This window comes from Saccoglossus kowalevskii, chromosome 21, assembly GCF_978046115.1.
Source record: "Saccoglossus kowalevskii chromosome 21, keSacKowa6.1, whole genome shotgun sequence".
Classification (NCBI taxonomy): domain Eukaryota; kingdom Metazoa; phylum Hemichordata; class Enteropneusta; family Harrimaniidae; genus Saccoglossus; species Saccoglossus kowalevskii.
The window spans coordinates 4336814-4408902 of NC_140661.1; the positions used below are offsets into that span (position 1 = coordinate 4336814).

The 72089-nt window shown below is 36.1% G+C and overlaps 2 long non-coding RNA genes across 2 annotated transcripts; both read right to left on the minus strand.

Annotated features, from left to right (window-relative positions):
• Positions 1-6630: 6630 nt before the first annotated feature.
• On the minus strand, positions 6631-30113 carry LOC144362320 (uncharacterized). The gene is made up of 3 exons (XR_013422563.1): positions 30024-30113; positions 25885-26005; positions 6631-6710 (listed from the first exon to the last, which is right to left on the minus strand). It is a non-coding gene; the product is annotated as an uncharacterized LOC144362320 (long non-coding RNA).
• A 5-nt stretch (positions 30114-30118) lies between these two features.
• On the minus strand, positions 30119-41782 carry LOC144362321 (uncharacterized). The gene is made up of 3 exons (XR_013422564.1): positions 41747-41782; positions 39414-39467; positions 30119-30199 (listed from the first exon to the last, which is right to left on the minus strand). It is a non-coding gene; the product is annotated as an uncharacterized LOC144362321 (long non-coding RNA).
• Positions 41783-72089: the final 30307 nt, after the last annotated feature.

Sequence of the window (72089 nt, forward strand, 5' to 3'; positions counted from 1 at the left end):
CCATAGGACGTACATCTTCAGTTTCTACTTCAGTGGTGTCAGTCGGTATATCCACAGGACATACATCTTCAGTTTCTACTTCAGTGATGTCAGTCAGTATATCCACAGGACGTACATCTTCAGTTTCTACTTCAGTGATGTCAGTCGGTATATCCACAGGACATACATCTTCAGTTTCTGCTTCAGTGGTGTCAGTCAGTATATCCATATGACATACATCTTCAATTTCTACTTCAGTGATGTCAGTCGGTATATCTACAGGATGTACATCTTCAGTTTCTACTTCATTGGTGTCAGTCGGTATATCTACAGGATGTACATCTTCAGTTTCTACTTCAGTTGTGTCAGTTGGTATATCCATAGGACATACTTCTTCTGTTTCTACTTCAGTGGTGTCAGTCGGTATATCTGCAGGATGTACATCTTCAGTTTCAACTTCAGTGGTGTTAGTCGGTATATCTACAGGACGTACATCTTCAGTTTCTACTTCAGTGGTGTCAGTCGGTACATCTACAGAATGTACATCTTCAGTTTCTATTTCAGTGGTGTCAGTCGGTATATCTACAGGAAGTACATCTTCAGTTTCTACTTCAGTGGTGCATGGTGTCAGTCGGTATATCTACAGGATGTACATCTTCAGTTTCTACTTCAGTGATGTCAGTTGGTATATCCACAGGACATACATCTTCAGTTTCTACTTCAGTGGTGTCAGTCGGTATATCTACAGGATGTACATCTTCAGTTTCTACTTCAGTGATGTCAGTCGGTATATCCACATGACATACATCTTCAGTTTCTACTTCAGTGGTGTCAGTCGGTATATCTACAGAATGTACATCTTCAGTTTCTACTTCAGTTGTGTCAGTTAGTATATCCACAGGACATACATCTTCTGTTTCTACTTCAGTGGTGTCAGTCGGTATATCTTTCATAATTTGTTTCACAGAAGCTTCATAATACTTGAAAACTTCATCCAGTTGATGTTCAAAGTCAGGATCATTCATTTTTAGGATTGTCTTCTTTACAAAAAAAATGGCTTTTTTTTGCTTCCCTAATGAGATCTGCCTTTACCTGTTTCATAGTAGGTGGTGATACTGAAGATGTATGTTCTGTAGATATATTGAATGAAGTTTCCATGTGCATATCTACATCATACAGAATTTGTATCACTTTGGAATGATAATAGTCGAAACCTTGAAGCAGTTGATGTACTACATCAGGATCATCCATTTCTAGAATTTTCATCATTGCAATATGGTACAGTTCTTTGGCTTCCACTAACAAATCATATCTTATAAGCTGTTTCTTAGTAAGAGGCTCCTCACAAAGATAAGTTTTCATTTCTATACCTGCAAAATAACCAGATAAACATTTGTATCTTGTCTATACTGAAAACTGTACTTACCTGGCACTGATCACACCATATCAACTATATGATACCAGTTGTCGGTACAATCCATTCACATTCCTGGTATATCCCGGGTGATATATCTAATCTATACGGAAAACTGTACTTACCTTGCACTGATAACACCATATTCACAATACCAACAGTCAGTGTACTAAATCTACTATTATGATATAGATATACTAATGAGAAATATGATATACCAACTCACACTCTGGGCAATGATAAAACAGAGGGAATGATGTATACAGCTATGCTGTGTTCAGTAATATATACTTCAATGATCTTCAATATATACCTTTTAATGTTACACCTGAAACAGCATAACTTGTTTTCCCGTCAGCTTGTATTCTATAGTAATATCTTGTATCTGGTTTGAGATGTGTATCCTCTGCAGTATTTAGTCCAGTATACGGTACCGCATTCCATTCAGGCTCCCCTGCCTCCCAGCGCTGAAGTTTGACTTCTGAATTATGTTGCTTCCACCGGATAGTCAATTGAGTTGCAGATACTGTCTTGATGGCACAGACAGCAGGTGTATTATGTGTGTGTTCTGCAATATAATAGTTTATTAAATGGTTAGTTATAACATTTTACAAAACACTCTGTTTTATATTCATAATGAATCATTGATAGGTAATGATGCCATGAAAAACACAGTAAGTGCTGTGCATCAATGCCGAGGTTAACTTCCCCTTTTTTTCACACCTTGTACAAAATACGTATAAATGACAAAAAAGTTTTATCACGAAATGTTTAGATTGTAATTATAAAAAACAAACAATGTACCCGTATTATATGCAAAAGATGCAATTATGTATTTTTTTGTTTAAATAATTTTATGTACACAAGATTTATATTATATTTATTTATTTAAATATTGAATAATATTTGGTGTTTTTGTTTAATATTTGATCTGACTCTGTGACATGTTTTATGGGAAATATGCCGTACAAGATGATTCCATTCAATGTGTTAACCACGGTATTCATTGTTCACATCTTACTGAATTGACAATATGACATTAAATAGGATGACATTAGCTATCCACTAATTATATCCGTGCTTGCCTATATCCAAAATATAACCACGAAAACAATGATTAGGACATTTAATGCCCAACAGTTGTTGATTGGCAAGACAAAATCAGTTTTAAATGTTACAAAAAGTTTCAAATAAAACTATAGAAATTATCATTAAGTCTACTCAACTACAGATTACAGTAACTGTTAATGTTAGATGTTACAAGTTGCATTCCCACTCTGCAAATACACATCATTCTCAGAACATGTTAAAACAAATAATGTGTTAAATTGATGCTGTTTTAGTTAGACAATATGATAACAAACAAAGCCTTTTAACCCAGAAAGCGTCTATTGTTTACATATCAAGCTTAATTAAGGAGACTTGCTTGAATTCATATTTGTATAAATTGGTCATGGGCTGGTACTTCAAAGTTTTAAAAAGTTGGAATGCAACTGTAATTTTATAAAGAGTTATGAAAACCGTATTTTTTTTCATTTTTCCAAACATACTTACCAGTTGAGTTAAACCAAAATGACAAGTCATGAAATTCTAATCTAGTCTGACTTCTGCATCTCTTTGCTTTATCACAACGACACTCAACACCTTCTTTAGGTGAACCAGTACCAACACATCTATCATCTGTAATATCTAACAGAACATGTTTATAACAGTGACACTTTAAACTGTGCTCATATGATAGACCAGGCCTGTATTTCTTGATGATTTCGTCTATGTTATCATCCACGATTCTTCTGATTTCTATACCACAGTCTGACTGATTAGGACTCCCATCACAATGTTCAAATGACACTGTCAGAACTATGTCAGAACCTTCCTTCTTTAGAATAATGATAGTCGAGTCGTCCAAACAATACTGTGCTGCATCTTTGTATAGCACTGGCTGATCGGGCCAAACAGAAGCACACCTCACCACTAAGTGATGGAACACTGCACGAGGAAGAAAATTGTCTGGAAAGTGATAATGCAGAGGAGGACCTGTTGCTGTGTTGCATTCATCTTGCGAAAGAATAGATGTGTTGCTGGTCAGCATACATGGCATTATAAATTCTCGAATGCCTGGTTGTACTGGACTGTGTGACTGTTGTTTCAATTCACAAATAATATCAAATTTCTTGAATAATTCAATCAAGATGTCCTTATCTTTTAGACGTCTCTTTTTTCCCAACACAATATCTAAAAACTCTTCTTTTAATTTGCCATCTTTTTGTAATTCGTTAAGGAAGCGCTTTTGATTTGCGGCAACTTCTTCATCCAATGTGTGAGTGATAACAATGCTGAACAACTCGGCAAACCACTCCGGTTTAACACAAACTCCCTCTTCCACACGAACCATCTCCCCAATATCGCAGTAAAACTCCAGTGCCTTTTCAAAGTCCTCATCATTCATGCTTATACTTTGTGCTTCCTCACGAGCCTCTTTGATTTTCTTAATAGGCCTCTCTGTATCAACTTTGGTTTTCAGTTGAAGTTCCAACTGCAACCACTGCCAGTTAACATCATATCTGAACCACTCCGATTTTAAAATCTCCTTGAGTTTATCTTTAAGCAATGTAAGATTGCCACTGTTCTCCTTGCTACCGGCACCTATGGAATAAACCACTTCTGGCACCTTATTGTTGATAGCATAAAGAGCTGTGATTTTCTTGGCTACTTTCTTGGTTACCTCTGACAGAAAGTCATTAATGTCATTCAGACGTATTTTAGCCTCTTCCTGTATAAATATAAATAGTGATGACTGAATTAACAGAGATTATATGTGAGTATGTCCCATCTCAGGACATTTTTTGATCAGTTCTGGTTCATGTTCTGGGAATATTGGGGTATAGCAGTAAGAAAGTGCATAATTTCAATTTATTGTCAATTTGTGATCCAATTAACAATTAACGCTGATGTTCACGAAGATATGCAAGGCAGTGCAACTTTGCCAATGACCACACTTCAGAAACTAATGAAGGTGATCAGCACTCTGGTTACTCAGGCCACACTGCACACCAAACAATACAGCATATTCTGCTGGACAGTCTGCCACTCCAAGAGAGCCCTGTACCTAGACTTCCCAGTATACCTGCCAGTTTGGTGCAAGGAGAAGCTAGTTTGCTGAACGGGTGTTTTTGACTGTGCACTCACCAATTGCCAGACAACACGGGCATGAAAAACACTTTCCTTCAACTTAGAAAATACTGAATGATGTGTAAAGTCTATCAAAAAAACATATAAATGTCAAGGATGGACATGCATGATGTAAAAAGCTCTTATAGCTAACTCTCAAGCGTTTTGTAACAGTGCAGACCATGTGCTGGTATCAGGGTAATGGAAGCATGGGAGGTAGTAACAAAAGGAGCAACGACGCTATTGTTTTAGCTTTACGCTATGATCGTTTGTCAATGTTTGTTCACAAACATTGGTTCTCGTTAGCTCTTAACACCTTCGGAGAATGGGTTACGCTAATCTCGAGCATTCGGTAATATTCGGGGCATGTTCGGAAGCGATAGACGAACCTCGCATGTACAATACTGAAAATGGCGTCTAGTTTGAATGCTGTTGTTTTCGAGATTTTGGCGAACTTTAATGAATAAATGGCAAATATAACATCGATTGAAGAAGAACTGATGAACTATCGTGAATTGTTTTGTATTTGTAATGGTGATGAGACTTAATCAATAATTGCCTGTGACAATAACCATTGCATTATTCAATGGTACCATTGTCATTGCGTGGGTTTGACACCCGAAACTATTGAAATTTTCGACCACCGGGCATCGGCGAACACCACCAGAAAAGATAGTATCGAAAGAAGGGAAATCTTGTTCTTGTTACAGTTGCTATTAATTAAAACATGTGAAATATGTGAAGTCAAACGTTCATCTGTTGAATTTCAGGCTGTGAAATACGTATTTTGACCTTTCACGCCTAAACAAACAGAGTACGCATGTGTGATGACTGTAGTTTCATAATGTGCATACAATTTATGGTCACATTTAAAAATCGACAAGGTTATGTCATATTCTGCTAACTCGTTACTTGTGTAAACAATCGCAAACTATCATCGACATCAAAGATGAGCTAGACAATGTACTCATCAGGATTAACTTGGGTTGAAACAAAAGAAAATAAGCTTGTAAAGAAGCTTAAGTGGCCACCTTAGAGGCGTTGTGGCTCCTTCCGCTAGTACCTTCCATGCTGGAAGTCACACAACACGTACATTTCTCATTACTGCTGAGATTTCTCTTCTGACAGCATCAATTATCACAGATAGAATCCGATAGCTGTGGGTCAAAGGGTGACAAAGTCACACACACACAGTGACTTTGTACTAGAATTTTTGTTGCATATGGTGACCAAGATGCCTATGGCTTTGCTTCCTAGATTCAGACTCTAATTCAGACAAATATCTGATAGTATGATTATGAATATAATTTATAATCTGTGTTAATGCTCAATTATGACATGCATTGACCAAACTGGCATCCCCCTTTCATATTTTCACACCTCCCATGCCACATTGTGCTTCATGCAATATTTTCTCGCATTTCGTCTTTCAGTCAGATTTACATTAAAACCAGACTGTTCATTTGTTTATCTGTGCTCGTGTCCCCTTCAAGCATCAGTTTGTTTTGCCGCACCATACGATACACATCGTCTCAGCAGACCTCACACCTACCCATTCATGCACAGGTCTCCATATACTCACTTTCTATACCATTACCGATCTCACTCAATTGTAACCCATGTTTATTTGCTCGTGAACATCCTTAGCAATTAACAGGGGGTTTAGGGGGTTTCCACCACAGACCAAGCAGATTTTACACGGGTACCCATGCTGTCCTTCCCCCTGGGGTTGTGAGTCTATCTGCAGGCTCCCGCCAGGGGGATGCCAGGCATTTCGCCCACCTGTACAGTCTCTGCTGGTGGAAGGTTGCGACCAGGTACCACGCGCTCAGCGTCATGATGCAATTCACAGGCGAGTCACATCATGGAGCTGTTCGCTGTGATGCCTATGCCCGCAACTCGCTCCCCCTTCCACTTTTGCCAAAACTTTGTGTCTTGTGTCATTTATTGAAGCATTAACTTTAATAAACAGTAGTATAAGTAGTTGAGTGACAATGACTACTTTGGATTATATCCAAAGGGGACTAATAATATACCTTTGATATTTTATCTGCTTTAGTTGCAACAATTACTATCTTCGGTTCCTTATTATTTTCACTCTGTGTAGCATATGTCAGTATAGTATTTACCCAGTAGAGAATAAATTCTAAACAAAGAAATGTGAACATAAGTTAGCTCATCTTAAATCATAAATAACATATAACAGAAGACAACCACAAGCTGAATAAACCAATATCATTAACAGAAGTTGTGTACGTGGCTTTCGCGGTAAGTGAGTAGGGCTTTATCGCAGTAACTGGTCTTTTCATCGTTGTTGAGAATTAAAGTTTTATGTTTCTTTAACAACTTGCGCTATTCTGGGAATACCATCCACAGAAGCTATTAATTTGCCCTTATGGTTTGTGATGTTGCTCTGGCAGGAGTTCCAAAATAAGACCCATGCTCTGATAATGCCCATAGTTTCAAAAACCAAGAAACATTATCATTATGATCTTATTGCAAAGGATAGTTGAATATTAATAATCCCCATAACCGTTTTCCAATATAGATAAATTATAGTACGTAACAAATATATAACTCGGTCTCATCAATGAAATGAGGAAATGTATATATATATATTTATATTATTACTAATGCATTGCAATACAACTAATTCAATTGAAAGAAATTGCAATATTCTGCAGTAACACTTCTCAAAGGCATATTTCAAGGTCAGTATTACCGGTATTTACGAAAATATTTGTTTATAATTTTATAAATTGGCTTGGCAATTTCCACCCCAATTAGATATAATGTGTACATATTTTAATAAATAAAATTAAAGATACACGAACAAAAATGAAATATTAATTATTGGCGATCCGCTCCGCTAGGATTGCCCTTATAATCACTTTTGTCGTTTTGTGTGTGTGATTTCCAATGTTTTCACGCATTTTTTTTCTGTGATTTTTTTGGCTTGGCCGATTTTGCTCAAACTTGGCAGGTAGTTCACACCTAGTTATTAGGAAAAAAATGTTTTGGATAGCTTCGTGCCAAATGTATCTCCTCCTACAAATTTGGGATTAAACACCTCAGACATAGCTCATTCTACTCAGCTTAAGTGTGGGCACAAAGTTACTATTTGAATTTTTGATATCTTTTTTCATTACCGAGAAATTTGACCCCAAATTTGGTGTAACTTTTCACCAGCAACGACTTTTAACTCCTCTGTGCTTTTTTTGGCTCGGCTGATTTTGTTCATACTTCACAGGTAGGTCGTACCGTCACTAATTGACAAAAAATCCTGGCCCACCACTGCCATTGCAACAGCCAAAAACTGATTTTTCAATACATTCGCTCCAAATGTATTACCTGCTACCAGTTTTGTAATAGCAGTGTTCAGATGATCATGCTTTTTATTTTGGCTACGTTGCGCACTGGTAAGAGATCACCGAAGTTGTTACACTGTATGACTGTTATATACAGCCCAGAACACGTCAGAATAGTAAAAAAAAAGTCAGGAAATGTCAGTTGCCCATGCCTTGAGAGCCGTTGAACCAAAACAATATGTCACCCTTCGCCGCCCACAGCATCGCATAGAAAAGAACACTAAATGCAGCTATCCCGGTTACCAATCGAATCATCAATCTTCATGATTTATGCAACTGGTATTTCCATCTATTTGCTTAATGGTCTGAACTTTAAAATTGTCAAGTTCGAGAGTGTGTTTTTTACGTACATTGACGCGAACATTCAACAATGTGTTGAACAGGAAGTCCATCTTGGGCTAGTGGCATTGTTAAATTTTATAGAGTAAAGGAAATGTTTCATTAAGGAATTGTTACGCATATCAAAATTCTTTATTGGAACAGAACATGTTATATATTCACCAAAAATAACATTGCCATGTTTCTAGGCGTACAATGAATTGGAAACAAAAGAAATCGTCCGATCCAAACCACAGGCGCTCGACTGACTTGCAGCCATGCCTGTGCTAGCTGTAACTTCAACTCTTTAGGTCTTTCTCAAATTCCTGATTAGTTCAATCAGAGTTTTAGTCTTGCCAGTTCCAGCTTGTCCAGTTAATAAAAAACTGTGTCCATGTATGGCCATGTGTAAACTGAACTGATGTAGTTTATCCATTGTTATTTTTGACATTGTGAACGGCACTCATAGCTCTAGCTACTCCACAACACTGATGAAAAGATATTTTGAAAATTGTTGAATGCTAATAGCAAACCGTTTAGTTCACAAATGACTAACATTAAAATGGATTCAAAATATGAAATTTGGAAAAAAAATAGAATGAATATGTGTTGCAGGTGTCAATCAGGTGTCAAAACACGAAAGCAGCTCAGTCAAAAACGGGTTCCTGCAATAATCTAGGTCTTTCCCAAAAAACGTTCACTGGAGTGATTACTGATCACTTGCTCAATTAAAACAGATGGTATCAATTACAACTTCCTGTCATTGCATATAATGATTTTGAATGTGTACGCTTAAGCTTAATAAGTACTACCAAGGTCATATACTTAAATAACTAATTGTATGCGTGTCCAATATGGTGATCAAGGGCAAAAACATTGTTATGCAAATTAGCTTTAGTTGAAAATTTGAGTTTTCTCCTCGATATCTACGTGGATTTGAACCAAAATGTTATCAGCAAGACTCAGAATGCGACAGTGGCAGCCACTGAAACGCAATTGAAAGCAAATGAACACGTCAAGCAAAAAAAACTTTTTCCAGTGGTAGCGTAAAATGGCGGCACATACCATTTTGACTCTTGAGGGGAATGGAAATCAGTTGATTTGAGGGTGTCACAATAAGAAAGAGAACATACTTTTTGGACTTTAGTACAACTTCATTTTTGTTTGATTACCTACCATTTTTAGGTTCATTTGCTGCACGTTACAGAGCACATACCTAAGCGGCCGTCCCTCAGCAAATAATGAAGCAAAGACATTTTCGATGTCTGTCACAGGGTCATTTCTCAGTAACTTAACTTTAATTGTTGGAGTGTATATTTTTAGTTTTAATTAGGTTTAATTAGTTTGGCCAGAGATGACGCTGTATTTGACACTTTAATGGGTGTGACTAACCCATCCGAAAATGAAACCTTCCTGAATAAATTAACTTGTCACATGGCGTGAAACGAAGGGATCACTTCTCCCTGCTGCCTGTCACAGTTAACATCTTGAGAAGTTTGTTGCCAGTTCCTGATACTTTGGGTTGGAAACCCCGTGGTCAACTACATGTGCTTCCAACAACTATAGTATTCTGCATGGTGAGGTCGCCGAGTCTCCATAGCTGTGCTGCAACTTGTTTGTCAAACCGTCATCAAGACAAAATTCCTAGGAGATTGTCAAACCAACATCAAGACATTAAATCGTGTGCATGGAACTGAATCAACTACAAAAGCTAAGTAGCCTCTGACGTTGCATTGTTATTTCTACGCTACTCCGTTCGTCGTTATGGTACAGTGACTGATGTTAACAGTCTACAAGTGACAGCGTAAAACTTTATTTACTTGTATTTTCAGATTATGTACTGAGTATGTTGTTTAGGGCATTAACCATGGTTATTTGCGTTTAATTGATAATGTAATTGTTGCTTTAATTATTTGTGGTCAAACTTGATTTGCATTACAAATATTATTTTAGATTATTCTATATTAAATATTTCGTTGACCCACATATACTTGTGTTTCTTGAAGTGCGTTCATGTTTGTTGCGGGTGTGCGTGTTCTATCCCAAAGTTCTACCTTGGCATTACTGTGTATGATCATATACCAATATCAATATATCTTTACATTATTTACATTGTGTATTTTGGGGTAAAGAACCCAACTACAAGGTCGGTGACTGTACTTTATTTAGGCCATTGCATTTCTGTATGATGTTTGATTCTACCACACCATAATACTTCACCGTATAATTTACCTTGTGACAATGTCGAAATCGCGGAACTCGCCCTTTTTACGCAAACTGGGAAGTTCGAATTAATAAAGTACAGGACGACGAAGATATAATATCCAAGAATCAACACAAAAAATTATATCTCAAACGTGAATATTCGTGGTGTATTTTAAGTCTAATCGGACCATAAGTGAAAATTTGTTAGTACTCTAACTATCCAAATATATTTTAGTATAAGGTAGTAATAAACAACAGAATCACAAATCATATAGAAAATAATAGGATTATTCATCAAAACCAAGCAGGATATCGACGAAAAAAAACGAACAGTTGATCACATTCTGACTCATCACACAATTATAAAGAAACAACAAGAAAAAAAAATGTACTGTTTTGTGGATCTCAAAAAGTGTTTTGACACAATTTGGAGGAAAGCATTGTACTATAAACTACTACGTAACAACATCAACGGAAAAGTATACTACATAATTAAGAACATGTACACTATTCCGGTAATATGGATTTTGTAGTCAAATTAGATGATGTAATAGCAGAACAATTTAAAACTAACAAGCAGCCTGTTGGCTGAGATAGTTCCGCTGTTAGCAATGCACATTGCACTTAAAGAACAGAACTATGTATAGTAATTAAGCAATCGGACTTGCTGTTTTCAACAAGAATTCAAAAATATCACTTTTCACCAAAAATCATCAAAATTAGATAATTGAAGATATCACCACGAAATGAACAAATCTGAGAGGTCCACATGTAGTACATATATGTATAATATCAAAGCAATTGGACTTGCAGTTTTTAACAAGAAATTGAAAATATTATTTTTTACCAAAAATTACAAAAATCATCACCAAAATTAAAGAATTGAAGATATCATCATGAAATAAACAAATCTGAGAGAGGTCCACATGTAGTACCTATATATGTAATATCAAAGTAATCGGACTATTGGTTTTTTACAAAAAGTCGAAAATATCACTTTTTACCAAAAATGACAAATATTCACCAAAAATAGAGAAAGAACCATCCAAGGTACTTGCACATCAAATTTGAAAACATTCTGACTTGTGGTTTCGAAGAAGTTGAAAATGTAAAGTTGACGCCGACGACGCTGACAACGACGGACAATCAGTAATATGAACAGCTCCGCTTTGTCGACAGCGGAGCTAAGAATGGAGTTAGGCAAAGTTGCCCTCTGAGTCCAACCCTGTTCAACATCTTCATAAATGACTTTATCACAAGACTCACAGAAATTGAAACAAATGCACCAGAACTGGATAATAAAACTATCAATAGCCTAATGTACGCAGATGACATTGCACTACTATCAAAATCATATGAAAGATTACAAACTGCAATAGACTTTCTCCATAAATACACTTCAGACTGGGGGCTAAAAGTGAACACAGACAGATTGGCAGACGAGACCTACAAAGCTGCAAGGATCCAGTCACACATATATCCAACAAACATGAACAGTATAAGGATAAAGGAAAAACTCCTGAATGTGACACAACTACCCATATTAACATATGCAGATGAGATATGGGGCATTTTCCAAAATCAGACTAATTGGGACAAAACGGCAACAGAAAAATATCATCTACGCTTTTGTTGTCAAATTCTTAATATTGGCAACAGAGCGAGCAAAACTGGATGCAGAATGGAACTGGGAAGAGAGCCACTGATAAGCAGAATATACTGCTCACCAATTAACTATTACAAACACTTCAAAGATATAGACAATGACAATTTAGCTTTTTATGCTATAAAAGACATGGAAAACAATACTTACACAGAAGCATGGTTGACTACCTTAGAACAAAACTTGAAACTTTACAACAAAAACAATGTCACAGATTTCACGAATTAAAAACTAAATAATTCAATTAGACAATATTACATTAACAAATGGAATATAGACAACAAAAAGGAAAGTGCCAAATTACGCACATACAGGACATTCAAAAACTCCTTGGAACAAGAAGAATACTTAAGGTAGCGAGAAGGTTTTGTGACGTTTTTAAATAAAACATTCTCTGTCTGTTGTCTCGTTCAGAACAGTAATTTAGGTTATATATATCAAAAGACTAAGTATAGAGGTGCAAGTTTGCACAAACTAGACAAACATTGTTTACATAATTATCACGTGACATCAAAAATGGCGAACCTTGTAAAAATGACTAAGTCCGCGATTACGAGAGCACACTGCGGAATTTCCTGATGAAATTTACGTCATGCATTGTCCGTAATCAAGTCCATTGAAATGCATCTCAGATAATCAAAAGACCTATTATTCCGATTTCTATGCAGGTTTGTTTTTTTGTCCCCAAATTATTTCATACTTGGCACACCTTTAACAGACTATTATTCTGTGACAAAGCATTTTCTTTAAAAACCCAGACATATTTCGCACCATCATTATCTTTTGAACGATAACTGCGAGTTTGAATGTCCTAGTCCGAACGCACTTGATTTGGTGGCGGTCCCAATGAGTCGTACTCGATCAAAACTTCAACTCGAGAAAAACGTGAAAAACAGTTTTGGTTAATAAAACACTGTAGATTTGCTGCATTATTATAAATATACACTAAAAATGGCCAAACATATTAACCACTGATACTATAGAACTCATAAAGAGTGTCAGATAATGAATAATTTCAAGCTCGAGCGTGAAAAATGAAGAAAACTGCTGGCATTTGAGTCCGTACTCCAGGAACGTTCGGGTTTTCCATTGTTATGCAAACAACAACGAGGGATAATCCTGACAAACATTACTGTCCCACTGTACACGCTGACAGTTTGCAAACAAGCTAATCCTTCAAGTGTCTCTGATAAGACATCTAAAAACGGTTTTCATGGTGAAACAAAATGGCCGATGTTTGAAAAAAAATTGCTGTGTCAGAGTGCGACACTGAGTGGCAGATTTGTCTTTGCCTCGTCTGTCAACGCTTTCTTTCTTTTCTTCGCCATTGCGTTAGAAAAAAAAAATGTATTAGTAAAATAGAATATTGACTTGGAAAATAAAACGATTTAAAAGAAAGTTGTGCAAAGTTACAGTATTCCTTTAGCACAATCTCCCGCCCGCTTCCGCTTTCCAATCACCTTTTTCTCTCGCTTTTGCGACCGTTTGTTGAATTCGACCGGACAATTTCCGCTTTATTTTCGACCGGACAAACCCAGAAATATCACCGCCCACCTGCTCGCTCGCGCGCATTTAAAATTCAGACTAACAGAATAATTTCCGAGGTTCACATTGTCTTATAATTGTCTTTCTGGTTTTTATAGATGTTGAACAGCTGACAAAAGTTCAAATACTTTTTGTTTTAACTACAGTGGCCCCTCGCTAAGTCGCGGGTGTTGGGATCCAAGCAAAAACCGCGACTTATCGAGGTCCGCGACTTACCGAGGGACGTCGTGAAAGAGGGAGGTCGTGCATTGAAAAACATATAAAAAGCACATATAAACCCTCGGTTTAGTTAATTGATGTATCATCACATGTGTCAGGCAGTATTCGAATAAAATCATGATTATGTTTGCTGTAAACATTGCGTTGATTATTTTGTTTGTGTCTGATATTATGTGGGCCGCTAGCTGTTGCTTGTGACTTCGACGGTAACAGCTTCCAAAATAAACCAGTTTCATCGCAATTATAAACATGTTCGTCAAAATAACCACCTTCATAGATAATTTCTCTCAATTTTTCGGGAAAAGTTCCGACAGCGTCAATGTTCCCAGATCGAGCTTCGCCTCGGATTGAGACTGCGTGTGTCGATAGCGTGTCTTCTTTGCCATCGCAAGAACCACCCTGAACTGAACAAAGTCGTCATATCTGAGTTGTATGCTTTGCATTGGGTGATGGGACCAGATAGTGGAGTTCCGGCAGACCGTTCTTAAAGAAACGTAAACAGCTTTATCGGTGTCATCATTGTCGGACTCTTTCGCTTGTTTTTCTGTTCAGTCCCGCCTCTTGGTCAACTTTGAAAACAAATTTACTTTTCATTTTTTACCCACCCACGAGTAGTGGGCTCAACCACGTGCAACCCTTAACTTGGTTTGACACGGTCGATCGCCGTGAGTTTATGGCGTACGAACAGGCTGTATAGCTTTCGCTTTGACATGCTGCTCAATTGAGAAATAGAGATCAGAATTCTATGAATTCAACTCATTGTAGCGAGTTTTTGTAGAGGTATACCAAAATGGGACCGGCCAAGAAGTACGTACGGTCACAACTCGACACCCCTGTTGACACCTTGAGTAAGGCCGCCGTCACCCATTGCGTCTCAGCAATTGACGGACAGTGGGTGTTAAGTTGTCTCTTTAACGGTTAGTTAAAAACACTATGCCACGAAACATTAGTCTTTGTACTTCAAAATTGCTGTCAAAACACAATAGAAATTTTGGGAGCCATCCAAGTACCCGCGACTTAGCCGAATCGCAACCTAACCCTTTGACCTCGATTTGGCTTGGACTGAATATTTTATTTTAAACAATATTCTGACGTGAAATACAAAATGTATTTCAACACAAGTACGACATGGTTGTCTGGGGTTTCTTTCCTGATTGTTGAGTCTTTGCAATGTGTTTTGTATAATTATTGTTGTTTTCCCCGATGCTGAAGGACCGTAAAGCTAAATGGCAGTTACATGCATGAGCTGAGTGAAAGAAAATATTTCTAAGCCTAAAATAAAACCTAATATTACACCTCTTTATGTATTTGTTAATTTTACATATGTTTGTAATGACAGTATGTTTGTAAATATCTAGAAAAATCTCGTCTTTCGTTGATAATTTCGATTGTTTGTTTGGAATGTCGATCCCCGTTGGTTTCTCCATACTGAGTTTAGGAAGGGTGTCGATCAACACGTGACAATCAGCCGAGAGAAGACAAACATTGACCGTAATTCATGGGGATCATGTCCGTAATTTGTGGGCTGAAACCCCAAATAATTAATCAATATTATTATTTTAATATATATTTTATTTTACATCGCAAAACTAAACCATGCCCAAAACAGAGCTAGAGTTGTTCGCGGTGAAACAACCGCATTGAAGACGATGCAACTTCAACTAGCCATTTTTTACCTTGAAATAAAAAAAAATAAAAATTCGAAGAGCATCCGGGAAAATATTAATAATCATCCTTATCAATCGCTTGCTTTATTTTATTCGAATCCATGAAATTCACGATTTTTTTTAACATTGTTGGCAACTTCCGCGCTGAAAAAGATTGAAAATGTGGGTGTGGTTATTTTGCAAAGTTCTGTTGATAATACGGACAAATATGGTTCTGTGACCCAGGTCGTGCTCCGATCAGGTGACTCTCAGCCAATCAATGATGTTGTAACAAAGCATATTTGACGCTAATTGAAGGGTCGTCGTACAATCCAATCACCGGCGCCGATTCACATGGTTTTTTGTGCTGTGACAGGCTTCAAAATTATTCGCTGAAAAACATATATTTTGACAAACTGATGGAATTTAACCTTAGTTCAAAAATAAAATACTAGGCTAAGATACATTAGAGTTCACGCGAATCAGTTTTCTCTGCAAGTTGTGAAATAAAGTAAACCAGAGTTGCGTCGATGATTTTCAGCCCTGAAGGACTTCCGTGTGAATCCTGAGTTTTGACTTGTTCATCGACTGGCCATCAAATAGTTATGGCTATAACTAAATTTGACACATTTTTCTTTTAAGCCCAATAAATTATTCATACATGTCAAGCTCTGTTCGATTTTTTCAGGGCATGTGGCCGTTTTTAGTCGAAAATATTTTTTGTGGGAACACTTTTGCGGTACGTATACGGTATAGACCGAGCTCATTCAATGATCGTGACTTATTTTAAAAAATTTAAATGTCAAATTTTACCAGACGTGGACCGATGTGGATTCGGTATCGTTATTTTTGGAATTAATCACAAACATTTCTGCGTTTCTCTGCTCTGTCAAAAGGAGTTACCTAGGCTTTTTTCACGTAACTGTCTCATTAAAATAAAATAAAAATATTACATCTAGAACAAGCACCCAAAACACGTAACAAGAGGTCCCAGTTCAGTTGCTTTCACAATGCAAGTGTCATACAACTACTAGATTTGAAGTGTCGTACAGAATTTAATAATAGTTAATACTAGTTGTATGTTCACACTTTACTATCAAAACCACCATTTCGACCACCCATGTGCCAGTTTTCAGTGTTTGGGCGAGCGGTCAATGTTTTCAATGAGCGAGCGAGCGGAAAAAAACGCGATTAAGATGGGGTCGGTTTCCGGTCGGACAAGACCGCGTGGTCGGAAATTAAGTGATAAACGGTCGATGTAAAAGTGGAAGGTTGGGCGAAATGAGTACTGTATGACCATGTTTCTCCGAAGTCTCGACTGACAATAATGCTGACAATGGACGTTAGATAAACACGCATTGTTTGCAACTGGAAGCTTATCACCCGTTATATCAGAATCATCAACAACAGAGTATACAGATAAGATGTTATCATTTAAACCCTTTCAAAGATAAACATTATGCAAATATCCACGAAACGGCAGTTGTAGTCTTTTCTGCTAGTGTTTTAAAACACTAATTTGAGCAACATTATTTCGCAATTTCGATCTTTTGTAAACCCGGGGTGATGTATCAAGGTCTAAAGTAACCGTTTTATCAATTTTTGAAAAATCAAGAAAAAAGTGAAAATTTCCCTTCTCGCTACATTTTAACACAGCTAATTGATTTAAGATAGATTGCTTTAATTTTCTGGAAATTTTGTATTTCTGTAGTTTATAGAAGAGGCCAAGATGCCAAATGGAGTCAAAGGCCTTTTTAAAATCCATGAAGCATGACAAAAATATAATTACCATTATTTAAGTATTTTGTTAAAAAACAAAGATGTGGTCAGATGTGCTAAAATTTGGCATGAAGCCAATCTGTTCTCTCATAATGATATAATTTTCTTTGATATAATAATAAAGTAATATAATAATAATAGTAATAAAGTACCTCAAAAAACTATAAACTACAAAGCTCAAAATCTGTAACTACAAGCTAAATCTATACAAAACTACAAGCATAAAATAAACAAAAAAGGGAGGGTGGGTTGGGGAAACAACGCCTGTCGTGCGTGTCGAGCCAGCTAGCCAATACCCTCAAACTGTAATGCCGCAATATATAGTGCCAAGGTGTTAGCCACGCTAGCTAAGATAATCACACGTTTAGCTTAAAAGAGGTATGTATGGGCACGGTTACTAAATAACCGTGGTATGGGTATCTCTAGAGGCACTTTGCGAGTTGTCCTGCTAGTCGCCAAAAGTCGCATGAAGGCATTCTGCAAGTCGAGTCAAGCCACTTTGCGATGTGTCCTGCGAGTCGCCAAAAGTCGAATGAAGGCATTCTGCTAGTCGAGTCATGCAACTTTGCGAGATTTCCTACGAGTCGCCAAATATCGAATGAAAGTATTCTGCTAGTCGAGTCAAGCGCACTTTTCAAGTTTTCCTACGAGTCGACGGTACGCACAAACTGAAAAATTTCCGTTCTCAGAGACGGACCGGAACAGGAAGTCGGTAGAAAACAAAAGATTTTTGTGTTAGCATGGGGAAAAGTTCGCCAGCGTCAGGGAAAACAGAGGTGTTAATTTATTGTCTATTCTTGTTTGTGATTGGTCCCTGGTCCAGACAACGTTTGGGAGATCGTGATCGGCTTCTTTTTTGAGACCAGCGTCATGTCCTTCCATCAGCATTCAAAAGCGAGAAAAACACCATGTATGTGTGAATAACTGACTAGCAGCTACGGGGATTGGAGTGGCTAGCAACTACTGGTTAAGGAGGACATGGACCATCTGCGTACATCTATAGCATCAAAGAATAACGCCAGTGTTCTGTGATAGGTATTTTTGATGGTTAAAAACCTTTCACTGAGGTACTGTAAAGGGGGTAATTATTCACTGGGTTTTAATTTAGCTTATTTCGCTGACTGGAAAAATGCGCTAAATTAAAACACAGTGAATATGTAAAGTTTAGCATAGAACACATTATCTAAATGACGAAACCGTGAATTTTAAACCCACTGAATATGCCTGAAATGGTAAATCAGTGAAATTTAAACCCAGTGAAAATTAGTCATTTTACAGTAACCGGGATTCGGTCGTTTCCACGCTAGGCTGACAAAAGACACACACAAGCTCCATTCATGTTCCAAACGATTCTCTCCCAAGTCCCTGGTTTTCACCCGAGACAGCATTAAATCACTCTTTATTTCTTGTCACTCCTTAACCAATTACAATCAGTATAAGGGACTCCAAGGCCTTGCCTTCAAACAAACAACCAATCACATGAAAGTTTTACACATCATAATCAATTAATTACTCGTCAAGCTATCTAGAAAAACACGACTATATATTGTTAATACTAACTAATATTTATGGGGTAATAGTCTTGCACTAACATTCCACAAAGATACCACCTAAGTTAGAATCGCAAACAAAATTGGTTTAGGATTACAGCTACTGTATTGTAATCTTAAAAACTGCAGACTCATAAAATGTTTTTGGTTGATTTCGACTAGCTCGCCATCTGGCCTTGTCATTAACCTTTATCAATAGATGTCATGGCAACCACTGTCAAACTGACTGAAATATAAATCATGACCGTTCATTCGTACACTTTGGTGGAACTTTGTTTTTTAGTCTTAAATTAACGAAGGGTACCTCGACGATAACGTCGACCTCTGCATTTAACAAAATCAAGGACGGGATCAAGGAGTTGAAAAACTTTACGTTGACTGTCACGATCCAATTCTGTCAAAATGACGAAATTTGTTTTAAAGTATAAACAAAAAATGTAGGTCACACTAAAGACTCATGGAACCGCAGCTAACCCTATGACCCGCTCCTCCGCTTCTATGTCTTCCCTGAATGAAGTCTACGTTTTGTTTCCTAATTTGACTGTTTTGAGACATTGTTAAAATAATTGTCAAACTGCTACAACTCAACAGTTTACATACTATACATACTAGTAATTATACACCGTGACAACCTTAAGATTATCGACCATGAAGATGTTACACGCACTTGCACTGGCGAAATATTGACGCATTTGGATTTAAAATATAACATGAACCCACGCCGATCACACAACAAGTGCCGTCATAAAGTTGAAATGACCTGAACATTACACAAGCTAAACACATCAAAAACACCGCGCCAATCGTGTTACAGCGCTTGTACGGCTATCACGATTGCGATTATTTTTTGGTGCATTAGAATATACATATAAACAAAACTTCATGTATAATCTGACATATTTACGTGATTTACACAAACACGCCGTTCACCTCGACAGAGAATGACTTTAAGAAGTATTGTAAAAACACGGTTATTAGTAACCGTGGTAGAAACGTTTAATTCCGCGGTTTTGGCTGTCCAAGATTTTCGTGGTGTTCAAATTTCACAGACTGTCGAAAAATAAAACAAAGGGTGACACCACAGGAAGCAGTCAGTCAATGTCTTGTACATCTCCGACACGTGCAGCCTCCGACAGAATGGGCACATCCTGCACACGTACACAATAACAACTATTCGCAGCTCATTACAGTCTGACACTTTAATTCTGTATCTTTTATTTTAAATAAGTAAATGACGCGTTTCTGGACAATCTAGAAAGTTGTACAGAATGTAGCATCTTTTAGAAAACACAAAGCGTTTTCGCAGCTTACCGTACGATCAAGAGAAAAATGTCCACATAACTACGGAAGTACGTGGGGGACTCTGTGCATGGTTTGGAATACTAGTATAATATTTTTGACGCGATGTACACACTGCGTTTAATGACGCATCCAATTACTACTATGTTGTTTTATCTGCATGTTTATTGGTGAGGCATTATAACACCAAAAGTAAACTTTCTCGAGTGCTTTCTTAATCATCTTATCTCAGTGGCCCAGTTTTTGCCGTTTTGTCCACACTAATCGATCCGTGCTTCATCAAAAAAATTAGCTGATGACAAAAGAAAAATACTCAGTACATTTACAGCAAGTCTCAGAAGTATTGGGGCAGCCAATTTGCAAACTTGCTAGCGAATCGGCAAAATATTTGGGTTTTGACTAAACAGTTGGCTTTCGAATCTTGCTGGCGCCGACTTGTGATCGCGTCCACTTTGGACGAGTCTATATTGCAGTAGGGGACATAGAATGCTTTTTACGCAGCCTGGTACATGTCTGGATTCCCCTGAGTAATTTGAGCTTGATAATACGATAAATGCGATTATTTCACCGATATTATATGGGGGTAGCCATCTTGAACACTGTTTAAAACTACAAAATGTAAATAGTCAAGTTGAGAAACATTTTCTTACAAATCAGGGAAAAATAACAAACTTTCACATACAAAAGATCCGTTGGGGTAAAATTAAGCCGACCACTAAAAAAGTCATTCGTCATTTTTACGTGGATACGAAAGTAATAGAACACTTTCCCTAGTATATTTGAAAGCGAAATCGCCACCCAACTGTAAAACCGTCGCCGATTAGCTCCTCAAGTATGACGATCGTTCCCTACTGTTACATGTATATAGATTCGCCGTAAGTGGGCTGATCACAAGACGGCACCAGCGAGATTCGAAAGCCAACTGTTTAGTCAAAACCCAAGCAGTTATAGTAACCAATTCGCTAGCGAGTATGCAAATTGGCTGCCCCAATACTTCTGAGACTTGCTGTAATGTAATATGCATTCATTTTTTTTTTAAATTTATTGGTAACGAAAGTATATTCTAAAATAAGTTTCAAATAAAAACAAACACGAAGAAATTGTTTAGTACTCGTAGCAAATCACCACAGTAGCGCAAACCAGTCAATCAACCAACCGAACGTGTCCACGTACACACTGCACCGTATGCAGAGCTAAATCCGGTCACGCGGCGTTTGACAATTATTATTAGTTACAGTCCTCGGTGCGATACCTGGCAGGTCATGTCCCAGATTAACAAATCAAAATACTGAATGGTGATAACATGTTCAAATTACCATAGCTCATTTAAATATGTTAAGGTTAATGAACACGACATGGGAGAGATTTGGCGATGTTGTATACGATTTTTTTTGGCTTGGATTTTGATGGTAAAAGGGCATGATTTTTTTTTAAATCAAGAAACCAGTTGCTTTCGAAAGATAAACTAAGCATTTGAAGACTAATTTAACATTGTTTATGGTGATAACAGCTCATTATCGAAACGAAGATTACCCATTCACTCTAGTCGAATAGTCGTCAATGACTACGGTGAAACCTTTATTTTCTCGCTTGACCCGACTAGCAGAATGCCTTCTTTCGACTTTTGGCGACTCGTAGGAAAACTCGCAAAGTGGCGTGACTTGACTAGCAGAATGCCTTCATTCGACTTTTGGCGACTCGTAGGAAAACTCGCAAAGTGGCTTGACTCGACTAGCAGAATGCCTTCATGCGACTTTTGGCGACTCGTAGGAAAACTCGCAAAGTGGCTTGACTCGACTAGCAGAATGCTTTCATTCGACTTTTGGCGACTCGTAGGAAAACTCGCAAAGTGGCTTGACTCGACTAGCAGAATGCCTTCATTCGACTTTTGGCGACTCGTAGGAAAACTCGCAAAGTGGCTTGACTCGACTAGCAGAATGCTTTCATTCGACTTTTGGCGACTCGCAGGACAACTCGCAAAGTGCCTCTAGAGATACCCATACATAAATGGATAGACAGAGAATAAGGTTGGGCAGTCAGGGACTGCTGACGATAATTTAAATACATAAAAGTGATGAACAACCCACAACATGTCAAAACAATAGCTCAATTTAGATTAAGTTGCCATAAACTTGCCATTGAAAAAGGTTGTTATACTAAACCAAAAACACCAGTGGAAGACAGGTTATGTTCCCATTGTAACGAAGTTGAAAATGAGGAACATCATTTAATACATTGTAAATTATACACAAAACAAAGTGACACAATGTTTCAAACTATTAACAGTGTAAATGCAAATTTCCTGAATTTGGATAAAGAAAAACAGTTTAAATATATCTTACAATCAAAAAACAAAGACACTATCATAGCCCTCTATGTGAACTTGAGTAACAGTAAATGAACAAACAAAAGAATACACTCAATCACACTTATTTAACTTTTTATTTACTCTACTTTTGCTTACTTACGTTTTAGTTAATTCATTATTAACTTTATTACATTTTAAACACCAAATTGGAAATGTTAAATTTTCTACACGGTTGTAATAAAGCTGTTATCTGTTATCTATCTATCTATCTATCCATCTATCCTTAAATATATCTTGATCCTTATATAACAAGTGAAACAAGCACACAATAAAAACGTCAATTAGTAAATGAATATAATTCTTTGTCAATGTCTTAGACCAATATGTATTTTACAAATTCATTTTTATGATGCAAATACGGGAAGAATACCAAAGTAAATCAAAATACAAATCATAGTATCAAATCTACCATAGAAATGAGGAAGGACATTAACACTGTGGTTACTAATTTTCCAATAACTGCAAATCACACGATTGTGAATCTGTAAACACCATGTGTGTTCAATCAATTTTGTGAATTTATTTCTTGAGTTTAAAGATTACATTTGTATACTGACCATTGCCATCTTGTCTTTTTACCAACAACATCAATAAAAATGTGTAGAAGAAAATGGGTCCTACTATTTAACGCCCGGACACGCGAGGGAGTGTCCGGGCACGCGCGGAGGCGAACAGGGGGGAATACCTAACGCGCGGGGCAGCGGCAGCAATCCTTGTACTGTATAATATTCGTTTATGCTCATAATTTGAACTGGGGTGGCGAATTCGAGCAGCTATCCACACTTTTTATGATCGACGCCCGGGCATTCCGGCGAGTCGAGTCCGCCATGTTGTTTACTAATTTCGGTTAGCGTTTAACAATAGGACAATACCATTCGATCCATGGGGGTGACAGTCCTACGAATGTGCCGACATTGTCGAAGGACAAGGACAGGAAAAGTTTGTGCAAGTGTGGCGAGACTCCCGTAGTTACGCGGAAATTATTTACCTCATGTGAAAAAAAAAGCATTTTCGAGCATACGTATCGAGACCAAACATAATTTGTCGATAATCGAGTGTTGCAAGAAAAAGTGAGATTGTCGCAAAATGTAGCAAATCGTTTTCAAAACAGTGCCGTGCCGCTAAGAAAGTCTCGCTTTGTTTGCGCCCACTGTAAAACATGTATAGTAAACAAACCGCCCTTTTAGAAAATATTTTTATTAAAAATAAGTACAAGTCAACTAAAACGAAAATTAAAACATGTATAGTAAATAGACAGACAGGTTTGGAAAAGATCGATCACGGGGCGTGTATACAGAAAACTACTGGTATGTAGCTCGCCAACTGGGCTTGGGATCTCTCCATCGCGTCAAGTAGTCATTCATTTGCAAACGTGAATTCGTACAGCAGGCGATGAACTAAACTTGACCTTTCGATGTGTCGCTTCCAAGGCGTTGTGATACTCTCTTTATTACTACCTATATCCATGCTATATTTAATAAAAGTGGGAACGTCATTCAGTTTCATTGTTAACGGCAGGTTACACTAGCGCACCGGAAGCATGTGTGCGAATAGAGGTCATAGCCGTCGCATCGCGATTTTATAGTAGCTCACATACCGGACTCACACCCTGCTCGGGGATCATGTGGTCTGTGTTACGAGCCCGGCCGTTACAAATTGGTCTGGGATCAGCTTGTAAATAATCTACTGTAACTATACACTGCACAAACAAACTACAAGAGATTCCATAAAATAGAAATACAAGGTGGCGTTTATCACGCCATTAATTTATTCAAGACCTTTTGTTACCTGTTATAGCTCCAAACAGAAACAACAAATGCTTTGTCTCTCGACGCAACTCGCCCTGGTTATGTAAATGTTTTCCCTTACCATCAGGCTCCAAGCCGGAACAAATGACAACCTTTTTTTTCTGAATTACACAAGTTCATCATATTTGGTATGTCATGTTTATTTGAAAAAAAAACGTGCCTTGCTTGGGTTGAACCACAGTTACTAAAAAATAGTGACCGTGGTTGAACTGAATTAGGGACAGTGTATGTTCCCCTCTTTGTTGTAGTTGTACAATAGAGTGTCAATCACAGCTGAATACGTGTCGCGGCGTCAACCTTTGAAATATGTGGACGAAACGTAATATATTCCGTACGCTATACTGTGCACGAGATTGACCAAACTCTGTGTTTTCGACAAGAGGTATAAACCAGGTTTACCGTAAACTGCGTGTACAATAAGAAATTTACCGCATGCTGTAAGAGTGGGGACAGGGGGTGGGTGACTGGTACAGGAAATAAAATAGGCATCTTAAGTTTTTACAGGAAGTTACCATTTACAGTAAAAAAATCGATTTTTACACTTAAAGATATATTTGATATTTTGTGTTTAAGAATCTATATTGAAAGCTTAATGTGGAAAATGCTTTATACACTTACAAAATATACGATCTTTGTACAAATCATGGATGAATAAAACGGTTGATTACAATTTAAATCTTGTCCATGGCTACGAATATACGTTTTTTATTTGTTTGAATTACATTACAAAGTATAAAAACATTGGACGAAAATATCCCCTCTGTACAGTACACGAGATTTACCGAACTCTGTACCGTTCACGATATTTAACCGTGTGCGTAGCATTGTCACCTGCATACAATGCTGTGTTTACGGGGACACATAACAATGAGAAAACAACATGAGGTGAATAATTTCTGCGTAACAGACGTCTTACATGGTCATTTTTAAATGAATCTTACTAAACAATACTACGGGAGTCTCGCCACACTTGCACAAACTTGTCCTGTCCTTGTCCTTCGACAATGTCGGCACATTCGTAGGACTGTCACCCCCATGGATCGAATGGTATTGTCCTATTGTTAAACGCAAACCAAAATTAGTAAACAACATGGCGGACTCGACTCGCCGGAATGCCCGGGCGTCGATCATAAAAAGTGTGGATAGCTGCTCGAATTCGCCACTCCGGTTCAAATTTTGAGCATAAACAAATATTATACAGTACAAGGATTGCTGCCGCTGCCCCGCGCGTTAGGTATTCCCCCCTGTTCGCCTCCGCGCGTGCCCGGACACTCCCTCGCGTGTCCGGGCGTTAAATAGTAAGACCGAAGAAAATACAAATCAGATTTGAAACTGCAAAACAAGATGAATCATTGCCAAGTTTGAAATTAACCCAGATACGTGTTTTGTGCTTTTTTGAGATGGAAAATTGTTAACCGGGTTATCAAATCAACCAAAACAAATTGATATGTGAATGTACATGAATATGTACCAACTTTGTAAATTTTGGGCCAGGCAAAACCATGTGGAATGACTAGCAATAAAACTGGTATAGTATTCATGAAATACTTACCTCTCACTGTTATCAGTTCATGGTGAATCTTTGTTTGCCCTTCTTGGTCAGTAACTGGTTCATCCAGTGTCTTGGAAATATCTGTCACAATTATGTACAAGAATTTACCCTGTGCAAAGACCTATATTTAAAAAACAAATAAAATAAGTGATCATATAATGTTGCCAGTATCGTCCACTACCTCACCAAAAGAGTGTCATATACTGTTTTTGTTCCTTCATGCTAGCATATGCATACAAGATTGTGAGGTCCTATATGTTTTTAAATATCAAATGCAACTTTTATGTAACATTTATTTAATAACTGAAGATTAAGCCTGAATAATTATTAACAATGATGGACAAATGTTGTACAAGTTCATCATATAGAAATAAATTTGAAAGTAACATTATTTGGAAGAAATTATATAAGTAGACAATTATATAAATGACAACAATATAATACAATGTTTTCCATAGTATCCGTGCAAGTTGTGGGACTGCTATATTGATTATAAAAAAACTTCAATATTACCGGTAAGTGTGGAAAAGTGATTCATAATGCTACAGGAAGATTTATCTTACGAGAACTTGAGTTTCCTAACTTCATAGCTGTAATAGCTAATGTGTATGCCCCAAACAAAGAAAAAAATGAACAAATACAATTTTTACATGTACTCCAAAATCCTCAATTAACTAATATATTTCACACTAATCTCTGATAATTGGAGGTGAATCAATTTACCCTTAAATCCAGTACCAGACAAAAGAGGACATCATGCAGTTATTTAGAAAAGAAACATACAAGTTCATAAAATCTTTCAATCAATATTTACATAGTACATACATGTAATGTTTATATTCCAATGAACATAAAACAGGAGGCTTTATAGTATTCAGTACCTAGCTTACAACTAACTACTTTTATTGTACTTCAACTCTACAGTCATGTGATACATACAGTCATTTAGATAGATACATTATTATATTACACCAGTATATTGATGGTGTTAATCCATTGATTTGATTGGTCCAAACACAGAATTTGCATATGCAATCAATGGTATATTGGCTGATAATGCACGGCTAAACCAAGTGGCCCTGGAACATGAATTGACTACAGGTTTAATACGGAAATACATAAAACCGATATTATTTGATTTTTAGGGATATATAGTGGTTGAAGTTTGTTAGAATATTGAAAAAAATACTGAATTAGGTGCCTAAACGAACGCCAGGACGCTATGTTCTCAGGGTTGTTACTTTGAGACGGATTGCAAACCTCCAACAAAGAAAACATGATCTTTAAGTACTAGATGAGATTAAGGGATTGAAGGACAAAAAAAATGCAAAAAACTATGAGTCTCAGGCAAAAGTGTATGCCACCAATAACAACTGGTGTCCCGTAGCGACGTTCAAAATTGCAGTGAAATTTCACCCGGGTAATTGCCATCTGTTTCAAAGAACACAGGACAACGCAGAATTTGACGACGATATATGGCATTGTAATTCTCCACTATGGGTAAATAAATTACAGGAGATGATGAAGGTAATTTCGAAAGCTGTAGATTTGTGCCAAGTGTACACCAACCACTGCATAAGAGCGACGGCGTGCAAAGTCTTTCTTTCGGCCGGAGTTGAGACAAGGCATATGATGTAGGTGTCACAAAAACGATGCGAGAATCCGATCATACAACATCAAACTTACCCCAGAACAACGACACAGTTACAAGTAGTATGATGAGTCACAAAACCGGTTTATTTCACATTTACTTTCAATGGGCAAATTACAGTTCAAATTGTACAAAAACCGGAATAAAAACGTGGAAAATCCGTTGTTTTAATGATCCAAACTGTACACCACCCTGTATTTCAAATAGCGTTGACGCAGTCAGTAAAAGGTCAGAAAGGTCATCTTTTGTTATACTAATTTTTGTGTTTACGCTGCTCTATTCACTGTGGATACGTTTCCTTTTCATGCGGAATAAAAATTAGTTTGTATGCATTGAGCGTACAACTACATACTATTCATGTTAATGTTCAAGGGCCATAATCATGATCTTTTAGTAGATGAAAGTAAACTCTTTTTTTACTAGTTTTATCGAATTGTTAATATACTGGTATAATATAATAGCAATAACCTCCCGCCGAAGTTGGGTATACCACTTGATATTGCACAATTCACTCCATATATGCACTCGCCTGCGGCTCGTGCATATATGTCACGAATTGTGCAAGATCTCGGTGTATACCCGCCTTCGGCGGGGGGTTATTGCTTAAATATATTATGATAATGCCGATACTTGATACTTCATTACATAGCAATATGTCACAATATAGGTTTACTTGGAGAAGGAGAACTTTTATTAGCAAATCATTTAAATTATTTTTTGATACATTTCAAAAGACAAGTGAACTTTTGAGATATCAGACCTTATGTCAAATCAGACCATGACATCATTGTCATTGGTTTTAATTTTGATGGAGAGACACAGAAAGGTCTGGGTCTTCAGAAACTGAATTGTAGTCTGTGGCTGAAGAAAAAATGCTATATGGATGAAATAAAACAACTTATTACAAATGTTCTACAGAACACCAAAACTCTCGATGATCAGAGCTGGTTTGAATTCACAACTGAGTTCTCAAAAAAATGGCAGCTAAAATAAAAGACAAAGAGAAAGCGTTGTCAATTGAATTGCTTGAATTAGAAGAAGGGCATTTTAACTCGTTTTAATCCATCAAATATTATTGTATTTAATTCATTTACATTGTGAGTGTGCGAGTGACTGACGTGTGGTGTGGAATAGCATTGCAGTGAGCGAACGGCACACCGTGACTGGTACGTCGTATCGGTGTCCACAGCGATCTTGCACTCCCGGCTTGCATAGTGCTACACTAGATTGCTGCTGTTGAACGAATGGATCGACTGTGCGTAGGGGTGCACATCTGGGGTAAATGTATGTAGTCGTATCGTTGCCCCATCTCACGAGTGTTTTTAAATTATCAAGATAGATGTTATTGGCAACTGTCCTGTCTGTGCAATAGTTATTTTCAAATTCTACGGGAGGCCGGTGATTTGATGAATACTTTGAAGGCAAACAAAACTTACAGGTGTAGCGAGCAAGGGAATGAACATGACCGGAAAGCTAGTGGGCGTTAACCATCCTAGAAGGAAAACCAACAGTGATTTTAATCTCACTATTGAAATAAACAGAAACACACCATAAAACACAGATACTTTGGTCTTTCGTTGATCTTGTTTCGCAAATTGTGTACTACTACTCACTACAAAAACAGAACAAATTCATCTCTCTGTACTCGTAGACATACCCCAACTTCGTATATCGCATGTGCTTGAATAAATCACCCTCACTTAAGCTCACTTCATCGGCACGATAGGGTGAAATAGTGGGGAGGCCACCAGCATCAGTTACGAAATCTAGAAGCACACCTACTGAATGGAACGCTTCTATCGATCACGTTTTAGCGTACAGAGCAGAAGACGATGGTCCTCACAAAATTGTATGATTTCGTTATTGAAATCTACTGTTAAACGCAACGGACCATTTTATTTGATGCCGATTTTAGTATTAAATGGTTGTTATCTAACAATTTCTCTTCTTTTTCAATAGTTTCTCCTTTATTCGTTTTCGAAAACATTGTATTCATATCCATGGGACAGGGCCTTGATGCTCAATAATGGGATACATTATCGCGCATATTCTGCTGCAATGACGTCATAAAATCCACTGGTATTGATAATACTATAATATAATAGATAGTATTGTAATATGTATATAATTACATGACCTTTTGGTATGCGTGTTGTGTGAATGGTGTGAGGATGCACGTTGTGATAGTATTTAGGGTAATAAATTGAATACATGACTGAATATAATATATAGCAACATTTTCTAGGTCGCAGTAAATGTCGATTTGTCAGCATTGATTATTAAACTGACTACTTGGTAATTTAGTATTTTCATTCCTGTCACTATTGTAACATTCTGGCCGTAACAATACACATCATCATGAAAATAACTTTCATACACCCACAAATACCAGAACAAGGTCATGAGGTTATGTCATAGCAGAGATAACAATAATGGCAGCAACATTTGCAAAAATATAACTCATGTAATTCAATTTAATGCAACTAACCTGATGTGAAATATAGTGAATTTCTTGCCCACCAAAATCAAACAATGTGAAGCAATAGTCTTCCTTTTCTGTATCTTTAGCATCTTTCAACCTTTCCATGAGTTTGCTGTGTACTTCAATTGCAGATGTATCTCTTTTTGCTTCACCTTCAATATTGGAACTATCTTGAGGTATAGCTAATTGTAGTACAAATTATAACATTACTTACAATTTACATATTAATTACATATTTATACCCCCAAAGTACTGGAACATAAAGAAATTGTTTTTATTTTATGGTCTTTGAGTAACCAACATTTACTAGAGTTTCAATTTCAAATGAATTTCTCAGGGCAGGGAATACCATTCCATTATCATACAAGTCAGTACACTGTAATGACATGACAAGCAAGCCACAGGTCATATATGTTTAAAGTAGCAACTCACGTTTGTGACTAATGCTGAGATTTTTTTTTTATAAAACTAAATCAAATTATCCAAATAGTGTAAGTTACAGACTGAATGAAATTACGTTTAGAAGTTTGGGAAATATGATAAAGACGCATAATATCTCAACTTAGATGTACTGTTTGTGATCTAACTTAAAAGCCCAATTCACTTTCCCCAGAAATGTGTTTATTGGAGGTGTCTCTATGCAAATGAGTCTTGTTAATCACTTGCATAGCCTATGTTTACAGAAATTCACAGTTTATTTACAAGCTGGTAGAACTAATACCCATATTAAGCATAAAAGTATATAACGAGCCAGTCTGAATTGCTTCCATAGAGCACAGACCTGATCTGCATTAGGCATTCTGTAATGACAAGCTAATATGAAACGTGTTAGAAAGTGATGTGACATTGACCATTTCTTTGAATTACGTTCAACAATAGCGTTCATCTGAAATGCAGAATTAATGTATATCCATTTGCCACCTTCGTATCATTGAACTACAATGTCACGTATGCTTAGAATGCTGTCAAGATCACCATGGTCAACCATAATAAAATATTCACTGCACAGTGTTCACACTTTCACTCTCATAAATGCTGCTACTGATACCTGGCAATAGTAAAGATGATTAATTTGAGATGATGTATCACTGCATGTGAAAACCTGAAGACCGACCACAGTCAATTGTAACGCGAAATAAAACTGCTATATGCCGACTAGTGTACATTTCCTAATGTGTGCAAGGCCGGTTAGACAAGGAAAGTAGGAACTTGTATTATATAAAAAAAGAAACATTTTAGTCATTTGTTCACCCACTGTGAAAACTAGATTTAGTAAAAAAAAAAATTTTTTTTAGAGAAAACAAAAATTGTCACAATTTAGCTATGGGTTGGCGAGTGGGCACACCAGTTACGACATGAATTTGCCATTTTCTTAAACAACTGTGCAAAAGTCATTAAAAAGCCTGTAGATTAATTCGTACTGCATCACATGTAACATTATTGGTCCGTCATCGGCAACTCTAGAGATCGTCTGATCCAAGTCTCATTTTTGTTCCATTTACTGTCATATGCTGCGTTATTTCCAGAATACGCTCTTTATATTATCAGCCAGTAACAGTAAACAATACTAATTTAAAACACAACCAGGGATGTTTCTGGCTTGTACTCTCTGTGGCGACTTCTTAAATTTACGAACACGATTTTCATTGTTTTCGTTGAATCAACTGTGATAATAAGAAAAGCATTAGGAACTGTGTAAATGTTTTTGGAGATTTGATGACGCAACACAATTCAGCGGCCCAACATCACGTGACATTGATTGACAGCAGTTAATTATTCAAGCTTGGTAGTGTGTCTCCATTTCCGATTCGTGTTTTTGACATTTATCTAACAAAATCTCAATTCGTACACTATTTATTGTCATAAATACTATATATAATCACTGCTGTGATATTCATAGTCACATATGTCTACTTTGGCATGACATAATCGACCTGTAAGTTTGAGAAAATGCGTCTTTACTGGAGCTTTGTTGCAGCTGTTTACTACAGCGTGACTTTCAAGGAAATAATCCCCATTGTTTAGAAGTGTATTTATAGTGTACCTGGGCAGTTCGTGGCTTACAGCAAATTACGATAAACAAGATTTAGGAGACTCTGGGTTTGGTTTGACACATGTGCAAACCATTATCAATATGAAAAGGATCACAGGATTTTGAGTATGACCTACAGTTGCACTTCCGTATTTGAAAGAGAAACACCACTGGTTACAATGTCTGGTAAATAAAACACAAACAAGGTCAACCAAACAAGAAGATACCCATGTCAAAAGAGGCAGCCTCAAACTGTTGAACAAGGGTACACAGAATGAAATAGAAGATGAACTGCACTTTGTTATGATATACTCACAATATAAAGTAATACGCCAACAAATCAGACAAGACATTACATTTCCACAAGAAACACAGGATAATCTCAAGAAATTTAATTTCTTGAAGACTTCAAAAGATGATGTAATAATAAAAAAAATTGGCAACTATATTCATAACGCATTTCAATCCAGAAATGAAAATGCCATTTGATATGTAACACTTGCTTTATCCCATTAACAACTTTCTTTCTTTTTGTAGTAGTAGTTATCACAACTAATCTTTTTTGCTATTAACTGATAGAAACATTGTATTTCTAAGGATGCAATAAAGTTATTATTATTTTAACTAGTCCGCATTTGATGAAAATACTGTCACGGTGGAAGATTTGTGTGAAACAGTATTACTAAGGCAACTTGAAATTAAATCAAAGAAAGCTTAGAAAAAAACTCGTGTGTGCTGAGAGTATTGGAGACGCATTAAAAATTAATTCAAAATTACTTGTATTTGAGATATTGAAAAGCTAAAAACTAATTATGCAAATAAGGTAATTAATATGAACAGATATGAGTGTAAAAATAACAAGCCATACATGGAACAGTCCCCGTTAGTTATCAAATTTAAGATATAAAGTTTTGTTTATAGTAATATAGCTGGAATATAAACATGTCAGGAATATGATGATTGTTTAACATTTAAATGATTGACATTTGTATCTGATTGTCAAATGAGTATTGAGAGATATTGCTCTGGAACAGCATTAATTAAAAACAAAATCAGCCATTATGAATATATGTATAATGAATATATAAAATTTGAACATAGTCAGTCAAAGCATGTCAGAGATATGGCTCTAGAAGCCCATTCATTAAAACAAAATGGCCACTAATCAGCAACTCAGAATCCGATCTAAAAAATAAAACAAGTTTTTTAGCACAAAAATAGCGACCATTAGGCCACTTTGAAAAGGATCGTCAAACCAATATATCCGTATATCTGTGACATGATGTATAATGAATATTAAAAATTTGAACATAATCAGTCAAAACAAGTCAGACATATGGGTCTGGAAACCCATTCATTAAAACAAAATGGCCACAGGACAGCCATTTTGAGTCTGATCTGAAAAATAAAATGACGTTCATCAGGAACCCGTAATGTCTAATGTATATATCAATTTTGAACAAAATCCATCTGTAAACAGCCGAGAAATGCTTGATTTTTATGATTTTTTAGCACAAAAACGGCCGCCATTCAGCCATTTGGAATCAGATCGTAAAACAAAATGATGTTCATCAAGGTCCTATAATGTCCAATGTATATACAAGGTTTGAACAAAATCCATCTGTAAACAGCCGGGAAATGCTTGATTTTGATGATTTTTAGCACAAAAATGGCCGCCATTCGGCCATCTTGAATCAGATTGTGAAACAAATTGACGTGCATATGTATGATATCATGTATGATATATGTGTGAAGTTTGATTGTGATTGGTCCGGGCATTTCTAAGATACAGGTCCAGACGCACACACAGACGCACGCACGCACGCACGGAGGTCAAAACATGTTTCAATGAAATGTGATTAGAAACAAAAAATTATGAATTATAATGCTAATTAGGGAATTAATATGAACAGATTTTAACCCAAAATTTATCAAGCCTATTGTCCTAGAGCATTTATGTACCAAATTTTATTAAAATGTGATAATCAGTACTTGAGATATCAGTGTGAAAGTTGAAAATTGGTTAATTATGTAAATTAGGTGATTATTATGCATAAATATTTACCAAAAACATATTGGATCTCTGCATAGTCCTAGCTTCATTGAAATGTGATTACCGATAGTACTTGAGATATCAGCGGAAAAAAAGATCAAAGAAAGCTTAGAAAGAACTCCCATGTGCTGAGAGTATTGGAGACACATTAAATATAATTCGAAATTACTTAGCTGAAAACTAATTATGCAAATCAGAAAATTAATATGACCAGATTTGAGTGTAAAACTAATGAGGTCTGCGCAATGTAACAGAAAATCTATGTCTCCAAGTTTAATTGAAATGTGATTAGAACCAAAAAATTATGAATTATTATGCTTATTAGGGAATTAATATGAACAGATTTTTACCCCAAACTAATTAGGTTTGTACATTGTCCTAGAGCATCTTTGTACTAAGTTTCATTGAAATGGAATAATTAGTACCGTGAAAACTCCAAAATTTCGACCCCTCTAAAAATTCGGCCGCCTATTTATTTGCCGGGGTTCGGTGTTTTATTTACCTCCAAATTTTCGACTCCACTAAGAATTGCCGACTCATTCTTATTCGAAAATTGCGACCAGTTTTAGTTTTCCCCCAAACGAAAAAAAAACCGATGTGAGCGTTCAAACGGGACCTTCCTCGAAGGCATGAATCCGGGTTTCTGATTGACTGAGAGATTTTTATTTTATTGGTAACGAAAATATATTCTAAATAAATGAAGTTTCAAATAAAAACGAACACAAAAATCTCGGCATGCTGTGTTTCTGAATTGTTGATTATTACTGTACTCAGTAGTGATTATAATAATGTACACAAAATAAATTTGTTGAATGGTTATGAAATACAAATAAAAGTCAACTTAGTTTCATCGTAAGCGAATGATTCCGGTCTCGTATAAACGTTTGATGCTGTAGGATATCCGCCATGTTCTCTTAGGTCAAATAGGTCAAATCGCTAATTAACCAATCAAAAAGCTGGATGATGCCAACGTGTTCAAATTACCATAGCTTATTTAAATATGTTAATGTTATTGAACGCAATGCGGAAGAGATTGGTGTTGTAGTACGATATTTTGGCTTGGATTTTGATGCGAAAACGGCATGATTTTTTTTAAATAAAAAAATTAGTTGTTTTTAAAAAATAAACTGGTCATCTGAAGAATAATTTAACATTGTTCACAGTGATAACAGCTCATTCTCGAAAGGAAGCTTACCCGCTCACGCTAGTCACCATAAAAATCATACACGTGTACTCTTGAATAGACAGACGTCAATGACTACGGTAAAACTTACTCTATTTTAGCCGGCAGGATTGATTGAAATGTCCAAAAAATGACGCCAAAATACACCTTAAAAGTCCCATTTTATTTTCTTAAATCCCATTTTATTTTTTAATCCAAGGGCGAATTTACGGCAGAATTTGGTCCCTCAAATAAGGGACACGTGAGCTTTGATTCTAACCGGATACATTGCACTGGGTCGGGGAGATAGTTTGCTAAACTTCCATGTATCTTTTGTCCAATGGGTACCTGTACTTCGAACATTCGCAAGTTTTCCTAGGTAGTGCGAGACAGCTTTGTCTTTTGACCTATTAGTTTTGTGCTGACCTCTTCTCCGCGTCTTGATGTTTTGTTTTGCTTGTCATAATACTCACTGATTGATGACTTTGTTTAGATTTTGAGTTACAACTCGGCCACGACCTTTGCTTTTACCGTGAAACATGAGGAAGTTTACGTCAATTGACGGACATTGCATTTTTTAAAAACTAATGAAGCACACTGTCTATCATCCCCATTTTTTCATTTGCTGATTTCTATTCTGAAAAATTCGACCGTCCGAAAATGCACCTTAATTTTGACTCTAAAAACACGTCACATTTCTAACACCAATTATTTAAAACCGGTCGAAATTTTGGAGTTTTTACGGTGCTTTAGATATCAGTGTGAAAGCTTAAAATTGGTTAATTATGCAAATTAGGTAATTAATATGTACAGATTTTAACCCACAATTATTCAGGTCTGTCTATTGTCCTACAGCATCCATGTACATTCATTGATATGTGATGTATAGTACCTGAGATATCAGTGTGAAAGTTGGTTAATTATGCAAATTAGGTGATTAATATGCACAAATATTTACCGGAAACTAATTGGGTCTGCATAATTCTAGATTCATTGAAATGTGATGATTAGTACTTTAGATATCAGTAGAAAAGCTGAAAATTAATTATGCAAATTAGGTAATTAATATGCACAATTATTTACCATAAAACTAATCAGGTCTCTGCATAGTCCTAAAGGATCTATGTACCAAGTTTCATTGAAATGCGATGATTAGTACTTGAGATACCCGTGGAAAAGCTGAAAATTAACTAATTATGCAAATTAGGTGATTAATATGCACAAATATTTATCGAAAACAATCAATCTCTGCATAGTCCTTGAGTATGTAAGTACCAAGTTTCATTGAAATGTAATGCTAACTACTTATATCAAATGCTGAAAATTAATTAATTATGCAAATTAGGTAATTAATATGTACTGATATTACCATAAAAACTATCAGGTCTGTGCAGTGTCGTATGACATCTATGTACCAAGTTTCATTGAAATGTGATGATTAGTACTTGAGATATCAGTGGAAAAACCGAAAATTGACTAATCATTATGCAAATTAGGTAATTAGTATCCACGGATTATTACCAAAAACTAATCAAAACCTAGCATTAGTTCAGAGCATCTATGTACCAAGTTTCATCAAAATCCAATGAGTGGTTCTTTAGATATCAGTGGAACAGTCATGGAACCACTAAAAAATAGCTAATTATCATGCAAATTAGGTAATTAATATGCACGGATTTTTACCAAAAATTAATCAAATCTGCGCATATGTTCAGAGCATCTATGTACCAAGTTTCATCAAAATCCAATGAGTGGTTCTTTAGATATCAGTGGAACAGTCATAGAACAGCTAAAAAATAGCTAATTATCATGCAAATTAGGTAATTAACGAGCATGGATTTTTACCAAAACCTAATCAAATCTGCGCATTGGCCCAGAGCATCTATGCACCAAGTTTCATCAAAAACCGATGTATGGTTCTTGAGATAGCAGTGGAACAGTCGGACACACATACACACACACACATACACACATACACACATACAGACACACTAACTGCAAAGACTCCCATTTTGTGCTTCGCACATGGGAGTCAAAAATTAACTAATTATGCCAATTGGATAATTAATATGCACAAATATTTACCAAAACAATCAATCTCTGCATAGTCCTAGAAGATTTATTGAAATGTGATGATTGGTACTTGAAATATCAAAAACTGAAGATTAATTATGCAAATTAGGTAATTAATATGCATATATTTTCATTAAAACCTAATCAAATCTGCGCATTGGCCCTGAGCATCTATGCACCAAGTTGCATCAAAAACCGATGTATGGTTCTTGAGATATCAGTGTAACGAACACACGCTCACACACGCACACATGGCAGTCAATAATGCAGATGGGTTTTGAACCTGTCGATAATTATGTGATAACATTGGACATTCGATAACTAGATGTCTCATTGCATTGCACACATTAGTAGCAAACGGGTCATGAAAGAAGATGTATCAAGTCCCACTCCCATTTTCATTGTTTTTTTTTATCCAGTTCATGCATCGCCACAATCAAGAATACCAGATTTTGCCTTGTTTAACAACTATCGTATTGGCTAGTATCAGTTTTTATTGTATGTGATGACATGTTCTGTGAAGATTCATATTCAAAGCATGTTTTACAGTCCACCAAAGCAAGTAATCAGTGTTTTCGCCTTGAATTCAAAACAAGCGAGCCTCATGTCCTTGCCTTATGTCATAAATTCCTAGATGGAAATTTTTTTTCTACAATTAATACTACAACAATGTTGTTTGCAGATATATTACAAGTTTAGATTGAAAAAAAAAATGTTGTTTTGTTTTCAAAGTAACTGGATCTAATGAATTATTCAAGTCATTAAACAAATTAAAAAGCATTGGGCTAATGACACAACCCTGTCTAACTCGATCCCTTGGTCGTTTCAAATACTTTTATTCTTGAAACATATTTTTAAACATATTTTACCATTCATACATGTACCATTATTAAGTAATTTATAGAAAAGTTCCTCACTCCAGATTTTATCAAACTTTTTTATGACAGTCTATGAAATATGAATACAATTTTCCCCTTTGATTTCAAGTACTAGTATTTGTTGACCATAGTTTTCAATACAAATATCTGATCTGTAGCATGGTATCCCTTACAGAATCCTGCCTGATTATTAATTACACTACATAAAGTTTTACCTACACAACTAGAAACAGCTATTCCTCTATAATTTCTTGGGTCAGTTTTGTCTCCTTTCTTGAGGATATGAGAGATAATACAAATATTCCAAAGATCTGAATAAATACCCAGTGGTGGCAGCAGAGGATGTGTTGTCCCCTTGAAAAAAGTTGGGAGGCATCGCCCCCTCTAAAATCAAGCTGAAACCTTTGTGTCAGAAAAATTTGCTACTCAAAATGCAGAAAATAACGTTTCAGAGGGTCTAGATCTCAAAATTCTTAAGCGGAGCATGCCCTAAGGTTGCGCCTACTGCGCAAGAGATGATGAGCAGATCACGCCTCTCTATGCAAAATGTTGTGCAGCCACCTATGATACAAGAGTCTAGGATTATATTAAATAATTTATGTAGTGGGTGAATTAAGAAATCTGAAGTGTATTCAGATAATTCTGGACAATAACCATTATATCCTAATTTCTGTTTGGATATATCTCTATTTAAATTATAATTGTTAAAATCTCCTTTACTTAAGATTATCTGTTTTTGAAAAACAGTATTATTATTGTCAGTAGTATTATTATTTAATTGTTCATAGAATTCTTTCCATTTTCATGGGGAAATTGAATTAGATTGATATTTTTTTTTAATCTTTTAGTTTATTGATTATTTTCCAAAATTGTTTAAAAATACATTTGGTCAAGATACTTTATCTAAAACTAATGTCCATGTCAAACAATTGCAAAACATTCCAGCTTTTACCAGGACCACATCCATGAATAAATCATGCCTTGTGTTGTTAAGCAAAGCCATTTTGACCTTGTTCTCACATTTACTAATCCTATGCCAAGAAGTTCAGAGTGATAAATTACAAATATATCCAGGATATCCATACCCCCACTTTCATAGAAAAAAAGTGAGAACTACTTGTTTCAACTTAATACAACCCAAAATAGTAAACTGCCCTTATTTGAATGAATTAATGCCATTATGAAGTTTAACACTTACTTTTTGCACTGCCAGGTACCTCACTGCTCACATTAGAATATGCATCTTCTGCTTCTGTAGATTAATCAAATTAAAAAAATAAGAGCATTTATCATTTTCTGATCAAATGCCAGTTACTACTGTTACGACATGTGAAACCAGGTAACACTCGCAGAATACCAGCCAAGAGAAATGCATATGAAATACATTTAGTCAAAATACTAAAATTAATGTCCATGTCAAACAATTGCAAAACATTTCAGCTTTTACCAGAACCACAACCATGAGTAAATCATGTCTTGTGTTGTTAAGCAAAGCCATTTTGACCTTGTTCTCACAATTATGTGTATGTGTATGTGCTGTAAAATGTATTTGTTGTTGAAAATTGTGTGTGTGTGTGTCACATTCTAAGGGTTTTAATACCTGTCTACAAAAGGCTATGTACACCACCATTGTTCTAAATAAAAACGCCCTTACACGACTATGACTATGTAAGTGTAGCATTGTAACGTAATATCGTCTGATTAATTCATGACAACATAGGGGCTATCACTCAAAAAATTTCTGGGCTTTCTGGGGAGTCAAGATTCTTGCTTGCGTGTCCTGTGCAAAGCTGTGTTCCAGAGAGATGCCGATCTGCAAATTTTATGTGTACAAATGAAAACTGTTTTTTTCACTTTGTGTCCTAAAAAAAGGTCTTGTATGAAAGGCAAACATTAGTACAGATTTTGTATTCGACTCTGCCGGGCTTGTTAATTCATTTTCAGTAAAATCTCTAATTTAAGCATCATTTCAATCATTTCTGACGCCTAAATGTAATTCAAATTTAGGTTTTTCCATAGTCATTGACACCTATTCAAGTGTACGGTTTATTGTGGCTAGCGTGATGGGGTAAACTTCATTGCAACAATGAACTGTTATCACAGTAAAAAAATCAATGAAGCTTAGAAAAAAACTCCTGTGTGCTGAGAACATTGAAGACACATTAAAATTAATTCAAAATTTATGATTTAATTTTTTCAAACGAGAAGCTTGGCAATTAATAGTTATCTGCTATTTGAGATGCACAAAATGAAAAAAATGTGATTCACATTATCAAAATTTATACATACAGAAAATACATTTGATTTTTTATCCACGGTTTTTAGTCTAATTCCAGAGCACCTCTGATGAATTCAATTTACAAGTTTGGTTTAGATTTCAGAAATGGAATAATAACAGATAATCAATATGCATGTTTATCAACATTAAACTTATCATGTCTGTGGATTACCTCAATGAACCAAATGAAATAATTATTCAAATCAAGAATTACTATGCTAAGATTTAGGTCTGTATTTGTTTCAGGGCGCACATGTAAAAAGTTTCATTATGTGATGATTAATCCTAACTAAATTAGTGGAACGCTGAAAAGAAAATTATCATGCAAATTAGGTAATTATCATTGATGTGTATAAACTTAAAACTAATTAGATTATCGCATTGTGTTAGAGTACATATATATATGTACCAAGATTCATTGAATTAAGATAAGTATACATATTGTCACAGACCATCTATGTACAAAGTTTCATCGAAAAGTCATTAGAATTAAAAAATGACAAATTATTATGCAAATTAGGTAATTAATATGCACTGATTTGAATTCAAAACTAATCAGGTCTGTGCATTGACCTAGAACATCTTTGTACCAAGATTCATTGAAATGGGATAATTATTACTTGTGATATCAGTGTAAAAGCCGAAAATTAACAAATTATGCAAATTAATTGCTTAATATGCACACATTTTCATCGAAAATTAATCGAGTCTCAGCATTGTTCTAGAGTATCTATGTATCTATGTATCAAGTTTCATTTAAAAATAATTAAGTAATAGTACTTGAAATATCAAACTGTGATGTGAAAATTGATTAAATAGGCAAATTAGGTTGATTACCGGTAATTAACATTTCACATATACGTCTCTGCATAGTACTATAATAGATTTATATAATTAATAATATTAATATAATTAGATTCATACAGCATATCTGGTCTTGACTAATGATACAAAGTGTCGTACAATTCGAAGTGTTGCTCATAGTTTAATAAGTATTTAATTATCCAGAAATACACTAACAATATTTAATACTTGTATTTACTATTAGAACCACCATTTAGACCAATCACGTGCCAATGATCAGCATTTGGGTGAACGGTTGGCGTATTCAATAAGCGAGCAAGCTGAGTAAAAGCGATAAACATGCAATCAATTTCCAGTAAAAAAATACCACACTGTTGGAAGTGAAATGCAAAGGGATAAAAGAGGGTTTTGGAGAAAGGAGTAATTTAGGAGCAAATTTATTGTTTTACCTTCAATTTTACACCAACCAGAAATATCAAATCTAAATGTTTCAATTCCATCAGTCTTTATGTGTTCCTCTATGAATGGTTCATCAAATACACTTCTGACTGTGGAAGATTTGCCAGCACCACTTGCTCCTAACACCATAGCACGCCCTCGATACATTACTTTCTTTCCACTTGATAAATCAACTGAAACGTTAGAAACAGAAATGTGTGTTATGAGGGTGTATATTTATGGTAACATTTATGTGTTAGTACATGCATAGAGTTTTAATGCTATGACATCTATTGGTACAAACTAACTAATTACAACACAAAAGTAAAATAGTGTTGTACAAGCGTACTTTGTAAGGCATTCATGATTTGAATTAAATCAATCAACAAATTCATGCCAAATATATGACTATCAAAACTTATAATTAAAAATTCACAACTATGTTAATGACATTTAGATCACATACTATAAAATTAATTAGTTTTGCAAGAAAATAAATTTCAAGCTTTGTTAAACATAATAATTAATTACCAAGCTAACTAAACCCATCTAGTTGCCATAAAATGAGTTCACTAATCATTCATGGCAAATAATACAGACTGAGGAATATTTACTTACCTATGAGTGTTATTCCACCAGATTCAAGATATTCACTCCTACCTACTTCATTCTCTGCACAAACTCTGAAGTAGTATATATTGGAGGGGTTAAGATTTTTAACAACATAAGATGTACCATCAGATGGAATCTGATCACTGATTGTGGTCCATTCTGTCTTTGTACTATCACGTTGCTCAATGATATATCTGATTATTGTACTGCTGTCATCATACGAGCGGTTCCATGTAAGCTTGCAGGACTGCATATTGATAGAAATCACATTCAGGGGACCCTCAGGTTTGGATGGTTTACTAAGTCCTAAACAAAAGTAGCATGCTTTTTAAATGAATGAACACTACACTGCAAAGTAATGCATGTACAATAAGATTGAAAAATGGTATACAAATGAGATGGAATGTATTGGGATGTAATAGTGTAATTGAGAAGGATAGACATACCCAATCCAAAATATCTTTAGAAGACAGAATCTGTAAGCAATGCTGCCAGATCAAATTTGAAAATGAAGAACATTTCTTCATGGAATTTACCAAACAGAAAGACAAAGGTCACAATCTGCGCATATGTCACAATCACTAACTTTGAGTGGATGACTCCAGGGAAAAAGGAAGGAAACTAGCCTAAAAACAATGACAACAACCACAGGAAAAAATGAGACCGATACAACAGAGAGGAAGGTTGATGAGATGCTAACGACGAACAAAAAACTTGTGGAGTCTCAGGACCGCATTATCCAAGATGGCGACCTCGAGAAAGCCATGAAATTCGCGGAAGATCAGAGATCAGTGATAGTCCTTAGACTGTTGTTCTTAATCAGAAACGAAGTCTCGAAAATCAATCTGCAACTCACAGAAAACAACCAAGAAAGTATCGGACATTGAGGTATATTTAAACCGGATGAGTGATCACATCGATGAAGTCGAGAAAAGTCTAGACAATAAAGGAGCTAGAAAACAGAGTGAAGACAAGTCATGAAAGACATAGCCTTCGCTAGTTGTCATTCTAAAGTTGAATGGACATAAATTGGCAAACATGATTTCTATGGCGTTTTCAAGTTTATAGCACTCTTCATCCAGGTCAGCATTATTCTCAGCAAAGAAACCAGATAGTACCAAACCAGTACAACAGATAAAATGACAAGGAAGTATACAAATCAGATCTACAAATATGTAGAGTCAGTGTTGTGTCTGTTTGGATAAACTAGTTTGTGGCCCTGGATTAGTTTCAATATATCTAATAAGGACAAGATTACTTCTCATACAACAATGATACAATCAGAAAAATATTATCAAGTTTTTATTATCATACATTAATATTAACAAATCGTGTGAAATTTTATGTACAGAGAAACACATATTTATGCTTTGGTTGACAGCACTTCTCAAAGTAAAAAAAAAGAGGACCTGCAAAACTTTATACAATTGTCAGACACTCAGCGAATAGTAACAGTATGTTTTTGTAATACATGCAGTTCCAGTGGCTTTGCTTTCTGAGAAAAAATTCGGCAGGACTCCAGAAGATGTACCTACACTTTATGCAAATTTATTCATGACGTAGCAGTCTCTGTGCTCATGAATATTCATTAATTCGTGGATCAATACATTCTAAACGGGGCAATATATTATTTTTGGGGGAAGAGTTAGAAAGGAGGATTAGCAATCCTTAGGGGTCAATACAAAAAAGGGACCCATTTTGAGAGCTGTCTGTTGTTGCACATGACTTGCAGCTGTCAACTGTCTTCACACTTCGACGACTCCTTGGTTTCCACTGGCTTCCATGTGAGGTAGTATTCTTGTGTTCTGTTTTTTCTGACTTGAGTTCTTGATATACAGAAGTTGCTGTTTATGTTTTCAACGTCTTTCATATCTTGTCTTGTAGGAGTTTCCAGTCCATGATTTGAACTTCCAATCTTTGAGTGCCCAGCGCACTGTCTTGTCCACTGTACCACGAGTATTTATGGGAGCACTGTTCTCACTAGCATTCAATAATGGTACTAACCGTACTGGATTCGAACCAGCGATCTCTCACATTGCTGGCATTGTACATATCCACTGAACCATGTGGGAAATACAACATATTTCTATTATTGAGTTACAATTGTCCAAAAAATTGACAATTTTGTGTTTTTACTTGTGTAAACTATATGCGTGCCATAACCAGTTAGTGTACATCTTGCCAATTGGGTGTTTGCCATTTGCGTTGCCCATACCTGACCCGACCCTAATGCCAAGACACGTTCCTGTTAATAATTCCGTTGCCCATATCTGAGCCTAATCCTAAGACACGTTCCTGTTAATAATTCCGTTGCCCATATCTGAGCCTAATCCTAAGACACGTTCCTGTTAATAATTCCGTTGCCCATATCTGAGCCTAATCCTAAGACACGTTCCTGTTAATAATTCCGTTGCCCATATCTGAGCCTAATCCTAAGACACGTTCCTGTTAATAATTCCGTTGCCCATATCTGAGCCTAATCCTAAGACACGTTCCTGTTAATAATTCCGTTGCCCATATCTGAGCCTAATCCTAAGACACGTTCCTGTTAATAATTCCGTTGCCCATATCTGAGCCTAATCCTAAGACACGTTCCTGTTAATAATTCCGTTGCCCATATCTGAGCCTAATCCTAAGACACGTTCCTGTTAATAATTCCGTTGCCCATATCTGAGCCTAATCCTAAGACACGTTCCTGTTAATAATTCCGTTGCCCATATCTGAGCCTAATCCTAAGACACGTTCCTGTTAATAATTCCGTTGCCCCTATCTGAGCCTAATCCTAAGACACGTTCCTGTTAATAATTCCGTTGCCCCTATCTGAGCCTAATCCTAAGACACGTTCCTGTTAATAATTCCGTTGCCCCTATCTGAGCCTAATCCTAAGACACGTTCCTGTTAATAATTCCGTTGCCCATATCTGAGCCTAATCCTAAGACACGTTCCTGTTAATAATTCCGTTGCCCATATCTGAGCCTAATCCTAAGACACGTTCCTGTTAATAATTCCGTTGCCCATATCTGAGCCTAATCCTAAGACACGTTCCTGTTAATAATTCCGTTGCCCATATCTGAGCCTAATCCTAAGACACGTTCCTGTTAATAATTCCGTTGCCCATATCTGAGCCTAATCCTAAGACACGTTCCTGTTAATAATTCCGTTGCCCATATCTGAGCCTAATCCTAAGACACGTTCCTGTTAATAATTCCGTTGCCCATATCTGAGCCTAATCCTAAGACACGTTCCTGTTAATAATTCCGTTGCCCATATCTGAGCCTAATCCTAAGACACGTTCCTGTTAATAATTCCGTTGCCCATATCTGAGCCTAATGCCAAGACACGTTCCTGTTAATAATTCCGTTGCCCATATCTGAGCCTAATGCCAAGACACGTTCCTGTTAATAATTCCGTTGCCCATATCTGAGCCTAATCCTAAGACACGTTCCTGTTAATAATTCCGTTGCCCATATCTGAGCCTAATGCCAAGACACGTTCCTGTTAATAATTCCGTTGCCCATATCTGAGCCTAATCCTAAGACACGTTCCTGTTAATAATTCCGTTGCCCATATCTGAGCCTAATCCTAAGACACGTTCCTGTTAATAATTCCGTTGCCCATATCTGAGCCTAATCCTAAGACACGTTCCTGTTAATAATTCCGTTGCCCCTATCTGAGCCTAATCCTAAGACACGTTCCTGTTAATAATTCCGTTGCCCATATCTGAGCCTAATCCTAAGACACGTTCCTGTTAATAATTCCGTTGCCCATATCTGAGCCTAATCCTAAGACACGTTCCTGTTAATAATTCCGTTGCCCCTATCTGAGCCTAATCCTAAGACACGTTCCTGTTAATAATTCCGTTGCCCATATCTGAGCCTAATCCTAAGACACGTTCCTGTTAATAATTCCGTTGCCCATATCTGAGCCTAATCCTAAGACACGTTCCTGTTAATAATTCCGTTGCCCATATCTGAGCCTAATGCCAAGACACGTTCCTGTTAATAATTCCGTTGCCCCTATCTGAGCCTAATCCTAAGACACGTTCCTGTTAATAATTCCGTTGCCCCTATCTGAGCCTAATCCTAAGACACGTTCCTGTTAATAATTCCGTTGCCCATATCTGAGCCTAATCCTAAGACACGTTCCTGTTAATAATTCCGTTGCCCATATCTGAGCCTAATCCTAAGACACGTTCCTGTTAATAATTCCGTTGCCCATATCTGAGCCTAATCCTAAGACACGTTCCTGTTAATAATTCCGTTGCCCATATCTGAGCCTAATCCTAAGACACGTTCCTGTTAATAATTCCGTTGCCCATATCTGAGCCTAATGCCAAGACACGTTCCTGTTAATAATTCCGTTGCCCATATCTGAGCCTAATCCTAAGACACGTTCCTGTTAATAATTCCGTTGCCCATATCTGAGCCTAATCCTAAGACACGTTCCTGTTAATAATTCCGTTGCCCATATCTGAGCCTAATCCTAAGACACGTTCCTGTTAATAATTCCGTTGCCCATATCTGAGCCTAATCCTAAGACACGTTCCTGTTAATAATTCCGTTGCCCATATCTGAGCCTAATCCTAAGACACGTTCCTGTTAATAATTCCGTTGCCCATATCTGAGCCTAATCCTAAGACACGTTCCTGTTAATAATTCCGTTGCCCATATCTGAGCCTAATCCTAAGACACGTTCCTGTTAATAATTCCGTTGCCCATATCTGAGCCTAATCCTAAGACACGTTCCTGTTAATAATTCCGTTGCCCATATCTGAGCCTAATCCTAAGACACGTTCCTGTTAATAATTCCGTTGCCCATATCTGAGCCTAATCCTAAGACACGTTCCTGTTAATAATTCCGTTGCCCATATCTGAGCCTAATGCCAAGACACGTTCCTGTTAATAATTCCGTTGCCCATATCTGAGCCTAATCCTAAGACACGTTCCTGTTAATAATTCCGTTGCCCATATCTGAGCCTAATCCTAAGACACGTTCCTGTTAATAATTCCGTTGCCCATATCTGAGCCTAATCCTAAGACACGTTCCTGTTAATAATTCCGTTGCCCATATCTGAGCCTAATCCTAAGACACGTTCCTGTTAATAATTCCGTTGCCCCTATCTGAGCCTAATCCTAAGACACGTTCCTGTTAATAATTCCGTTGCCCATATCTGAGCCTAATCCTAAGACACGTTCCTGTTAATAATTCCGTTGCCCATATCTGAGCCTAATCCTAAGACACGTTCCTGTTAATAATTCCGTTGCCCATATCTGAGCCTAATCCTAAGACACGTTCCTGTTAATAATTCCGTTGCCCATATCTGAGCCTAATCCTAAGACACGTTCCTGTTAATAATTCCGTTGCCCATATCTGAGCCTAATCCTAAGACACGTTCCTGTTAATAATTCCGTTGCCCATATCTGAGCCTAATCCTAAGACACGTTCCTGTTAATAATTCCGTTGCCCATATCTGAGCCTAATCCTAAGACACGTTCCTGTTAATAATTCCGTTGCCCATATCTGAGCCTAATCCTAAGACACGTTCCTGTTAATAATTCCGTTGCCCATATCTGAGCCTAATCCTAAGACACGTTCCTGTTAATAATTCCGTTGCCCCTATCTGAGCCTAATCCTAAGACACGTTCCTGTTAATAATTCCGTTGCCCATATCTGAGCCTAATGCCAAGACACGTTCCTGTTAATAATTCCGTTGCCCATATCTGAGCCTAATCCTAAGACACGTTCCTGTTAATAATTCCGTTGCCCCTATCTGAGCCTAATCCTAAGACACGTTCCTGTTAATAATTCCGTTGCCCCTATCTGAGCCTAATCCTAAGACACGTTCCTGTTAATAATTCCGTTGCCCATATCTGAGCCTAATCCTAAGACACGTTCCTGTTAATAATTCCGTTGCCCATATCTGAGCCTAATCCTAAGACACGTTCCTGTTAATAATTCCGTTGCCCATATCTGAGCCTAATCCTAAGACACGTTCCTGTTAATAATTCCGTTGCCCATATCTGAGCCTAATCCTAAGACACGTTCCTGTTAATAATTCCGTTGCCCCTATCTGAGCCTAATCCTAAGACACGTTCCTGTTAATAATTCCGTTGCCCCTATCTGAGCCTAATCCTAAGACACGTTCCTGTTAATAATTCCGTTGCCCCTATCTGAGCCTAATCCTAAGACACGTTCCTGTTAATAATTCCGTTGCCCATATCTGAGCCTAATCCTAAGACACGTTCCTGTTAATAATTCCGTTGCCCCTATCTGAGCCTAATCCTAAGACACGTTCCTGTTAATAATTCCGTTGCCCATATCTGAGCCTAATCCTAAGACACGTTCCTGTTAATAATTCCGTTGCCCATATCTGAGCCTAATCCTAAGACACGTTCCTGTTAATAATTCCGTTGCCCATATCTGAGCCTAATCCTAAGACACGTTCCTGTTAATAATTCCGTTGCCCATATCTGAGCCTAATCCTAAGACACGTTCCTGTTAATAATTCCGTTGCCCATATCTGAGCCTAATCCTAAGACACGTTCCTGTTAATAATTCTGTTGCCCATATCTGAGCCTAATCCTAAGACACGTTCCTGTTAATAATTCCGTTGCCCATATCTGAGCCTAATCCTAAGACACGTTCCTGTTAATAATTCCGTTGCCCATATCTGAGCCTAATCCTAAGACACGTTCCTGTTAATAATTCCGTTGCCCCTATCTGAGCCTAATCCTAAGACACGTTCCTGTTAATAATTCCGTTGCCCATATCTGAGCCTAATCCTAAGACACGTTCCTGTTAATAATTCCGTTGCCCATATCTGAGCCTAATCCTAAGACACGTTCCTGTTAATAATTCCGTTGCCCATATCTGAGCCTAATCCTAAGACACGTTCCTGTTAATAATTCCGTTGCCCATATCTGAGCCTAATCCTAAGACACGTTCCTGTTAATAATTCCGTTGCCCATATCTGAGCCTAATGCCAAGACACGTTCCTGTTAATAATTCCGTTGCCCATATCTGAGCCTAATCCTAAGACACGTTCCTGTTAATAATTCCGTTGCCCATATCTGAGCCTAATCCTAAGACACGTTCCTGTTAATAATTCCGTTGCCCATATCTGAGCCTAATCCTAAGACACGTTCCTGTTAATAATTCCGTTGCCCATATCTGAGCCTAATCCTAAGACACGTTCCTGTTAATAATTCCGTTGCCCCTATCTGAGCCTAATCCTAAGACACGTTCCTGTTAATAATTCCGTTGCCCATATCTGAGCCTAATCCTAAGACACGTTCCTGTTAATAATTCCGTTGCCCATATCTGAGCCTAATCCTAAGACACGTTCCTGTTAATAATTCCGTTGCCCATATCTGAGCCTAATCCTAAGACACGTTCCTGTTAATAATTCCGTTGCCCATATCTGAGCCTAATCCTAAGACACGTTCCTGTTAATAATTCCGTTGCCCATATCTGAGCCTAATCCTAAGACACGTTCCTGTTAATAATTCCGTTGCCCATATCTGAGCCTAATCCTAAGACACGTTCCTGTTAATAATTCCGTTGCCCATATCTGAGCCTAATCCTAAGACACGTTCCTGTTAATAATTCCGTTGCCCATATCTGAGCCTAATCCTAAGACACGTTCCTGTTAATAATTCCGTTGCCCCTATCTGAGCCTAATCCTAAGACACGTTCCTGTTAATAATTCCGTTGCCCATATCTGAGCCTAATCCTAAGACACGTTCCTGTTAATAATTCCGTTGCCCCTATCTGAGCCTAATCCTAAGACACGTTCCTGTTAATAATTCCGTTGCCCATATCTGAGCCTAATCCTAAGACACGTTCCTGTTAATAATTCCGTTGCCCATATCTGAGCCTAATCCTAAGACACGTTCCTGTTAATAATTCCGTTGCCCATATCTGAGCCTAATCCTAAGACACGTTCCTGTTAATAATTCCGTTGCCCATATCTGAGCCTAATCCTAAGACACGTTCCTGTTAATAATTCCGTTGCCCATATCTGAGCCTAATGCCAAGACACGTTCCTGTTAATAATTCCGTTGCCCATATCTGAGCCTAATCCTAAGACACGTTCCTGTTAATAATTCCGTTGCCCCTATCTGAGCCTAATCCTAAGACACGTTCCTGTTAATAATTCCGTTGCCCATATCTGAGCCTAATCCTAAGACACGTTCCTGTTAATAATTCCGTTGCCCCTATCTGAGCCTAATCCTAAGACACGTTCCTGTTAATAATTCCGTTGCCCATATCTGAGCCTAATCCTAAGACACGTTCCTGTTAATAATTCCGTTGCCCCTATCTGAGCCTAATCCTAAGACACGTTCCTGTTAATAATTCCGTTGCCCATATCTGAGCCTAATCCTAAGACACGTTCCTGTTAATAATTCCGTTGCCCATATCTGAGCCTAATCCTAAGACACGTTCCTGTTAATAATTCCGTTGCCCATATCTGAGCCTAATCCTAAGACACGTTCCTGTTAATAATTCCGTTGCCCATATCTGAGCCTAATCCTAAGACACGTTCCTGTTAATAATTCCGTTGCCCATATCTGAGCCTAATGCCAAGACACGTTCCTGTTAATAATTCCGTTGCCCATATCTGAGCCTAATCCTAAGACACGTTCCTGTTAATAATTCCGTTGCCCATATCTGAGCCTAATCCTAAGACACGTTCCTGTTAATAATTCCGTTGCCCATATCTGAGCCTAATCCTAAGACACGTTCCTGTTAATAATTCCGTTGCCCATATCTGAGCCTAATCCTAAGACACGTTCCTGTTAATAATTCCGTTGCCCATATCTGAGCCTAATCCTAAGACACGTTCCTGTTAATAATTCCGTTGCCCCTATCTGAGCCTAATCCTAAGACACGTTCCTGTTAATAATTCCGTTGCCCATATCTGAGCCTAATCCTAAGACACGTTCCTGTTAATAATTCCGTTGCCCATATCTGAGCCTAATCCTAAGACACGTTCCTGTTAATAATTCCGTTGCCCATATCTGAGCCTAATCCTAAGACACGTTCCTGTTAATAATTCCGTTGCCCATATCTGAGCCTAATCCTAAGACACGTTCCTGTTAATAATTCCGTTGCCCATATCTGAGCCTAATCCTAAGACACGTTCCTGTTAATAATTCCGTTGCCCATATCTGAGCCTAATCCTAAGACACGTTCCTGTTAATAATTCCGTTGCCCATATCTGAGCCTAATGCCAAGACACGTTCCTGTTAATAATTCCGTTGCCCATATCTGAGCCTAATCCTAAGACACGTTCCTGTTAATAATTCCGTTGCCCATATCTGAGCCTAATCCTAAGACACGTTCCTGTTAATAATTCCGTTGCCCATATCTGACCCGACCCTAACCCTAATGCCAAGACACGTTCCTGTTAATAATTCCGTTGCCCATATCTGAGCCTAATCCTAAGACACGTTCCTGTTAATAATTCCGTTGCCCATATCTGAGCCTAATCCTAAGACACGTTCCTGTTAATAATTCCGTTGCCCATATCTGAGCCTAATCCTAAGACACGTTCCTGTTAATAATTCCGTTGCCCATATCTGAGCCTAATCCTAAGACACGTTCCTGTTAATAATTCCGTTGCCCATATCTGAGCCTAATCCTAAGACACGTTCCTGTTAATAATTCCGTTGCCCATATCTGAGCCTAATGCCAAGACACGTTCCTGTTAATAATTCCGTTGCCCCTATCTGAGCCTAATCCTAAGACACGTTCCTGTTAATAATTCCGTTGCCCATATCTGAGCCTAATCCTAAGACACGTTCCTGTTAATAATTCCGTTGCCCATATCTGAGCCTAATCCTAAGACACGTTCCTGTTAATAATTCCGTTGCCCCTATCTGAGCCTAATCCTAAGACACGTTCCTGTTAATAATTGCTCAATAATGATACTCTGTTGTGCACTGTCTGCGGGTAAGTTGCATTGGTGTCAAATGATTAAACAACTCTCGTTTAATTATTTTACACCGTTACAAGTTGTTAAATTGAGTGAATAAATGTCTCAACAAATGTTTAATACTTATTTTGGTGTAGAAAAGTCAAGTTCAATTAACTTCCACCATTACAAGTTGTTAAATTGTGAAAATAAATGTGTGAACAAATATTTGAGACTTATTTTGGTATAGACAACTGTCGTTTAATAATTTTACACCATTACAAGTTGTTAAATTGAGAGAATAAATGTGTGGACAAGTGTTTGAAACTTACTTTGTTGTAGACAACTAGCGTTTGATCAATTCTAACAATTACAAGTTGTTAAATTGAGAGAATAAATGTGTGGACAAATATTTGAGACTTATTTTGGTGTAGACAACTCTCATTTAATAATTTTACACCATTACAAGTTGTTAAATTGAGAGAATAAAGGTGTGGACAAGTATTTGAAACTTATTTTGGTGTAAACAACTCGTGTTTGATTAATTCACACAATTACAAGTTGTTACTACATGTACCTTATACTAAAATATGTTTGAATATTTAGAGTACTAACAAATTCTCACTTCCGGTCTGGTTAGAGGTAATATACACCATGAATATTCACTTTTGAGATAAATTTTTGGTATGTGTTGGTTCTTGTTAAAATAATGAAATACATAAACTGGTATCATTGTCACAATCTGGTAATTGTGCGTCGTCCAGTTTAAGACGCAAGTTGTTTTATTATTTATTCATTCAGTTTTGCATGGTGGAGTTTCATAAGGTTTATAATTTTTTTCGTAACGTTTTTAGTTTAGCAACCTTTTTTTCGAGAAATTGATGGTTGTATTTTAGTGGAAAGTCGCCATTTTGACACTATTATAACGATTTTACCACAGGCTCCTATGGCAGAGATATTATGCAATATCTCACAATCTAACCTGGTGACATAGGCTGAAAAAATCATTTATTGTTAATGATGAAGTACTTTTTGCTGTTCTGAATTATTTAAAAAAATCTAGGTTTCAAAAAATCTCAAAAAATAAAATTTTACTTTAACATTGTGTTCTTTTAGAGTTGTTCTAAAAAAGCAATTTTCAAGAAATATTCGGACACGTTCTCGAAAAGCATAACAGTAATACTGTCACAGGGTGCTACCCGGTAGTTGGGTTGAGCTAAGGTTTCAAATTGTCCCAAACAAATGACACCCATAACACCCCTGTGAACTGGGTCCTTTAATAATTCGAAACTTAAGACAGTTGTATAATTTATATGCGACATAAACAACAAGTACACGCTACACGAGTAAGGCTTAAACAACGTACTTTATTCCACACACCTAAAAGATGGGCAGGAAATGCCCGACCCGTTACAAGGGGTAGTGGGGTACACGTTGTGTTGTTACACAAAAATATAACACTAGAAATATAATTCAGTAATAATATTGTAATATTTCCACACGGGAAAAGGGTAGGCAAGAAATGCCAAACCCTCTATAAAGGGGTAGTGGATTACGTTATACTATTACGGGGAAATGCCTAAATCGATAATGTAAATAATTGTCTAACATAGAGTCTTGCATGCATGCATAAAACCACAGTCCCTCTATGATAGAGGGACTGTGATAAAACTAAGAGACAAACATACATAACAAACAACGGACGCAAATAATATACTGGTGATCGGACACAGCCCTACCTACATACAGTTTCTTCAAAGTAGATGGAAACGGGTCTTTGCGTGGTGACGCTGTCTCTGCGAGTCTCTGCTAATGGTGATGACGACGGTAATTACAGAACGCAGTCAGAAGCACTGTAGTCGTAGAATACACGCTGCACACTCAGTCGAGCACAATACCAATCAATTACAGAGTTTATCTGTCCAATATTCGTAACTTGTAGAAGGAGAGTGGTCCGGGTGGATTCCCTTGCACCGCAGTACACCTCCGTAGCCAGTAACATAAATTAGAAGGCACGTCCAGTTCAGAACCAAAATCGGGAATGTCATTCACTGGCGAGTTTCCCCACTAGTTAACTGCAGTAGGCCGGAATTGGCCAATAGAATTATCTTTATGATGCACATTCCGTAGATCACAATACATTAATTTGTATGACAATAAACAGTGTATTGTTCTAACCTTACTTGCAAACGCGTGATTAGTAGACACGTAAAAAATGGTATACTGCCAGCAACGGCGAACCGACGTCCTCCAGAATAGATCACAAACTCCCACGATGCAATATTATTCAATGGCTTACTGTGGTACCTACAAGATCGGACATCCACATTTGATCACATGAACGTTCAGATCGGGTTTCATCAAAGTCCGCTTCCCTAGTGCTGACTAAAAGAAACATCTTGCCACTCTATATTTAACAATTATCTATCGCCAAAAACAACATTGCCTATCTATCGCCGTAAGACTAACACAAAACGTCACCATCACGACATACAACATAAACATGATTTAATGTTTGACATTCGTGACAAATACACAAAATAATGCTATTTCATTGTACCATGAGACATTAGCTTCATGATTGTACATAATAAACTAATGAACATTGTCATGTGATTTATGACCAATTTTGTCAAAAATTATGACTAAGCTTCTACCTTAAGGCCGGATGAGCCAAAAATCCAAATTTGCATATTTTGACACAAATCTGACAGAGGAAACCCCCCCCCCCCACGTATCATTGCTGGAAATATGAAAGCATTTGGACTTACAGTTTTGGACTAATAATAATAATAATAATTGTTTACTGCATCTTTAGAAATATACATTTCTTTCAGTATATAGCAATAGAAATATTAAAGTATACAGAAAAATAAAATGAAATATAACAAGTTATTATATTTTATTTACTTTTTAAAATTCTTACTAAGTTCAATCACATGTTTTTTGTGCGTTGTTGGAATGCCATGAAGATAAATTGTGCAACATGCTTAAGGTAGAGATGCAGGTTTGTGGGCACTTAGGGGTGAATTTTTTTTTTTTTGCTTTTTATTACCCAAAGAGTCTTGGCTATAGACTGTTAAAATTTTGTAGAATTGTGAATAGTGGAACATATTCAAAAAACGATTTTAAAATATAGATAACAGATGCAAAAATTCTCTCTTTTGAATGCTTAGCAAGATTTAGCAAGACTGTACATAAATAATAAAAAAAGAAACATGGTGAAAAAAGGAAATGACGGGATCTCCATATTATGCACTATATTTAACTTTTAACAAAACTAAAAAAATACATTTAAATTTGGAACTGTTACAGCCATTTTAATTATGAGCATTAGCAAACTTCTTACTGAGTGAATTGTTATGCAAATTAGCAATTATCTCAGCTTCTTTTTAGTGCACATCGCAGAACAGAAAAAATAGCTCCGAGACGCTTTGACCTTTTGTTTTGAAATTTTCACAAATGATTGACAATGTGTTTATCTTCAAAACGCCATTGGGGCATTGTTTTTGGTTGAACAGTGTTACAGCATGGAACTATAGTTCCATGGTTACAGCAATCGTACAGGCAACTAGCCTGGGTGTTAATTTATGCATAAACTTGAAGTAGTTAAATTTGGGCTGCTGCCCTGCAAAATTGACAACTGGTAGACAGTTTTCAAGATGGCACTTTCTTCATAGTGAACAGACGTACCCACAAACCAATTTTGACAGGAAACTCAACAGAAGCATGGTTTAGGAGCTAATTTTTTTTTAAAATCACTTTTGACCAAAAAAAAACATTTTTGTGTATATCTCAAACTACAGTGTCCATAACAAAAAAATACTAACAAAATTTTAAAATTTATACAATAAGCTTTCCGAAAACATACAGTTTTGTGGACAAGGGAGGTCATCTTGGTTTCCTAATTAACTAATTAAAATACCTGTCAGGTAAACTGCATCTCTACCTTAATTGAGAATTTGTCTGTTATTGTCATTACCGGTTGAAATTGAAATTTTTCATTATTAGTTTTGATTTCTTTTGGGAATATTATATATTTTGGACAAACTATTAGTAAATATGTGAATCACAATGTAGACAAATTCTATCTTGTAATGTTGTTTTGGGGCGTGTGTATCTGCCTGTTTCTATACCAAGGTCATGATTTCTTATTTTTAATTTTGTTAGAATGATTCTTGGTTTAAGATTTGATAAATATTGTTCATAACAAAAATCTTTCCTAAATTTTGAGTATGTACGTAATTTGCTATCATCTTTCCTTCTGTTTGATCGCCAATGATCAGTGTATTATTGTTTCATTTGATATTTCACTTTGTTAATCAAATTTTTGGATTTTGAGTCTAAGATTGTTTCCTCTGTATCATGCAGCGAGTTCTAATTAATTTCTGTCAACATGCCTTTTATTGTTGGCATCCAAATATTACTATTATGTTGATAGGAAGTCAGATTACAATACCGTCAAAATATTCATTAAATTCAAAAAATTTACCGTTATGCAAAGCGATACCTCATTGTATGACTTCACTTTGACTTCAAATTTGGGCAACCACAACGTAAACAAACATGTAAACAAAATTATCACTATGAAATTTGGGTTTCTTGAACCCTGATATGCATCACAACCAACCTACCAACTCATAAACATTCAGTTCTTGCAATGCAAAGATTAATATCGGGAATCATGTTAATTTTCTAGTTTTAATAGGGAAAAAACTTTGCGTGCCAACATGCTGACATCGCTAAACAAATCTTGTCAAAATGGCTTCATTCATGTTAACGTAGTCGATCGAAAAACCTGTGATATTTCTGATTCTTGGGGGGTTCATAACAGTTCAAGTCAACTATACAACTAATGACTTTATTCTATGCAAAAGTATATAACAATGCTTCAATGTTGTATATAAATGATTTTTTTTAGCACAGAATTGAGTACATTGTCATTTCAAAACGTCGCCATTTGCATTTACGATCTAAAAAGCATCCATAAAAGTCGCTCAATTTAACATTAATGAAATGTGGTGTGACAAATAACAAATTAGCCCACCAATTTTTAATATATTTCGATCATAAAATGTCAAAATCGAAGACAAATATTGGTTTCGTGCCGAGAAGTATGGTAAATAAAATAGAGTTCATTTCAATCACCCCAAAATCAAAAACGACAAATATCTGGGTAAAGGTATGAAAATTTGTTGCGAAAATGTGTCACTGCTAGTAAAATAGATGATATAAAGAACTACTCGCCGGCTAAAATATGGCCTTATACAGATATCCTGATTAAAAAATTATGTGAAAAAGCACGAATTCTGGAATAAACAACTAAGCTGTAAAAAAGGACATAACACTAACGATGTCAAAAATAGTGGCCGGCTCCGTACTGATCATGTGACAATGCTCTGCCCATACTCGCAATGCGCCTTTGCCAGGGAATGAGGCCAATTCACACCTAATACAATGACCGTTTCCAGACCGGGGATAGAGTGACTGTGGTCAAACCAGTTTTTTTTTTTTTATCTTTGAATTCTTTTTAGCTTTCTTTCTGTTCAGTATTGCCTATAATGCCCTATTCACTCCACTACCATTTAATTCAAATTCTTCCTGACAAAAAGAGTTAATTTTATCCTGTATCCCTAAACTCACTAACTTGTCCTGGTAGTTGAATAGACAACTTATTCTACTTCCAAATATCCTATTCACTCCACTACCATTTAATTCAAATTCTTCCTGACAAAAAGAGTTAATTTTATCCTGTATCCCTAAACTCACTAACTTGTCCTGGTAGTTGAATAGACAACTTATTCTACTTCCAAATATTTGGAAGGTTATGTAGTGAGTAATTATCTAAAATTGTTTTTGGAAGTCTTAAAAGGCATGATATTTGGCAACGATCTGAGTAGCATGTGAAATTGTGAATTCTGAGAAAATCAAATTTGTCTAGCAAGAAAGATGATGCCAAAATATAATCCACTGTGCTTACACCGTTATAATGGTAACATGTGAAGTTAATGATAATGATCACAAAACAACTGATAATGTGATAGATTATTTTTCCAACTGATAACGTAACAAGATGATTACCGATAATGTAACAATACGTATATTTGCATTGAAATTGTTTGCATTTCTAGTACGATATGGAATTTTACTGTATTTTATATCATACCATCAAACACAAATTAATTATAAAGATTACTGACGTGTTCATACAATGTACACTATAGGGGACATGTCCAGCCCACTGATATTGATTGCATATCTTCATGTTCAAAGATTGGTTTCGGGGTTGCCATGAAGACATTGAGAATTATGTGGCCTCCCGATGGATCCTTATAGAGGATTATCTTGTCAGGGTGTAAAATGTGTTTGTGAAAACATTTTTGTGAAACGGCAAAATATGAAGTTGAATGAGTATGTGTTAATGATATGACTACCCACTACTATAGTCTTCATCATCCCACATTGGTGTACATGTGGGGACAGGCAGTGGTATAACTGGAACATTTGCAATTAAAACATAAATAAAATCGACTTCATATCATCAAGATCATGTTTGATAATATCTTGTCCTCATTGTCATAGTAAGGTGGAATATAACAGTGTCTTCTGTAAATGTTGTATATACAAATTGAAACACATCTCGAACCGTGCGTGGGAGTAGTCAACACATATTCCTATCGAACAATGTACACAACACCACCACTCTTTTTATGGACCCGACAAACTGTTTTGAGTCATGTGAACGACATGGAAAATACTCTTGACTTTTGAATAGTATATTTGAGTACAAGTTTAAAGTTTTGGTTATATAATAACCTCGTTTTGGAAATCAGCCAAGTATCTCCTTGTACAATAAACGATCTTTCAGCATTAGTAAAAATCATAGTGCCAGTGACGCATCACCCAAACAACGATCACTTCCAAATGGTACCAACTCTGAGCTGGAATTATTGTTTTATTTGTAAATTTTATTGTTTTTGTGATGAAAGTAACAACAATCGGGCGAAATATGTGTATTATATGATAACCATAAAGAAAAAAAGTATATTTATAGGAATGTTTATTAAAATGTTGAAACGATTAGAAAGCTGTTAATTTAATTTAGGGTTCCAATTATTTGAAGTCAATATTGCGGCATGCCAATCTATAATGCATACATTGTTCATAAAATGAATGGCCTGGTCGCCCCTAAATCTGTTCCTGCTTGGCGGGCTCCCTCGTCTCATTAACAATAAATATAATAACAACAACGTTCGAAAGTTGCCATCTGTAATACAAAAATGGGTTAATATATCATTTTAAAAAAAATCAAAGAAAGCTTAGAAAGAACTCCCATGTGCTGAGAGTATTGGAGACACATTAAATATAATTCTAAATTTAATACTTAGCTGAAAACTAATTATGCAAATCAGAAAATTAATATGAACAGATTTGAGTGTAAAACTAATGAGGTCTGTGCAATGTAACAGAAAATCTATGTACCAAGTAAATTGAAATGTGATTAGAACCAAAACATTCTGAATTATTATGCTAATTAGGGAATTAATATGAACAGATTTTTATCCTAAACTAATTAGGTTTCTACATTGTCTTACAGCATCTTTGTACTAAGTTTCATTGAAATAGAATAATTAGTACTTTAGATACCAGTGTGAAAGCTTAAAATTGGTTAGTTATGCAAATTAGGTAATTAATATGTACAGATTTTAACCCACAATTATCCAGGTCTGTCTATTGTCCTACAGCATCCATGTACAAACATTCATTGATATGTGATGATTAGTACCTGAGATATCAGTGTGAAAGTTGGAAATTGGTTAATTATGCAAATTAGGCGATTAATATGCACAAATATTTACCGAAAACTAATTGGGTCTCTGCATAATTCTAGATTCATTGAAATGTGATGATTAGTACTTCAGATATCAGTAGAAAAGCTGAAAATTAATTATGCAAATTAGGTAATTAATATGCACAATTATTTACCCTAAAACTAATCAGGTCTCTGCATAGTCCTAAAGGATCTATGTACCAAGTTTCATTGAAATGCGATGATTAGTACTTGAGATACCCGTGGAAAAGCTGAAAATTAACTAATTATGCAAATTAGGTGATTAATATGCACAAATATTTATCTGAAACAATCATTCTCTGCATAGTCCAAGGTCCAAGTTTCATTGAAATGTAATGCTCACTACTTATATCAAAAGCTGAAAATTAATTAATTATGCAAATTAGGTAATTATATGTACTGATATTACCATAAAAACTAGGTCTGTGCAGTGTCATATGACATCTATGTACCAAGTTTTACTGAAATGTGATGATTAGTACTTGAGATATCAGTGGAAAAAAACGAAAATTGACTAATCATTATGCAAATTAGGTAATTAGTATCCACAGATTATTACCAAAAACTAATCAAAACCTAGCATTAGTTCAGAGCATCTATGTACCAAGTTTCATCAAAATCCAATGAGTGGTTGTTTAGATATCAGTGGAACAGTCATGGAACCACTAAAAATTAGCTAATTATCATGCAAATTAGGTAATTAATATGCACGGATTTTCACCAAAAACTAATCAAATCTGCGCATATGTTCAGAGCATCTATGTACCAAATTTCATCAAAATCCAATGAGTGGTTCTTTAGATATCAGTGGAACAGTCATAGAACAGCTAAAAATTAGCTAATTATCATGCAAGTTAGGTAATTAACGAGCATGGATTTTTACCAAAACCTAATCAAATCTGCACATTGGCCCAGAGCATCTATGCACCAAGTTTCATCAAAAACCGATGTATGGTTCTTGAGATAGCAGTGGAACAGTCGAACACACATACACACATACATACATGTACACACACACACATACAGACACACTAACTGCAAAGACTCCCATTATGTGCTTCTCACATGGGAGTCAAAAATGAAGTAATGAGTTAATTAGGCAATTACAATGATGAGAATTGGATCCCTGTAAATGAATCTTGTGTCATGACAAAACACTGAGAGCGCCCTCTGGTAGTAACTGAACTGTTAAGATTCAATAATAAACAACAAATATCATTTCCGGGTTTGAAAATTTCGCGCCTGCATACGACATGTATGACTTTCTCTGAATGTATGGGTGACATAGTAGGTCCTCACTCCCGTTAGAATACCTTCGTATACACTGATACAACTGCCAAGTTAAAATGTTCAGAGTAAATATGTTCCGCCTTTACTTTCTCATTTCACTAATGGCTATTGTGATCCATACGACCATAGGATATGGAAAGAGGCCATTATCGGATGAAGCTTATTCTACAATCCAATTTTTTTTAGATGGCCATTCACCTCGTGATGTGGGTTCTTTAGCACTTAACATATTATAATATCGAAATAAGCCAGCTGATGGGTTGGTGGCCCCGTGCACATAATGAAATACGCAGAAATGTCGCAAAAGATGTTTTAATTGTACAAAAAATACACATCTTTAATACACAGGGAAACGTGAATTCACTGTACCATGGAAAAATTACCACAAATAGGCGACAAATAAACATGCACAAAACTGATTCTGGATGGGAAAAGATACATACATTCAGAACGACGACACTACCTAACGGGCTGTTATAAAATACAATGCTATTACAATCTCCCGCACTCCCGCAAATAAGAATACAATACTTTCCCCAATAATTTACACAAATAATTGCCATAAGTAATATTTAAAATACAGTCAATAATCCCTAGCCTAATATGTGTGTAATGAGTGCAATAATTACCGGCTTCTGTCGGGCTATAGTAGAAACGTTGCTACACGTAAATTTAGCTCGAAACCAGGCCTGGTTTCTTGTAGATTAATTCATAGAATTGCACGTAGTATACAAGTCTAGTCTGCCACTGTCCCTAAACAACGTCCGTCGACTAGGTGAGTAACATGCACACCACGTAGAGATGGATTTATTCTCCATGTTCACGTTTACTTACACCTGACTCTGCTGTCTTCTTTTGTACTATAGTGTCTGCCCCGTCTCCTGGGCTGTGTCTACATTTACCTTTTATGACCCCCCACTCCCTGGCATAATTGTCACGACAACAAAGCATAATTAAATTCGCTTGCAGATTTCACTTAGCACAATCATTCTTAGTCACTACTAAACAGGTATCGGAGGCTAACCGTGCGATGCATAACGCGGCACATCTGATCATTCGTATCCATTTCCGGTACGCGTCTTTTGTGAATAAAGTAGAATCGTGACGTGTGTCAAAATCTGTTAGCTATAATAATCCCACTTCTGGCTGTACAATCACTAAATGTATATCATGACGAACTATGTAGCAATTAACTTGTGCACGGGTTGCTCAAATGTTGGTATCACTGAGACTATTCCATTTAGATCCCAGACTTAAAGTCAAGGCTAACAACATAACACTACTAGATGACAAATGTAAGAGCAAGCAATTTACAGTTTATTTATATCAATTTTCAGGTAGTCCGCCATCTTAGTTCTTCATCAAACAATTATGGGTAAAGTATGACATCATATTCACTGTTGTCAGAAATTGAGAAAATGATTTCATCTATAACTTCAAAAGTTGAACTTCAAATTGGCTGAAAGTTTAGAACATGGTAGCATACATGTACTGGTGCATATAAAATAGTTGTCATGGCAACAGTACTGAAAATATAAATTTTTGTGTTTTTCTACCAAATGCTCGAATTTCCAAATATTGTATACAATTTATCGATGTGAGTAGATTATATAGGTGATATATTACCTGTTGACGACAAAAACAATGATTTTTATTTTGTTACGTTTGTGGCAATATCTTCACTTAATGTGTATTTGTAACATTCTAATTTCAATTACTATTATATGCTCACCGAAAATTTTAACAAATTCAGTATATCTCAGTATCAGTATCAGATGAAAGCATTTTTTTCAATTTTTCACAACAGTGGTTATGATTTCACACTTTACCCACAATCCTTTGGTAGAGATTCAAGATGGCGGACTATATAATATTGATGAAAAAGTCGAATATCTAGAGAAAGAAAAAGTGATATACAAAAACATTAGTGGAGCTCTTTCCTCGAGGAGCATTATGTTGTTTAGCTTTACTTCTCATTTAACTCACTGGCGGGTCCGAACATTTGGAAACAGGGGGAAGGGGTACTGATAACTAACTGTCTAGTTGGTGGAATAGCTTTGATGTTTGAAACATTTTTGCTCAAATAACCAACGCCAGTTTTGTTCTAAAATTATAAAGATATAAAATAATGTTAATCTATGAAACTACAGATAACCTTACATGAGGTTTCTAATTCCTGAATGGATCCATTACAAAGCATATATATTTACTAGAAAGAAAGATTAAAACAAACAAAATATAGACTGACAAAATAAACCATAAACAAACGAAAATATATTCCTATGTAGACTGACTATTGAGAAAACTGCAAGCATTGTTTTGAAAGCTTGATCTTTCGCACTGTAATAAAGGGTGTTTATTGGCGGAGGCTTTCCTCTATTCAATATATTTTTTTCCGTAATAATCATCGTTTCCCTTGTGCAGATAACTTTTTTATTCTAAATATACCGCCCCAACCAGTGTATTTTATAATTGTAAGCACCATTCTGTCTACAAATTATAAAACAACAGTCAAGTAGTGTGCAAGTAGATACTATCTACTATTATTCTTATTTTCTTAACTGAATCAGTGATGTAGCCAATATTGAGACTATCTTCTTCCTATTTGCAGGTCGTAATAAATACTGTCTACGCCATGGTAAAATTTACTATAACAACAAGCTAGTTATACGAGAAATGGAATAAAAACGTGTGTAAAAAAAGCATTTAATGAAACAAAAGGATATGGTGGTAGGAAACTAAAATATCATATTCGTCAAACTTACAATGGAATCAGTGAGGAAAAAATACAATCTATAATCACGAACTCATACACGCTTGAAAGCACGATTCACGAACAAGCCATTTTTTAAACCCATAACCGCCCGTGGGATACAGATAAGGCACCAAATCAATCTGGTCGATATGCATCCGGATGAGCTTTGGCTTGGTAATCAGAAGTACAGATACATCATGTCACTAATTGACGTGTTCAGTAGGTACTTGTGGTTGCGTCCTTTAACTTCCAAAAAGAGCGGTGAAATTGCTGATCATTTAAAGACCATATATAGAGAGCTTGGCCCGCCGAGAGTATTGCAGTATGATAATAGGAAAGAATTTCATTGAAGTGTGCTAAAGTTGATGAACAAGCTGAATGTTAAAATCATTCGAAGCTTTCCATATCACCCCCAAAATCAGGGTAAATGTGAAAGAAGCCATCGTACTATTAGAAAGAAGATTTTGTATGATTTACTACAGATGAAAGGGACAAATTGGGTGGAGGAACTTCCTGAATACTGCCACATTATGAATAATGCAGCACGGCGAGCATTAGGTTACAGGACATCGTTTATGGTTTATTTTGAACGCCAAGTACAAGCTTGGTGGGAGAAATCCGAACAATATTAGAACTGAAACATGTGAACAAAATAGAGAACTTGCTCGGAAGAAAGATCTGCACAAACTCACTGAGAAACGTATATGCATGTTTGCAAAAGTATCTCAGTCAAATGAGAAATACAATGCTCAGATGGTATCCAGTGGGATAAGACGTCGACCACCCTCAGTATATGAGATAGACGAAGAAGTTTTGGTTCGTGTGCGTCATCCAAGGTCAAGGCAAAACTGCATCAGGAAGGGTGGGATTCTGTCAAGAAATCTACATATCACCAGATACAAGATTATGACAAGGACTTGATTAAAATTAATTGGTTTTCTGTAAAGGACATCACCAGTTTGACTCGAGCGGCTGAACGTAAATGCCAAAAAATGACTCCTTGTCTTGTCGAAAACAAGAAGAAATACTATATTCCGCAGAGTAGAGGAGATTGGATTAACAGGCATTGATTTATCGTGCATCTGGATCCGAAGCCTAATGGCGATTGTCAGTTTTCTGCTATTGCAGAACAACTCAACAATATTGGTAATTTTCGATCTCCACAGACACTGCGACAGGAAATTGTGGATGATCTCAGAGCTCGACCATATATTGCCAACGGAACATCACTTGCTCATTTTTTGGGTATAAACAATTTGGACACATACCTACAATTAATGTCTCAAACTGGAACACATGGTGATTATATCTCAGTATCACAAGTTTCCCAGATGTTTAATGTCCAATTCATAATATTTTCGTCAATTGGACGTGGAGGAACAAGACTTATTTCACCGTATGGAGCATATGATGATAATATTCCAACTCTATGGCTGGCACATGATTCAGAGAATCAAGGTGAACACTACTAGTCAAATTCGGGCAATATCTGACTGCGATAAACCGTTTAGGTAAATGTAGATGTTCATTAAAATAATCGTGGTTTGGCTTTTTACTATTACACTGATTGCAATCATACACAAGTAATCGGGCAATATCAGTTTTTAATACATCAAATCAAATACCAATCAGACCTAAGAACTTTAACAACAATGAGCAATTGGAAGTGAATGACACGGAAGTAGGCACTGATGAACAAAACGGCAACGTCACTGAGAAACTAGATGGTTATGCTGCGGAAGTAAGCATCAATATAGAAAATGGTTATAACATGAATGTATTTGCTGAAAAACAGGATGGTGGGAATATTTACGTAGACGTTGAGAAACAGAGTCACGAACCGGAAGTACGTGCCGAGAAACAGGCCTATGACAAACAAGAAGTACGTACTGATAAACAGAATGGTTACATGGACGTATTTGATGATAAACAGGATGATGGCATCCTGCTGGACGCATGCGCTGACGAACAGAGCCATAACGAATCGGAGGTATGTGCTGAGAAACAAGATGATATCAAACTGGAAGTAGATGCTGAGAATGAGGTTAATATTGATGTTGTGAATAAATATTAATATTACCTGTTGAAACAACATAGATACCAGAAATGATGTCTTGCCAATGGATATAATAATGGATTATTTAATTCCATTTCACTGTTCAATATTTATTATGTATTCTCGAAATAAATTGCGTTTTTGTTTGATTTATGATTATTTCATTATTGAACGTTCTGTCATGTGTTATACATGGATCTGCAAGGTGTCACATGGTATGCATGTCGCTTAGTTGTATCGCATGCTAATCACTTATCGGGTCCATAGCAGTTACTACATATTTTGCAAGTCTTTCAGGAAAACGTCAATAAAGCCAGTTTCAGCATATATTTGACTGTGATAAGAACGTTTAGGTAAATGTAGATGTTCATTAAAATAATCGTGGTTTGGCTTTTTACTATTACACTGATTGCAATCATACACAAGCTTTATCACCAGTAATTAAAGTGCAATATTATATCGAAAATATCGTCATATTTTGAAAAGAATGTAGTATACATTATATCGTCTTTGGTTAGACGTTGAACAAAATATCACTGTCAATTTTATCAAACGTATCTTCAAATCTATTCTAAATTTGACAACATTATCATTGTCAAATATTCCTTTACAAAATTTTCAAACTATATGGAATATATCATCAAATATTGACAGATGGATCAACCACTACTCCCATCAAAATGTTACTACAATATCGAATACATATGCAAATTTGGAGCAATATATAGCCCGAGTAATACAAGACATAACGTTATGGCCGTTCATGAATATCAATGCGATATTGAATAAATAAAATTTATTCACCGATTTGTTCCAATATATATACATACATATATCTGCAATATCACAGTTGCGCTTTTTTTTGTGACATTTTATTTTAGAGATGATTACTCGATTCACATTTTTAAAAATTGCTTGGGACTACAAAGCGACTATATTTCTGGCAACTTTTTACTCGTATACGTCTCATGACTTTTAATGACATCAAAACTATCGAATGTATCGGATATTATATCCATATCAATGATAACCACATTATTGGTCAGTTTCGTCAAACGTTGACAATTGTAGACCGTAACGTATTTTAGGTGCCCACACATAGTGTTGACGTGTCGTTAATATTGATTTGTCTATTTGCAAATATGTTATTACATTATCGGAAATCATTTTGTTATCTTATCAGTTGGGAAATAATCTATTACATTATCAGTGATTTTTGTGTTACATTATCAGTTGGAAAAAAAATTATTACATTATCAGTTATTTGTTGTTACATTATAGGTTGCTTTTTTTGTTACACTATTGGTTACATGTTGTTACATTATTTGTTTCTATTACAATATCGGTTAATTCGTGTTACATTATCGGTTAATTGGTAATTGTTACATGATGTGGGTTTACATCATCTGTAATATAGGTGTCAGGTACTGTTATGAAATCAGTAGAGTCACTTTCTATAAAGTCAGATAATACACCTGTTCTGCTATTGAAATCACCTTGAAGAAGTATTTTGGCATTCTCGCAGTATTTTGTAATTTCCCTCTCTAGACTCTCAAAGAAATCCTCTCTATTTTGTGTTGAGTTGATTGGAGGATTGTAAATAAAACAAATATAAATATTAGTTGACAATTTGAAAAACTCTTTATCAAGTCTGCACCATCATTTGGGTAGATTTGTATACCTTTCTTATAATCTTTTTTAAATAGTATTAAAATGCCTCCTCTAATTTGTTTTTGTATAATAACTGAATGTGAATAATAACCCTGAATTTGTAGGTCATTTTTAGTATTATTGTTCAACCAAGTTTCTCCTAAACCAATAATGTCATGTTTAGTAATGTTTTTAACAAAGTCACTATCATCTAATTTAGTACCTAGGCCTTGAATGTTCCAATATAAAATTGATAAAGTTTTACATGTTGTTCTTGTACTTTGTTGTCGAAAATAACATTTTTTACCAAAAAATGACAAAAATATTCACTAAAAATCCAAATTTGCATATTTTGACACAGATTTAACAAATCTGACAGACGACCCCACGTATTATCGCTGGAAATATGAAAGCAATTGCACTTACGGTTTTGGACTAGTTGTCGAAAATAAAAAATTTTACCAAAAATGACAAAAATATTCACTAAAAATCCAAATTTCTATATTTTGACATGAATTTAACAAATCTGACAGAGGACCACCCCAAGTACCTTTGGTACAAATATGAATGTAATTGGTCAAGTACTTTTGAAGAAGAAGTCATTTAAAGGAAAACTTCATGCGAGACACGGGACGGACAACGCTGGAGAGACCCCCATACCAACAGCTAGGTCATCTGGATGACAGCGGAGCTAAAAAGTTGAAATTATACCAGGTTTGGCTTCGAATCACTCCACTGTTTGGCTGCATTTAAAAAATCCTTGTCAGAAACATGGTCCTGCTCACTGGAGGTTCAACTCCACTCTAACCAAAGATAAAGAGTATGGAAATTTAATAAAGGAAAAGATTTTATAATGCATATTGGCCACTGGTAAGAAATCTGGTTGTGAACTCATTAAGCTTGGCCTTTGAGCAGAGAGAATTTTCAACCTCTCAGAAACAATGTATCATTACACTAATAGAAAAAGCTGGACGAAATAAACGTTTATTGAAAAACTGGAGGCCAATTTCATTAATGAACGTGGATGCAAAATTGGCATCCAAATGTCTTGCTAAGCGATTGGAATCTGTTCTCCCTGAACTAATTGGCGAAACCCAGGCAGTTTTTGTTAAAGGCTGCAATATTAGTGATTATGCAAGATTAATTAGTGAGGTGTATCACTACATAGAACAAAATGGTAAGGAGGCTCTGCTAATAGCAGTAGATTTTGAAAAGGCCTTTGATACAAAAATATTCACCAAAATTAGAGAATTAAAGATATCATTACAAAATGAACAAATCTGAGAGAGGTCCACATGTAGTACCTATATATGTAATATCAAAGCAATTGGACTTGCGGTTTTCAACAAGAAGTCGAAAATATCACTTTTTACCAAAAATTACAAAAATATTCACCAAAATTAGAGAATTGAAGATATCATTACAAAATGAACAAATCTGAGAGAGGTCGACATGTAGTACCTATATATGTAATATCAAAGCAATTGGACTTGCGGTTTTCAACAAGAAGTCGAAAATATCACTTTTTACCAAAAATTACAAAAATATTCACCAAAATTAGAGAATTAAAGATATCATTACAAAATGAACAAATCTGAGAGAGGTCCACATGTAGTACCTATATATGTAATATCAAAGCAATTGCACTTGCGGTTTTCAACAAGAAGTCGAAAATATCACTTTTTACTAAAAATGACAAAAATATTCACCAAAATTAGAGAATTGAAGATATCATCATGAAATGAACAAATCTGAGAGAGGTCTACCCAAGGTACATATACACCAAGTATCAAAGCATTCAGGCTTGTAGTTTTCAAGAAGAAGTCGAAAAAGTAAAACATTGACACGGACGACGGACGTTGACAACGACGACGACGACGGACAATCACTCATATGATAAGCTCCGCTCGACAAAGTCGACAGCGGAGCTAATAAAAAAGCTAGGGACAATATGAAAATTATTTTGAACTCTTTCGCTTTTTGGCAAAGTCCAAATTATTAAAACTTATGGTATATCCCAGTTCACTTTATTATGAGTACAACAGCAGTTGGGAATGAATTTATTCAGGACGCTCAAAAGACTCTGTATAATTTTATATGGAAAGGAATTGCTCGTAGAACTATGATAGGAGGTGTGGGCCAGGGCGGTTTGGGTATCCCAGACATACATATCCTCAAAAAGCAACAGAGGCTACTATGAATTAAACAATATGAGGATCCATAGACCCTCTATGGTCTATGGTGGATCCAAATAATGAACATCCGTATAAACTGTTTATTGATAAGCAGCTTAGGAGTATGGGAAGTAATATCATCTTCCAATGTAAAATATAAAACAAAACTTTTACCAATTCGCTGAGAGAAGGTCTTGATATTTGGGAAGCTGAAACTAAAATGAGTTACAGAAACACAAACCAAGTAATTTGGAATAAGGAAAATATAAAAATAGCCGGGAAACCTATTTTTTTATAGAGAATTGGCTAAAAAGGGAATTAAAAGAGTTTCAGACTTGTTTAACCAGAATGGTCTTATACCATGGGAAACAATAACCCCAAATGAATTGTCTCTATTACATAAACTATAATGGATTGGTATTGTTACTGTCATTCCTAAAAATCTTAAATACATTGATTAGCTTATCAGTGTCTGGAATTCCAACACTGCTTGATGGAATTGCAAAAGCCTATATAACATGGCTATGCATGGCACAGTCCCCATTAGTTATCGAATTTAAGATATATATTTTTGTTTATTACTATAATAAGTAATATAGCTGGTATATAGCCATGTCAGGAATATGATTATGATGATTGTTTAACATTAAAATGATTGACATTTGTATATGATTGTCAAACGAGTACTTGTCCACATTGAGAGATATTGTTCTGGAACAGCATTAATTAAAACAAAACCAGCCATTTTGAATACATGTATATATTTATAACATGATGTATAATGAATATATAAAATTTGAACATAATCAGTCAAAGCATGTCAGAGATATGGCTCTAGAAGCCCATTCATTAAAACAAAATGTCCACCAGTCAGCCATTTTGAATCCGATCTGAAAAATAAAATGACGTGCATCAGGAACCCGTAATTTCTAATGTATGTACCAAGTTTAAACAAAATCTATCCAGAAATGCCAGAAATGCTTGATATTTGATGATTTTTTTTTAGCACAGAAATGGCCACCATTCGGCCATTTTTAATAGGATCGTCAAACCAATAAATCTGTATATCTATGACATGACGTATAATGAATATTAAAAATTTAGTAGCTATGGATTTCGGTAACTCTGTTGTTACTCTGTACTAAACCAAATTTACCTCAGTGTAGTTTCAAATATAACAAGTCATTGAAAATGACACAGTTCCCGTTAAATTTTTGAAAGTTCTCTTTGTGCTTGTCATATTAAAGCGGAGGGGTTGTCGCAAGTTGAGTTCCAAGTGGTGTATACAACAGATTGTTTATTTACATCAAAACACGTGTTCCGTGTAGTAGTAATATGGCCAAAAATAAAAACAGCCGTTATTCGGCCATCTTTGATCTGTTTATGAAACACACTGATATGTATGATGTATGTGCCAAATACGAATGAAAATGGTACATAAATTGTGGAAATATAGTAGTAAGACCAAAAAGTCAGATGGCTGTCAATCGACAATCCTTGACCAGATTTTGAAACAAATTATCATGGACATGCATCCAAACCTGTATAAAGTACATGTATGTGCCAAATTTGAATGAAAACTGACAGAGCACGTCCAAGATACCACATAAAAAAAAACATAGTTGAACTCTGGTGACCTTGCCCTTTGTTATATAATATAATTCCCTTTAACATAGTTTGTTTCAATATAAATATACATTGTCATAATTAATTTTGAATACAAAAAAGTTTTGGGGTTGAACTAACAGTGGGGAATCAGTATACCGAATGTCCTTTAAAGATGTAAATATCTTACAAAAAATTTGTGCCTTATTTGTTTAATTATTTTAAGGGACATAATTTCCAGCTTTATTCAAAGTAATTCAGATATTTTAGTATAAAAACAAATGCCTCATTGCAAAAAAAAAGTGCTGCATTTAGACGTGAATAGATTCATAAAACATGCAAGATAACAGAAAATCTTAGCTGGCTTTTGTCCAAGTATTTTGTACAGGTGTCTGTCAAAAATTAATGATTCACTGAGACAAATATGAACTGCCTCATTGTGTG